At 39.7% G+C, this 72,089-nt stretch overlaps 1 protein-coding gene across 1 annotated transcript in view; it reads right to left on the bottom strand.

Annotated features, from left to right (window-relative positions):
• Positions 1–142, bottom strand: part of NFIL3 (nuclear factor, interleukin 3 regulated) — a 13,310-nt gene extending 13,168 nt beyond the window's left edge. The window contains exon 1 of the mRNA XM_040245953.1: positions 1–142. This exon is cut by the window's left edge and continues 87 nt beyond it. The gene's annotated coding sequence lies outside the window, so the exon portion shown is untranslated.
• Between the last annotated feature and the right edge of the window lie 71,947 nt (positions 143–72,089).

The following is a 72,089-nucleotide window of genomic DNA, read 5'->3' as shown; positions in this document are numbered from 1 at the left end:
GGGTTCAGCCGGGCCTCCGGGGCGGCAGGCGGCGGTGAGGGCGCGGCGCGGGAGGCAGGCGGCGCGCCTGGTCCGCGGGCGCCGTGGCCGCGCCGGGAGATGTGTGTTAGTAGGTCAGTTCCGAGCGCGGCGCTACGTCGCCACCCGCCAGCCCCGCCGTGACGGGCGGCCCCAGCCCCAATCGCCGCGCCCGCACCCGCCCCCAGCCCGCCGCCAATGGCCGCAGACGGCGGGGGCGGGCTCTCCGATGCCCCGCCCCCCTCCCCCCCCCCCCCCTCCTCCTCCCCGCAGCTCCACCAGCGCCCGGCCCGCGTCCCTTCCCGGCCGTGGTCACCACCGTCGCTAGAGTACCGGGAGGACCAGCGCTCCGCGCCCCGCGCCCTGCTCCAGGGTTGCGCAACGGCCGGCGAGGCCGCCTCGGTTGGGGCGAGCCTGGGAAGGGGCCAGAGACCTCCGCCTCGCCGTCCGGTTCCCCTCACCGCTGTCTTCACCCTCTCGGTCACCGAGGTGCCTCCCTGAGCCCAGCGACCCTTGCTCGCTCGCCGAGGCGCGTTTTGTTTCCCCGAACGCCGGCCTAGCTACCTGTTGCTGACCGAGTACCGGGGCTGAGAGCCGCAGGCCTCTTTGGCCGGGGCGTGGCAGGGACCTCCGCCGCCTCCTCCGCGCACACTCCTGGAGGACCCCTCCTCCTGGAGGTGGGCGAGAGGGAAGGCGGGGGGCGCTGGCGAGCGGCCAGGACTCCGGGCGGGCCGCCGAGGGGAGAGGGCCAGGCAGCGGATCAGAGCCCAGGGTTGCTGCGTAGGCAGCGGTTACAATGCTCTGCGCGCGTCTCCACTGAGAGCGCGACGGCCGGGAGCGAGGGGTTGGTTAGGTGGGGAAGCGCAACGCACGAATAAATGTCGTTCACTACACAATTAGGACGAAGATGACGGCTGCGAAGTTTTTGCATAATATGACTGGGAAACCAAGCTGGCGGAGGTCCATCTGCCACTCCCCCAATCCCCCTGGCCACGCCGAGAGTGGCTGCCCTGGATGCGGTTTCCCAGGCCCGGTGCGCCCAGCTGATACGCCCGCTGGCGTTTGCTGCTGGGGCTTGAGACCGCCGTTCACGGTCTCCTTGATCTTGAAGCTAGGAGCAAGTCTGGCTTTCTGCCTCTAAGTGGTTGTGGTTGGCTTTTCCCCCAAATTCTCTGGCTACGTAAGAGACATAAAGTGATAGGAGAAAGGGCACCTCGCGACGAGTTAAGTCATGGAGCTACAGACTGAAAAGGCACGTGACATACACAGGGCTCATTTACACATAGAGCAGCAGTGCCTGCCTTTGCGAAGGGAGCCATATTCCTGATAGTGATGCACAGACTTGCCCAAACAGAGAATGTGGCAGGTGCAGAAGGGTCTCCTGGTCTGCTTGGACTATGTGGGAGTTGGGCTAAATGCCTTTCACGAGTGCCCACTTATTTTTTCCTATGATAAAACTCACTTTTTAGAAAAATAAAAATCTGAACTAAACACCAAAGAGTAGAGTGAACACCCCCCTTCCTCCAGATACCATCACCGACCTCCATCGTCAATAGAAATTCTGCTTGCTGCTTGTCTGTTTTCTGTCTTCCGCATTCTCATATTACAGAATTATAAGTACCCGAAGACTGATGCTTAAACATGCTTATTACATAGCAGTTAGGTTTTCGGAAGGCTTCACGTTTCAAACTATTCTCCAAGGGCAATATTGTGGTTCAGAACACACACATGTTCACAATTCATCTGGTAAAGTATAGACTTACCAACAGGGCCCCGTCAACGCAGACATGCAGTAGGGGTTTTAGCATCTTCCCCAAATTCACCTTTCCAGATGCTCACCAATTCGAGAAGCACAGCTGTGTGTGGCTTTTGAGTCAGCTACCTATATTAGACATCTATTTCAAAGAGTTGACTCCCATGATGAAAATGAATCCTGATTTTAGTTTGTCTTTTCCACTTCTTTCACTTTTACTAATACATTTCTTTTTTTCCACATCCTCATAATGCCCATTGTAGCTTTGAAAATCTCTCTTAGATGAGCTTAAAACCATATGCATGTCAGTTACCTTTTCAGGGTTATAAATGCATCTAGTCCCTAGAAGTCCAGAGACACTAAGAGCATATCACCCCAACCCCAACCTACAAACATGTTGTCCACATTGTTCTGTTTTTTAAATAGTTTTGTAGAATTCCAAAGCTGTCCTAGAATGGGTAGTGTAGTGTTAGTTGCTCAGTCGTGTCTGACTTTACATCTGCATGGGCTGTAACCCACCAGACTCCTCTGTCCATGGAATTCTCCAGGCAAGAATGCTGGAGTGGGGAGACTTTCCCTTTTCCGTGGGATATTCCCCACCCAGGAATCAAACCCAGGTCTCTTGCCTTGCAGGTGGATTCTTTCCTGTCTGAGCCACCAGGGATGCCCAGGAAATTCAAGAAAGGTAGGGGAAATGCTTGGAGTCATCCCAATTGGTGATAGAGGAGGAATTCTCTGAACCTGGTAACTGGTTCTTTATGCTGAATTTTGAAAACATTTGTTCCTCTAATTACTTGAGTATATTTGAGATTGTACCTGCATCATTTTTAATTGCCATCTTACCTGGAAATCATATGAAGCATAAAAGATATCTGTGATACTAGCTTAGAAAATAACTCTTTAGCTCCTCCTGGTGATTAAGAAACCACTAAAGAATATAATGAAGGATCTGTCCCCATGACTCAAGAGGTGATGTGTCCAATGTTATACCCTAGAACATTCACAGACTAGGCAAGCACTTGCAGATTAACAGAAGTAAATGGAGCATACAAACTGAAACATTGGAAACAAATTACTCAGGTTGGGGAAGCTTCCAGAAAGTCAGCATGAGCCAGAGTGTAGAACAGGCTTGCTACCAGGTCCTTGAGAAGAGGAGGAAGAGGGGTCTGATTGAAGTAGTGAAGTCAAAACTTCCTTACCCTCAGTTCCTTTCAGTGCTGGGGAGGAATGAGGGAAGAGAAGGTCAGGACTGTGATGAGAACTTCTGGCAGAAGACAATGAACCAGCCTCATCTGCTTATACTACCAACATGCTTTCTGACTGAGCAAATATAACAGCAGAGGGGAATGACTAAGAATGTGACCTTTTCTTCCTGAAATGGGAAGCACCCTACAATAGCATGTGTTTTGAGGGAGAACATACCTAACAGGACATATATATTGAGAAGTTTGTACCTGGGGCCCCTTCACACAGGGGTAGCAGCTGCAAACTGGGCTATCTAATGAGAATTCAGGTTTCCTGTGTGTGGACCATGGCAGAGAAAAAGAAAATGCCCCATCCAAAGGAAATGGGGGCTGGATGGTCTCCCCTCTGATGGAGGAGTTCTGAAGAGATGCCCCAGGGAAAAGGAGCTTTGGAAGCTGAAAGACAGGCACCCTACCCGGTGATCCAGATTGGACAGCTCCACCTTATGTGTTCTAGATATTGGCTTCTGGCTTTCTTTGCAGAAGACTTTCCATAACTAAGAATCCTTTAGGGACCTCAGGGCCCCACAACCAGCATTTTGTGTCCAGAACCCTTGTCCTTCCACTGCACTGTGTTTTTTTTAGTCTCTTGTGTCGTTTTATTAAACTTTATGGACAGAAGGTGAAACAATTTCTAGGAATCCATAGGTTATAGTTTTGTTTTGCTTTTGCATTGAGGCTTTAAAATGTGAGAGAGTGTGGAAGCAATGGTCAAGGCTGGTCACCCACAGGAGGCCTGCCCACACCCATCAGTATGCAATTTATGCTGATGTTTTGACCTAATGAGTCATTGAGTATTCAGGCAGAAACTTCCTGGAATGGCATTTTTTTTATTTCCCTTGTGTACTTTGTTTTATTTCTACACTTCATGTTATTTCCAGTCCTTAGCCTTGCTCTGCTCCTTCCCTTTCCATTCATCCACCGTTGTTGACCTTTATTCTTTCTCCTTTTTTTTTCTTTTTGCATTTTTTCTCTTGATTTACTTGATTCATCCTTATTTTTTCCCTTGACATTTACTCAATCGTCAAATCCTCATTACTCCTTTGGATTCTTTCCTCTACCAACTTTCCACCCCCTCTTTTCTGTTGCCCCCTACCTGGCCCAGCCACAACCCAGATATTGTGAGTGTTCAACATTTCCACTCTGTCTTCCAGCCTCAGCTGCTCAGTCCCCCTGCTTCTGCCACATGGTTCCATTAGTATACTTGGCCTTATTTTTCAAAAGCTAGTTTTTGTGGGAAATTGAGTAATAGAGGATAGTCAAATAACACTCACCATGGAAGTACAGTCTTTATGGTAAGTTGAAATGTGTGCTATTAAATGGCGCTTGCTCAAGCTAAGAAAGAAATTAGATCTCTACAGCGATTATATGATTTCCCCAGACAAAAGCAGCTGATGGTCTGAATATGTTTCAAAGCATTTATTTCCAAAAAGACCCAGGAAAAGATCAGAAAGAGGTGATTTTGCAAACGAAGAGAGAATGTTGCAAGTATACCATTACAGAAATTGAAACACGTCTTCAAATTCAGCCGCCACAGATGGCACGCATTTCAATTAGCATTTTTGTTCACTCAGATTCAATGGTCTATGTGAGTAAAGGTGTCAAAATAAAGGAAACTAACAAAAAAGTAGAAGAGAGACAAGCAAATGTACTAAAAATGGTCAAGACTTGGGAAGCAACTAATTGTGTTCATTGCAAAACCTGCAGTGATGGAGCAAGCATGTAGCAGCAGTTAGCTGGTGACTGGGACACAGTTAGCTGGGTTACAAGAGTGTGAAATATAAAATTGTGAAATGTGTTCTAACAAAAGTCATTTTACTAAGAATAAGAGAGGACACGTCCACTTTGCAATGCAGCTCCAGCCACTGAGGCAAACCTTATCTAAACATTTCTGCAAAGTCACACAGAGTAGTTCGCTGGAAAGAGCCAAGGCTGCAACTGAGGAGGCTGGGGTTCTAATGCATTCCTTACCCCAGACTCACTAAGGGAATCATTCCATCTTTCTGAACCTGCTTTCTTCATATGAGGCCCGAGGGAGTTGGGCAGATTCTCTGTAGCATGCCTTCTGGCATTGCAATGGGGGTGATTCTTCAACAGAAGCCACAGGCATGCAGTGCAGAAAGGAAACCTTGCAAATTTGGCATTTTCAGAGAAGCTGCCCCAGGTTAATGCTGGCTCACCCACAACCTTTACTTTTCCTAATTGTAGCATGCACCAGAGGAAACTGCACTGTGAAATGTATACAATGACGGATTTAGAGACAAAAATTGTCCTCTGCAGGTGTGGTTTGTTTCAACAAGAGATTAAAATGAATGTTATCAGTTTGGTAAATGCACTAGAAGCCCGGAAATTGGGTGCTTGACCACATTTCTGGTCTTCTGAGAAACTTCCAGTTTAATAGACTCTGAGCAACTCAGCAGAAGTGCGTGAGACGTTAGCTCAGCTCCTGCTGTGTGATGATCTCCATAAGCGGTACACACACAAGTGTGGAGGGTTTTGCTGGGTTGGTGGCCTGTTGGGATGACAGGAAAGCAGACACTGACTGAGCCAGTCATCCAGATCAACAGGCAATAGAGCCCAGTAGTGAGAAGCAGACAGTGGTGTGTCAGAGTCTCAGCCCCACCGGTCACAGGCTATATGGCTGGGGCAAGATACTTTCCTTAACTGCATTGGGCCTTGGTTTCTCCTTTTGGCAGCCATTGATAATAATATAACCAATTTCATCAAGTTTTTCTGAGGATAAGCTGAGCTAAGATATGCTAACTGCTTAGGAAAGTATCCAATATGAGGTAGTGATTCATGTTAGGTATGATTATTATTACCCCAATCAAAATTTGTCTACATTAGGGAAATGGTATCATCAACTAAAGATGTGTGTGTATATATGTGCGACTCCACACATATATGTGAGTGTGTGTGCAGAGTGTGGATCCCTACTGAGTGAATATGGACAATGAATTCTGAGGGATAGTCAGTCCCTTATTCAATTCACTTCAACAAGTGCTTGGTTACATCTTTTTAAAAATATATATATATATTTATTTATTTTTAGTTGATTGATGGTTGCTTTACAATATTGGTTTGATTTCTGCCATACATCAATGTGAATTAGCCATGGACGTACTTATATCCCCTCCCTCTTGGACCTTCCTCTCATCTCCCACCTTTCCCACCCCTCTGGTTGTTACAGAGCCCTGGTTTGAGATTCCTGAGTCATACAGCAAATTTCCTTTGGCTATCTATTTTACATATGATAGTGTATATACTTCCATGCTACTCTCTCCATTGATCTCACCCTCTCTTTCATCTCCCCTGCCCTGGTCCATAAGTTGGCTATCTATATCTGTATCTCCATCGCTGTCCTGTGAATAGGTTCATCAGTACCATCTTCCTAGATTCCATATATATGCGTGATTGGCTCCATCTTGAAGAGAGTATACCAGAGGTGGATAGGGACAGAAGTTCATTCATTCTTCCACTTAATTGACCATCTTTTGTTGAGGCATTCCTGCAAAAGATGAAAGAGGAAATCTGGCAGTGGGAGAGCAGGTGAGGAAGGCAGACCAGGTCCAGGCCTGGGGAACCCCAAGTGGTCATGCCAATGAGGCTTGTGTGTTGTTCAGGCAGGTAGAGCACAAATGGCTTGAGAAACAAGGTCTACCAAAGTGACACTGTTGTACAGCGGAAACCGACACAACATTGTAAAGCAATTATCCTCCAATTAAAAATAAATTTAAAAAAATTTTTAAAGTGACACAATTGTTTTAAACATATTTTTATGTAAAATATCATACAGAAGAATCAGTGTGAGGGAGGGGTTGAAAGCCTGGTTTCCAGAGCTCAACAACCCTGTATTCCATAGATCTCTACCTCATGCTAAACAATCCTGGGTAAGTCATGTGAAACCCTGGTGCCTCAGTTTCCTCATCTAGAAAGTAGTATGATAATGACCTTATACTGGATCCTAACATTGTTGAGAGGAGGATGTGAGGGGATTTCTGGAAAGCCCTGAGTGAGGTCATGGCAGACAGGTCACTAGCATTGGTCAGGATGGAAGTAACTTCAGACATATAGAGACAGAATGCCCAGCCACAGGGCTGTGCCTTACATACTAGTTTTCTTACCCAAGTGTGACAGAGGACCCTTAGGCCTCGCTGCTCCCTGAGTAGCCTTGCAGACATCCAGAACCGGCTGTAGTTCTGAAGGAAACAAAGAGCTGGGTGTTTTCTCAGAGCTGTGTGCTAGGCAGGGCCAGCTGGGAGTGGCAAACAGGGTGAATGCTGACAGGAGAGAACTAGAAACGAGTTCTTCATTCAGGTGTAAAAAGCCGAGGTGGCAAGGCATGGGAAGAGGGGACAAGGAAGACGACAAAGAGGCCCTAGAGGAGACAGGCAAGGAGGCAGAGACCCATGGAGTGGGGCCAGGTGAGCATGATAACCCCCAATGACCAGGGAGTTCCAGATGTTGGGTATCCTAGGGCTTTGAGCTGCGGGCCTCCCTCCCACATGGGGTCTCCCCTGAGATGCTCCCCTTCGCTCCAGGGAAGGAAGCTGTGTGGTTTCTGGAGGGTGAGTGCAGGTGTCAGCATCAGGGCAGGGAAGTGGTCCCCTTAAGGATTTATGTGAGTGCCAACCATCTAGTGAGATGTTTTGTGAATGCCATGCAAGTGTTTCCATCCCTCTCAAGTGCACCATAACAATGGATTCCTCTGCTGCTGCTAAGTCGCTTCAGTCATGTCCAACTCTGTGCAACTCCGTAGACGGCAGCCCACCAGGCTCCCCTGTCCCTGGGATTCTCCAGGCAAGAACACTGGAGTGGGTTGCCATTGCCTTCTCCAGTGGATTCCTCTAAGGCACCACAAGGGCTTCCCCAGCGGCTCAGCGGGTAAAGAATGCAAAGCAGGAGACACAGGAGATGCAGATTAGATCTCTGAGTCAGGAAGATCCCCTGGAAAAGAGGAATGGCTACCCACTCTGGTCTTCTTGCCTGGAAAACCCCATGGACAGAGGAGCCTGACGGGCTACAGTCCACGTGTCACAAAGAGTCAGATACAACTGAGCAGCTAAGCACAAGGGCTAAGGCACCACATTGTTTGATGGGTGTTGTCTGTTTTAAGGCATTTCACCCATGCAGAGGTGAGAGGTGTTGGGGCCAGGAGTCAGACTTGAAAGGTTGTTGCTGAACCGCAAAAAGACACTGGGATTCTTGGCCTCCGGAGGAGAAGAATTCAATCTGGGGCCAGAGACGAGGCTTGATTGCTCAGAGCTTTTTGTGCAAGAGTTTTATTAAAGTATAAAAGGGATAGAGAAAGCTTCTGACATAGACATCAGAAGGGAGCAGAAAGAGTACCCCCTTGCTAGTGTTAGCAATGAAGTTATATACTCCCCAATTAGTTATTACAATGACTAATCAAAAGAATATCTGGAGGTTGTAAAGACCTCACCAGACCTACTCCCATAATTTACATTTTAAGATAACAGGATTAGCCAGAAGGTTTTTTTCCAGAGACTGTCCTCGAGCAGGATACATTATTGTTATGTAATCCTAAGGAATGTAGAAGGGGGAAAAAAAGTTTGTCCTTTCTTCCTCCATGAGAATTCCAGACCCCTCTCTCCTTGGAGACCCCTGGATTTCTTATCAACCTGTCTAGGAAATGACTCTCTCAGACTCAGGCTGCCCCTTTTTGACTGCCCGAGGGCTCAGTGCCACACGGGAAACCCACCATCCTGTGCAGTTACATGCTATGTGACTTCTTCACCCAACCTGGGGACACAGCTCAGCTTGAGACTCTATGGTGTGGAACTGGGCATGAAAGGGTTAACTGGGCAGGAAGCTGAGGCCCACGTGACTTGTGACTTCTGCCTCCAGGTGGTATTCTTACTTTCGAAGTGCTGCACCTTGGCTTGTTTGCTCCCAGCTGTCTGTGAATGGTTCCTGAAGCAGGACTCATGCTACCCCATGACTTGTGCCACACAGGATTTTCCCCTAAAATACAAGAGGATATCCACTCCCCTTAGAAAAACAGCAGCTGTACAAGCCCTAGTGTGGGCTCCTTCTGGATTCCCTCGGCCTCAGCTAGCCTAGGCCTCGACTGCTTGCCAAGTGGAGAGACCTAGTCTGGGAGACCTTCACCCCTCCAGCTATCTCTGATCCCTGTGGGAGTGTGGCTGGCTACCTTCTGGCTTCTTTCATGCACCAGGTCTGGCAGATCCTGTAGATGTTTGGGCTCCATCATTTAGGAACTCAAACAAACACAAAAGCTGGGGACTGGCCTTTCCCAAAAGCTGCTTATGGGGCAGGTAACACCACCCCAAACCGCAGAGTATTTGGTGCATCATTGGGTGGAATTCTGAGCAGTGAGAGGCAGGAGATGGTACCCACAATGCTTACCAGCATGGTGATCCACATCACTGAGCAAGGGCAGGGTTTGCTTAGGAAGCTCTAGTCAGCTTGGTAACACATCACTGCCTGTTATTTTCCCTGCTTCTATGCATCCCTTTCCCCCACCCCCTTGCCAGTTTGAGGGTTGTCCCTCCCAAGAAAGCCTTTGTGCTCTATTTTCTTAGAAATCCAGGCCCAGACACCTTGTTTTTTCTCTCTTCCAGAAACTGCAGAAGATACAAAAGGCAGTAATAGTCTCAAAGATAGGTTTCTTGATAATATATACCTCATTTAAAGGAGCAAACAGAGAAGAACAACATCCCTGGTGGCTCAGTGGTTAAAGTGTCTGCCTGGAATGCAGGAGACCAGGGTTCGATCCCTGGGTCGGGAAGATCCCCTGGAGAAGGAAATGGCAACCCACTCCAATACTATTGCCTGGAGAATCCCATGGCGGGAGGAGCCTGGTAGGCTACAGTCCATGGGGTCACAAAGAGTCGGACACAACTGAGCGACTTCACTTTCACTTTCACTTTTCACATTTAAAGGAGCAAACAGAGAAGAACAACATTTTTAAGTCTTGCAGAGAAATTGGTGTCCAGTTTTCTTATATCTCACAGGACTGGAAGAGTCCTCTCCTTTATACCCCAGAAATGTTGGTTTGTTTCTTGCCTAGAGGTAATGCTACTACAAGTAATAGGCTTAAACAAAAAAAGCATGAGGTTGTCAGAAAAGTGTCAGGCAAGTCCTCTCCAGCACTCTTTTTGGGTATGATATGCATTTGTTAGAAGACAATTGCTTCTTTCAAGGAAAGCTATGACAATCCTAGAACTGCAAAGCAAAGAGGTTTGTGTATTGAAAAGCAAAGACATCACTTTGCTGACAAACGTCTGTATAGTCAAAACTATGGTCTTTTCAGTAGAAATGTACCAATGTGAGAGCTGGACCATAAAGAAGGCAGAGCACTGAAGAATTGGTGCTTTTGAACTGTGGTGCTGGAGAAGACTCTTGAGAGTCCCTTGGAAAGCAAGGACATCAAACCAATCAATACTAAAGGAAATGAACTCTGAATATTCATTAGAAGGACTGATACTGAAGCTGAAGCTCCAATACTTTGGTCACCTGATGCAAATAATGGACTCATTGGAAAAGACCCTGATGTTGGGAAAGACTGAAGGCAGGAGAAGAGGGTAACAGAGAGATGAGATGGTTGGATGGCAGCACCGTTTCAGTGGACATGAACTTGCAAAAACTCCAGGATATGATGAGGAACAGGGAGGCCTGGCATGCCGCAGTCCATAGTTTGCAGAGTTGGACACAACTTGGCAACTGACCAAAACCAAATGCATTTGTTAAGTTTACCGGAAACTAGTCAGATATATGGATTTTTGTTGTTATAAAAGGAAAACATTTTAAAGTTATCAACTAAAAAAGATGTCTAATAACTAAAAAATATCTGTGTTTACGATAGACTATTTGAAGAGTATTTCTTTTCAGGATAATTTTAATCATTACCTCACAGTGGAACAATAAAGACTTTCAGTTTAAATAGAAAAATAAAAAAGAATAACCATTATTACCTGAAAACAGCAATGAGCAATAAAACATATTCTCACTATTACAAGGAAGCTATGATTTAACATGTCTCTTAATCTAAAGTATGTAGGAAAACTAAAGCTTGTAGAAATAAAAGGAGAGTTCATGCCTAGAAAGTGCTTAATAAATGTTAAACTCTTTTCATTATATTTAAAATATTATATTTAAGTATATTCAAAATATAATTGAGGAAAGGTATTATTTATAATAAGGATATAATTTATAATAAAAGGTGGTTAAATAATCAAAAATACTACATCTAACAGAAATGTACAAGCTGATATATATAAAGGAAACTATTAAACACTGAATAAAGACATGAAAGGAGATGTATACATGAAGAGACTGAACACATTTCTGGATTAAAAGAGTCTATATTATAAAGATTACAGTTATCCCCAAATTAACCAATAAGTCCAAGTGCACCTAATCAAAATTCCAATGGATATTTTGAGAAACTTAAAAAGTTGATTCTCATTTTCCAGTGGATGGTTAAATATTTTAAAATAATGGAACTGACTTTGAAAAAGAAGAAATACGATGAACTTATTTGATTTATGAAATCGGATATTAGAACTGCACTAATTAAAACAATGTGGCATCAGTGAAATACAAACTGATCAATGAAATGGAACTGAAATTCAAAAAATAGATTCATTTCACATCTAAATGTAAAATCATAAATGATAAAGAAGATCATTGAAATCAAAGACCATATCAGTGCTGGAAATAGAAGTTGTTCTGTTATTTTGGACAGAAGGTGATTTAATATAGGAAATTAGATGTTAACAACACTGTTGGGAGAGCTATGGGAACGTTTTCAAGGCTGGATCTCCTGGAATAAGGAAAAGGAGGGCTGATTCAGTGGGAGCCACAGGAGCTAAATGAGACACTGTCACCAAAGCTGTGTCAAAAAGAAGAAGCCTTGCCTTTGCAACTGCCTGTCACATTCAGGAAACTAGACTGTGGTGTCCAAAACTTAGTCTGGGAATTAAAAGTGACATTAAGAAGCTGTCCTTATCATATTGCTTTCGGATTCCCAGGAAGCTGGCAGATGGACCCTGGAGGACTAATGCTAATGGCAACGTACAAGAGCCATAGGAAGATGATCCTCTTCTGCCTTCCAAAATCTCTCATGAGTTCATTTAAGTGATGGAACATAGTTTCCTTCCAGAACCTCAGTTCTGGGGAAGTCTAGAAAATGTTTTCTTTACTGTTCCATACTCTCCAAATAGAAGCCAGATAAAGTGGCCGTTGAGAGAACTGGTGCAAAGTATCTACTGCTGCTGCTGCTGCTGCTGCTGCTGCTAAGTCACTTCAGTTATGTCCAACTCTGTGTGACCCCATAGACGGCAGCCCACCAGGCTCCCCTGTCCCTGGGATTCTCCCGGCAAGAACACTGGAGTGGGTTGCCATTTCCCTCTCCAATGCATGAAAGTGAAAAGTGAAAAGTAGAAGTGAAGTCGCTCAGTCGTGTCCGACTCTTCGAGACCCCATGGACTGTAGCCCACCAGGCTCCTCTGTCCATGGGATTTTCCAGGCAAGAGTACTGGAGTGGGGTGCCATCGCCTTCTCCAAGTATCTACTAGTAACGGGAAAGTGCCTCATACGGGAATCACTGGTTATTCCCTCACCTAGTTCTGAACTTAAAAATATTCTCATGTGATTAAAGACTTAACTGTTAAAATTACACATAAAATTACTAAAACAAACCATGGGAGTAAAGGTTTATAATCTTGGGATAGGGTACAAAGTGAAACCCAAAAGATAAGCATATTTAATTACGTGAAAGTCAAGCAGGTTTTGTTTGATGAAGGACAAACAAAATTAAAAGCAAAAAGTTGGGGAAAATATAATTGTTATTCTAGATAAAGGATGAATATTTTTAATATGTTGAGTTCTTATACAGCCAAAGGAAAAAAAATCAATGTCTAATAGTACAATAGGTAAGAGATACGAACACAAATAACTCGCTTCTGAAAAAAATCAAATGCAAATTACTTTGAACCATAATGAGTCACTTCGTTATTAGTAATAATGAAGAAAATAGCATTTAAATGAAAATTTTTTTACTTATTTGTCTGTAAACGATGGAGTGGGATACAATCCATTGTTGGGAGGAGTGTTAGGGAAATCTAGTACTGCTGCTGCTGCTAAGTCGCTTCAGTTGCGTCCAACCCTGTGCAACCCCACAGACGGCAGCCCACCAGGCTCCCCTCTCCCTGGGATTCTCCAGGCAAGAACACTGGAGTGGGTTGCCATTTCCTTCTCCAATGCATGAAAGTGAAAAGTGAAAGTGAAGTCGCTCAGTCCTGTCCGACTCCTAGCAACCCCACGGACTGCAGCCTACCAGGTCCATGGGATTTTCCAGGCAAGAGTACTGGAATGGGTTGCCATTGCCTTCTCCGAAATCTAGTGCAAATGAATACAGATTTTAAAAGTGAATTTTGACAAGTGTGTATCAGCTTTTAAAATGTCCCCACCTTTTAACCTAGACACTTCCTAGAATTTGTCTTACAGAACTAGCAACACACTTCTCAGAATCTGTCCCACAGAAATTATCACATAAATGAGCAAAGACAAGTGGTGCAAGGATATTGACTGCAGCGATATTTGTACGAGGAAAAATTGAAAACAACTTTTAGTGCTAGTCATCAGGTCATTAGCTAAATAAATAATGATACACTCCTACAATGAGCTACTTAGCAGCTATTGAAAAGAAGTAGCTCTATTTATATTGATGTTAAAAGATGGCAATATTGTAGTAAGTCAAGTAGATCAGTATAGGTAACATAATCCCACTTGTTCCTAAAGATAAAACATGTGTATTATATATGCAGAAACCCTGGAGGGAGGCATACCCAGTTGTTCATGGTGGTCATTTCTGGGCTATAAAGGTAGGGGTTCATGTGGGTAAAACATTCACTTTTCTATATGTACTTCAAAATTTAACATCATTTGACTAGTTTAAAAAAGACTTGTATTTTTAAAAAATGCTCTGTAAACAAGTAAACTTCCAAATTCAGTCATTTGACATATAAGCAGCCTCTGACCCCCATTAAAGCCAAAAGAAGTTTAGAGCTCACTTGTTGACAGATGCAAAAACTGTGGCTCAAACCTCATTGGTCCCAAGCCTAAATAGAAGGACTTGCATTATTTCCTGAGACCATATTTCTGAATTCTAAAACCAGAATCAAAGAATGCTTTAGCATTTTAAAGTTGCATTGCACCTTTCCCTAGAGAAGCTGCTGCTCCTGGCTTAGGGTGGTCAACTTTTCTTGCCAAGGTTGTCCTGTCTGTAAGACCAATATCTGCCAGGCAACCTTGAGCTGTATGCAGAATTTCTCTTCTCCTTAACACCTGCAGTTACTGCCTCTGGCACTTATTGTCTGCCTCTTGCCTGTCCAATCTGCATATTATGTTTTTGCTTAAACTTAGTCACCTTATCTTGGCTTGCTGCTTGCCTCTGCAAGCTGTTGTAATTGGCTGATTGCTGTAATTTCCTGAATACAATCATAGATGTTACATTGCTTAAAAATTTCCTTTGAAATTTTGTACTTGAACCCTTATTCTCAACCCAGTGTCTTCTATAAACCTAATCTTTGGTTCTTTCTTACAAATGACTCAGTATCCAATGTGTTTCAGTTTTTTAAGATCATTTAAAATTTTTCAAATTTATTTTATTGAGGTATAGTTGATTTACAGTACTGTGTTGATTTCTGCTGTACAGCAAAGTGATTCAGTTATACGTATATATACATTCTTTTTCATATTCTTTTGCATTATGGTCTATCATGGGATATTAAATATAGTTCCCTGTGCTATATAGGAGTATCTTGCTTATCCATTCTACATGCAATAGTTTGTATCTGATAACCCCGAACCCCCAATCCACCACCCCCTCTACTCCCCTTGGCAGCCACATGTCTGTTCTCTGTCTGTGCGTCTGTTTCTGTTCCATAGATAAGTTCGCTTGTGTCATATTTTAGATTCCACATATAAGTGATACCACATGATCTTTGTCTTTTTCTTTTTGACCTACTTCACTTAGTATGCTAATCTCTAGTTTCACCCATGTTGCCGCAAATGGCATTATTGCATTCTTTTTTAGGACTGAGAAGTATTCCATTTATATATTACCACATCTTCTTTGTTTGTTCATCTGTTGATGGACATTTAGGTTGCTTCCTTGTCTTGTGTTATTGTAAATAGTGCTGCTATGAACTTTGGAGTGCATGTGTCTTCTTGAATTATGGTTTTGTCCAAATATTTGCTCAGGAGTGGGACTGCTGGATCATATAGCAACTCTATGATTTTAGTTTTTTGAGAAACCTACATATTGTTCTCCGTAGTGGCTGCACCAACTTCCATTTCCACCAACAGTTGTTTGAAGTTTCCCTTCTCTCCTCATCCTCTCTGGCATTTATTACTTGTAGACCCTTTAATGATGGCCATTCTGACCAGTGTGAGGTGGTACCTCACTGTAGTTTTTGATTTGCATTTCTCTAAAGGTCCATCTAGTCAAGGCTATGGTTTTGCCTGTGGTCATGTATGGATGTGAGAATTGGACTGTGAAGAAGGCTGAGCACCGAAGAATTGATGCTTTTGAACTGTGGTGTTGGAGAAGACTCTTGAGAGTCCCTTGGACTGCAAGGAGATCCAACCAGTCCCTTCTGAAGGAGATCAGCCCTGGGATTTCTTTGGAAGGACTGATGCTAAAGCTGAAACTCCAGTACTTTGGCCACCTCATGCGAAGAGTTGACTCATTGGAAAAGACTCTGATGCTGGGAGTGACTGGGGGCAGGAGGAGAAGGGGATGACTGAGGATGAGATGGCTGGATGGCGTCACTGACTTGATGGACAAGAGTCTGAGTGAACTCCGGGAGTTGGTGATGGACAGGGAGGCCTGGCGTGCTGCGATTCATGGGGTCGCAAAGGATCGGACACGACTGAGAGACTGAACTGAACTGAACTGAACTGAATGATTAGTAATGTTGAACATCTTTTCATGCACCTGTTTGCCATCTCTATGTTTTCTTTTGAGAAATGTCTGTTTAGGTCTTCTGTCCATTTTTCAGTTGAGTTTGTTGTTGTTACCAAATTGCATAGGCTGTTTGTACAAAAAAGGCATTTATTTTAAAATTGTCAAAATGGCTGAATTTGGTATGTGGAGAGAGGTGACAGTGTATTGATTGAGAGCAAGCATTGGAGCTGCTATGGCTGTGCCCATAACCAGCTAAGTGGCCCCAGGCACATCGTTTGACCTCTCTGGGCTTCAGTTGCTTCATACATAAATCCTATATTGAGTGCTTATTACATTAAATAAAACAATATTATGGTTGTTGCTGTTATGGTATTTTTTGCTTAATTTTCTGATCAATAATGCACCTGTATATCAGAACTTCATTCATTCAACACACATTACCTGATTAACAATTTAAGGAGAGCCTCCTGACTTAGGGGATTCCCTGGTGGCTCAGATGGTAAAGAATCTGTCTGAAATGAAGAGACATGGGTTCAACCCCTGGATCTGGAAAGTCCCCTGGAGGAGGGCATGGCAATTCACAACAGTATTCTTGCCTGGAGAATCCCATGGATGGAGCACCCTGGCAGGCTATAGTCCATAGGGTCTCAAAGAGTTGGACATGACTGAAGTGACTGAGCACGCACACATGCTTTGATTGTTGGGTAATGACAGCTTTTAGAGGGGTCCAGGTATAGCAGGAAGACCTCCAAAACACATCTCTTATCTAACCATGTCCTTCCATCTTCATTGCCATCACCTTGGTCCAAGCCACTTTCATCTTCACAACAACCTAACTTCATACAGCATAAAAAAGTGGGCTCTGGTCAGCCCTGATTCAGCGGATTCTCATTATACTCAGGAAAGAAACCACACTCTAACTGTGATCCTGGTCCCTTCTGCCTTTCAAATTCATCTCACACTTTTCTTCTTGGTCCTTAGTCATCAGAAACACTTTCCCTCCTTCAGTTTTTAAAGTATTTTAATCTCTTTCCCACACCAGGGCCTTTGTATATGCTGTTCCCTCTGCATGAAACATTGCTTTGTATGGCTTTATCCTTCTCTTTCTTTAGGTTTAACTATTACTCCCAGTGATAGATAGGTGTTTTCTGCTCAGTACCCACTCCTATTTCTATTTTTTTGTGTAGTAAGCCCCCCAAATTTCCTTTATAGAAATGTCCTTCCCAGAGTCTCCATGGGACTTATACATGATAAATCACACAAGGTGCAGCAAATATGAAGATATGAAAGTCTTTCTTTTAGGTTTTCCAGAGAAAAATCATCCTTCAGGCATCCTGGTGTTGGGGCAGGAAGAAGCTTGAAGGATAAAAATTACTTTATATCCAGACTTTCAACCAATACTGTCAGCCAATAGCTCCCTACATGACCTCTACATGCCTACTAGTCCCACGTCTCCTGGCACCTGAGAAGGGAAACTGAGTCCCTTTTCACTGAACTCCCTTCTCAGGGCCCCTGTCGAGTAGCCACCTCCAACTCTGCAAGACCAATTCCTCTTGTTACTAAGTTTGCTGAATTATTTTATCCCTGGATGGTTCCTTTCCCTTATTCTTTGTCTTGGAGGGTAATACCTTTAGAAACTTATCCCTCTCACTATTTCCCCGCAGTCTGGGGAAGGGGAGAAGAATACTTAAGGAGAATGACTGTATATAACCAGGTCTAACTTCAGGTGGATCCCTAAAAACTTCTCATTTTCTTCTGTCAGGAGATGACTGCAAACCTTTTCTGCTTTCCTCAGACTTCATCACCTGCCTCCTCAGGCCCAGGAAATGACTTCATGTCTTGCAATCTCACAATGAAAAAATGAATAAACTCCCTCCATTTCTTACCACTTTCCAACACTGCAAGGTTATCCAAGTACACACACTCCTTTATGTTTCTCCATCACCAAGGAAGAGATGCCTCCCCTAAGGCTGATAACTGTTCTTTTCTCAAGCTCTGTCTCAGTACCCCCATTTTCCCAGAACCTTGCTTAGTAACTGGGTGTCCCTCTCTCTGCATTCAATATTAATAGATGGTATAACTAGCATCTGAATTTAGAATGACCAACCATCATGTTTACTGCAGAATGAGGGGGTTTCCTGGGCTCATGAGACCCTTTGTGTGAAAACCAGAATGAATTTGTGACCTATTTTCTCCCATAGTTTGAATTAATCCTCCCTCAACCATACACTCTCTCTTCATCCAGTTTCCTTAATCTCTCCTACTCTCACAACCAAGCTTCTCAAAACAGGTAGTCCGGATAGATTGCTCACCTCCTACTCACTTCAATAAAAGAGGAACATAATCATGACATGACTGAAAGAGAAGCTTCAGGAATCTGCCAGCCATCCTTGCTGTAGGTTGCCCTGGTGTCCTGCAGAGCTTCAGATGGGATTTCTTTCATCCTATCCCACTGCACACTACCTTCAGCCTCACCATTTCTCTGAGAGTGTTCCTGGCAGGGTTAGCAGCACACATGCAGACATACATCCCATCATCATCCCACTGGATGTTCAGTCAGTGATGCTCAACACACGTGAGCCTTGACTTCTGTGCCCGTCCATAATCTTAGTGTCCATTGACTTTTGCATCTTTCTTGCAAGGTCCATCATCGAATCATAGAATTCCTGGCCCTCTTCTCATTATATACACTTACCCTGGAGAACTCATACACTTGCCAGGCTCTACTTCGTCCTCTATATGCTGGTGAATCCAATCTATGTCCAGTTCAAATCTCTTTTCTGTGGATGAGATTGGTATATCCAGTGCTTACTGGAACTGTCCATTTGAATTGCTCCAAGTAAACTCATGCTCAATTTGTTCAAAATTAATCTCACCATCACCCACTACTTAAACCTGCAGCAATTCCTCTGTACCCATCTCAGACAATGGGACCACTATCTACCAGGTTGCATGGTCCACTGGATATCTAACTTTCATCCCTGACTCTTCCCTCACATACTATATCAGGAAGTGTTCTGAGTTGCTGGCCAGGGAAAGCAACATTGGTTAATCTAAGTTGGAAGGATTTTGGTGAAAGGATTTTCAGTATCTCACAGATTCCACAGCAAGATTAGAAAACAAACGTGCATCTTAGCAGCCACAGAGCCAAAGTGAATCAATCAGTAGAACTGCCACAGATACTTGTTTGCATCACTAGCATTTCTGACCCTAGAACGGGGATGCTACTGCTAAAATTACAACTGATTCCAGTGTTAACACCTTCACTAGAATAGAGTCTGTATGTTGTTGCTGTTGTTCAGTTACCCGGTTGTGTCTGACTCTTTGTGACCCCGTGGCCTGCAGCAGGCCAGGCCTCCCTGTTCCTCACCATGTCCCAAAGTTTGCTCAAGCTCATGTCCATTGTATCAGTGATGCCATCGAGCCATATTATCCTCTGATTCTGCCTTCTCATTCTGACATCAATCTTTGCCTGAGTCAGGGACTTTCCCAATGAGTTGGCTGTTCTCATCAGGTGACCAAAGTACTGGACCTTCAGCTTCAGCATCAGTCCTTCCAATGAATATTCAGGCTTGATTTCCTTTAAAATGACTGGTTGGATCTCTTTGCTGTCCAAGGGACTCTAAGGAGTCTTCTCCAGCACCACAGTTCAAAGGCATCAATTCTTTGGTGCTGTGCTTCTTTATGGTCCAGCTCTCACAACCGTGCATGATCACTGGGAAGACCATTAACTTGACTATATGGACCTTTGCCAGCAGAGTAATGTTTCAGTTTTTCAGTGCACTGTCTAAGTTTGTCATAACTTTCCTGCCAAGAAGCAGTTGTCTTCTGATTTCATGGCTGCAGTCATCATACGCAGTGATTTTAGAGCCCAAGAAGAGGAAATCTGTCACTGCTTCCACCTTTTCCCCTTCTATTTACCATGAAGTAATGGGGTCAGATGCCATGATCTTAGTTTTTTTTTAATATTTAGCTTTAAGCTGGCTTTTTTGCTCTCTTTCTTCACCCTTGTCAAGAGGTTCTTTAGTTCCTCTTCATTTTCTGCCATTAGAGTGGTTTTATCATCCGCAGATCTGAGGTTGTTGATGTTTCTGCAACCTATCTTGATTTCAGCTTGTAACTCATCCAGCCTGGCATTTCTCATGATGTGCTCAGTGTATAGGTTAAATAAACAGAGGGACAACAGACAGTGCTGTTGTACTCCTTTCTCAATACTGAACCAATCAGTTGTTCCATACAGGGTTCTAACTGTTATTTCTTGACCCACATACAGGTTTCTCAGGAGACAGATAGATAATCTTGTATTCCCATTTCTTTAAGAGCTTTCCACAGTTTGGTATGGTCCTCACAGTCAAAGGCTTGAGTGCAGTCAATGAAACAGGTACATATTTTTTTTGGAATTCCCTTGCTTTCTCTATGATCCAGTGAATGTTGGCAATTTGATTTCTGGTTCCTTTGCCTTTTCTAAACCCAGCTTGGATATCTGGTAGTTCTGGTTCACATAATGTTGAAGACTAGCATGCAAGATTTTAAGCATGACGTTACTAGCATGGGAGATGAGTGTAATTGTCCAATGGTTTAAACATTCTTTAGTACTACACTTCTTGGAAACTGGGATGAGGACTGACATTATCCAGTCCCATGGCCACTGCTGGGTCTTCCAGACTTGCTGACATATTGAGTGCAACACTTTGATAGTATCATCTTTTAGGGTTTTGAATAGCTCTACTGGAATCCCATTGCACCCACTAGCTTTATTGACAGCATTGCTTCCTAAGGCCCACTTGAGTTCACATTCCAGAATGTCTGGCTCTGGGTGACTGACTTAATTTGATTCATTAAGATCTTTTTTTGTACAGTTCTTCTGTGTATTCTTTCCATCTCTTCTTGATCTCTTCTGCATCTACTAGGTCTCTACCATTTCTGTCTTTTATCATGCCCGTCTTTGGATGAAATGTTCCCTTGATATTTCCAAGTTTCCGGAAGACATCTCTAGTCTTTCCCCTTCTGTTGTTTTCCTCTTTTTTTTTTTTTTTTTTTGTTTAATGCATTGTTCATTGAAGACAGCCTGCTTGTCTGTCCTTGCTATTCTTCAGAACTCTGCATTTAGTTGGGTGTACCTTTTCTTTCTCTTTTGGTTTTTGCTTCTCTTCCTTCTTCAGCTATTTGTAAAGCCTCCTCAGATAACCACTTTGCCTTCTTGCTTTTCTTTTCCTTTGGTGTGATTTTGCTTGCTGCTTCCTGTACAATATCATGGGTCTCCATCCATAGTTATCCACTCTGTTCACTAGATCTAATCCCTTGAATCTATTCATCACCTCCACTGCAAATTCATAGGGGATTTGATTTAAGTCATACCTGGCTGGCCTAGTAGTTTTCTCTGCTTTATTTAAGCCTGAAATTTTGCTATGGAAGCTGATGATTTGAGCCACAGTCAGCTCCATGTCTTGTTTCTGCTGACAGTATACAACTTCTCCATCTTTGGCTATGAAGAATGTAATCAATTTGATTTCAGTATTGACCATTTAGTGACATCCATGTGTAAAGTCATCTCTTGTGTTGTTGGAAAAGGGTGTTTGCTATGACCAGTGGGCTCTCTTGGCAGAATTCAGTTAGCCTTTGCCCTGCTTCATTTTGTTTTCCAAGGCCAAACTTGCCGGTTACTCCAGGTATCTCATGACTTCCTACTTTTGCATTCTAATCCCCAGTGATGAACAGAACATCTTTTTTTTAATGTTAATTTTAGGAGGTCTTCTTAGAACTGATCAACTTTACCTCTTTGGCATCAGTGGTAGGGGCATAGACCTGAATTATTGTGATGTTGAATTGTTTGCCTTGGAAACGAACCAAGTTCATTCCATCATTTCTGAGGTCGCACCCAGTAAAATACTGCATTTTGGACTCTTTTGTTGAGTATGAGGGCTATGCCATCTTCTATGGGGTTTCAACCCACAGTAGTAGATATAATGGTCATCTGAATTAAATTCACCCATTCCTGTCCATTTTAGTTCACTGATTCCTAAGATGTCAATGTTTATTTACCATCTCCTGCTTGACCACATCCAATTTACTTTGATTCATGGACCTAACATTCCAGGCTCCTATACAATACTATTCTTTGTGGCATCGGATTTTACTTTCATCAGCAGACATAGCCACAACAGGGTCGTTTCCGCTTTGGCTCAACTGCTTCCTTCTTTCTGGGGCTGTTAGTAGTTTTCTTCCACTCTTCCCCAGTAGCATGTTGGACACCTTCCAACCTGGGGACCTCATTTTTTGGTGTAATATATTTTTGCCTTTTTATACAGCTTATGAGGTTCTCACAGCAAGTATACTGGAGTGGTTTGCCATTCCCTCCTCCAGTGGATCACATTTTGTCAGAACTCTCCACTATGAAATGTCTTTCTTGGGTGGGCATGAAAAGGAGAGTCTGCGTAGTACCTGATTATTTTGATTTGCTAATTTGAAATTAGGGTGGGGTGGAATGGGGGGAAACCAATGCATTTGACTAACACATGTAAGTGACCTATACTACAAAGAGAGTTGGGAAGTAGGTATCTGGGGTTTTTGACTTTAGGGTTGAGAGTAGTGGTCTGTATCAAAAGATGGTAGATTCTCCAAACATAGGAATGATGCTCAGATGCCAGGTGACCAGAAAGAATGAATATATTCATATTCACAGTCTATCCCTTGACTGTTCAATATACCCTCTTTACATTTTTACAAAATGTTTCTTAAAAAATGCTTCTTCCTAGCATAGTGCAACACTGCCTCATTAAAAACACACACATTTATTGTCTCTCCAACATCTAATCTTTTAATGCATGCAGTACCAAGTACAGGATACTTAGATAATGACCATTTCTGATCTATTTCTAAAGTGACCACATCTCTCTTTTGTGTAATCTAAGGACTAAATAGAGCACCAACATGTCCTTTGTAGTTTGGAAGAAGATAGAAAAGAGAAAAATTTCACAATATACGTAAGTTGAGTCATTATGCTGTATAACTTGAGCTTATACATTGTCAATTATATCTCAATAAAACAGAAAAAGCCTTCTTTTTGAAGGCTTTAAAAGAAGAATTATCTAAAACAATTTTGTTTATACTTGAAATGTAAGGAAGAAAATGCAGGAAACTTTTATGGTCATTGTTTTTGCAATCATTTTAAAGTTCTAATAATCATATCTACTAAGTGATTCTTTGAATTCTTATTCCCTTTCTTGTGTCATTCCTCAGTTAATCTTGTGGGTTAAGGCAAAAAGTCGTCTCTGAAAGATCTGAGACAGGATTTGGTGATCCTGTCATCATAGTCTTTCAGACTTTCTTTTCTATACTATTGGAAAAGAAAAGTCAGGAGTTATTAGGGATCCCCAGAAAATCCCTTGAGTCCCTCCATACTCTCCACCCTCCTCCCATGTGTGAAACCATTCTTCTTTCCCCTTGATAATTGAAACCAGTCCTTGCATCTAACGGCACAGTTTCTCACTTATTACCTTTTGACTGAACGTCATATGAAGCCATAAAATGGCCAGATGGCAATTTCACTTACGGTATAAATACATAATCGCAGTGCCAACTGGTGGAAGCATTTCCCTCTTGGATATTTAGTCCTTTAAATGATCAGAGTCTAGAGTTATGAGGATTGGAATAAAATATTTTGATGAAGCTGAATGATAGATTAATACAAATGTCAAGCCCTTGGAGATGCTGCCACAGAAAAACCCAATATCTCTATGACCTTTTTCCTGCTGCGGTTGTTAAATCCACAGGAAGATGAGCCTTACCCCTCCTGCACCGTCAAATTTTCTCTCAATTTGCATCCAATACCCCAGCTGCAAGAGAAGCTAATAAAGGGAGGGGGGGAATTCAGCTTCTGTGGGTACATGAAATGACTCTTTAAGGAGATTGGAGTGGGGCCTGAGTGCCATTTCACCATGGCCCTCCCTCTGAGGCCCAATCTAATTGATCTGCTACAAGGGAGCTGCGTAGCCACTCTGTTAGTGGCTCAATTATAGTCACTGCTGCAGGCTATAGTCCATAGCGTTGCAAAAAGTTGTATGTGCATGAAGCAACTTAGAGTGTACACACCTTGGCAAACTGGAGACTAGTTTGTCTTATGGCATAAGGACTAGGACTTTACCATGTCTCCAAGCTTATTATTCTATCCCTTGACAGTGGTTATTCAGACCACTTGGTCAGCTTTCAGTGAGTACTGTATTCCAGGGTCTACAGTTGATAATCTAGTTCACCATTCACCTATACACGCCAGATGCTATTAGTACTCCTATCTCTAACACTAGCTGGATATTTGCTCTTTTCAGTTACATATTGTTCAGAAAAATCCATCCCATATTTCACTCAACTTCCTGAGGACCGGGGACAAATTCTTACATCGTTCAGGGTACTTGGTTGCATGCAACAGAGACCATTTCTGACTAAAGCAAGCAGAACAGCCATTTATTTTAAAAACACCAGGCAACTCATAGAATCTATGCACTGGTTGGCAAACCAGGTGTGAAGGCCATGGAACCAGAAGCCATCCTCCAAAGCAGACTGCAGAAATGGTCCCCTCAAGGCATTGCCATCTCCCTGTTGGTGCTGCCACCAGATTCAATGTCCCTGCAAATGGCTGCAAATGGGATGCAGCCAACTTCACAGGCACTGCCCCCCTGGGGAAGCAACCTGCATGACTCTGCTGTTTCAAATCATCTTCTGATTAGAAGGTGGGGATGAGGAGCTATAAAGAGAGTAGGTATTTCTGATTGTCAGAGATCATGTACCAGAGCTGTGGCTACCAGGAGGCTGGGAAAATGAACAGATGCTTTTTCAACTTCTGTGATAGGAGGCAGGCTCTGTTCTTAAACATAAGAAGAGGTTCAGCTGCTGCATGGCCAGTAAGAATGACAAATATTTTTTACATCCTCATGTATAGTAAATTACAGTTTCCTACTGATTTTACCTCCTAAATCTCTCCTTTTCTAAACAGCTTTATTGAGATACAAGTCACATGCCATAAAACCTATCCATTTAAAGTGTACAATTCAGTGGGATTTGATATGTAACATCAGGTTGTTCATGTTTGTAAATTGTAGTAAAATATAGCTCAACATTCAGAAAACTAAGATCATGGCATCCAGTTCCATCACTTCATGGCAAATAAATGGGGAAACAGTGGAAACAGTGGCTGACTTTATTTTTCTGGGCTCCAAAATCACTGAAGATGGTGACTGCAGCCATGAAATTAAAAGACACTCCTTGGAAGGAAAGTTATGACCAACCTAGACAGCATATTAAAAAGCAGAGACATTACTTTGTCAACAAAGGTCGTCTAGTCAAGGCTATGGTTTTTCCAGTGATCATGTATGAATGTGAGAGTTGGACTATAAAGAAAGCTGAGGGCCGAAGAATTAATGCTTTTGAACTGTGATGTTGGAGAAGACTCTTGAGAGTCCCTTGGACTGCAAGGAGATCCAACCAGTCCATCCTAAAGCAGATCAGTCTTGGATGTTCATTGGAAAGACTGATGTTGAAGCTGAAACTCCCATACTTCGGCCACCTGATGTGAAGAGCTGATTCATTTGAAAAGACCCAGATTCTGGGAAAGATTGAGGGCAGGAGGAGAAGGGGAAGACAGAGGATAAGATGGTTGGATAGCATCACCGACTCAATGGACATGGGTTTGGGTGGACTCCAGGAGTTGGTGATGGACAGGGAGGCCTGATGTGCTGAGGTTCATGGGGTTGCAAAGAGTCAGACATGACTGAGCGACTGAACTGAACTGAACTGGTATAGCATATTTAAATTTGAGATTTTAACCATTTTAAGCATAAAATTTCATGGCATTAACTACATTCATGATGTATAACCATTACCACTATTTCTAATTTTTTTTCATCATCCCAAACAAAATCTGTGTAACCAAAGGAATAACTCTCTACTCCCCTTCTCCTAGGCCCCTAGTAATCTCCAATCTACTTTCTGTCTCCATGAATTTGCCCATATTAGAGATTTCATGTAAGTATAAATATATATATATATAGATATATTAAATGTTTCATATTTCCAATTACACCAATCCCTTTCTTGCCTCCTGGCCTTTGCTTTAATTTTTTATGCTGCTTAGAACTGCCTCCCATTCTTCTTCTCTAGCACTTCACATATAGAATTCTTATTGATCCTTTAAGTGTCAATTAAGCTATCAAACCTTACAGGAAACACATATTGACTTCCTTATACAAAATCAGGTAGTCTCTCCATCCTTCTAAAAAATTCCAAGCTTCTATGCATTTTGACACTTTTCATACCACCTAATATTCCATATTGGAATTATCTTTTGGCTTGTTGCTCTCCATCACTAGAGCCTCTAGCATTGTGCCTGGCACATAATAACTCTGTTGGAGAGGCAAGCCACAGTTGATCCTGAGTATTTTTGCATGTTCTTGCTGAGTATACCAAGAATATAAGGCCTTGAGCACTCTCTTTGGGCCACTTCTCAGAGTTGTTTGCAGTGAGTAATCCTGAGAGATGAGCTCGTGTCTCTTCACAGATAAAGAGGAGGTCTTGTTCCATTTACTATAGTAGGGATGATTCTCCTAAGGTTTGTGTGCTCCTGTCCTGTAACGCAACTCATTGCACTTACAGGCATTCATCATGGAACCTTTATTTTGGCCCTGTGGGATATGGAGGCAATAGGGAACCCATGAACACTTGCTGCTTTTGCCATCAGTAATGAAGTCCTATCTCTGACCCAGGAAACTCATGCCTTCTGCTGGCAGTCAAGAAGCATTAACAGGCTAAATATTTAGCTTGGAAGTAGAGTAAAATCCTAGAATATTCACAGTCCTTGATATGATCAAGAGATATTTATTGGCTGTAAGAATGAGAACTGGAATTAACACCTGTTTTAGTTTTCTTGGGCTGCCTTAACAAAGAACCGGAGACTAGGTATATACAACAAAAATTTATTTTCTCACAGTTCTATGAGGCGAGACATCTGTGATTGAAGAGTTAGAAGGTTTATTTCCTTCTGAGGGCTGTAAAGGAGTATCTGCTCCAAATGTCCCTCCTTGGCTGGTAGATGGCCATCTTCTTGTATTTACACACTGTGTTTTATATCCAAACTTGTTAGTAGGACATCAGTCATATTTGATTGTTGTTTATTTGCTAAGTTATGTCTGACTCTTGTGACCCCTTGGACTGTGTAGCCCGCCAGGCTCGTCTGTCCATGGGATTTCCCAGGCAAGAATACTGCAGTGGGTTGCCATTTCCTTTTCCAGAGGATCTTCCCAACCCAGGGTTTGAATCTGTGTCTCCTACTTGGCAGGTGGGTTCTTTACCCACTGAGCCACCTAGGAATGATCTCATACAACTGAATTATCTCTGTAAAGATCCAATCTCCAAATATGGTCACATTCTGATACTGGACTCAAACATATGAATTTAGAGAATAATACAATTCTGCCCATAAGAGCATGATAAACAAAACCAGCATACAAACATTCATCAGGTTTTATGGCCTAACATCCTTTTTTATACATAATAACCTATTAACAAAAATAATTTAAAAATAATCTTGATGGTTTCAAGATTATTTTGGATTGATACAAACTTAATTTTTGCCTAGATATTTCAAAAACTGTTCTTTAATCCTTGCAATTTGGCATTTGAAACTGTATTTTAAAGCAGGGACATTTCTGACAATACACTAAAACCGTCATTTATTACATATATTAGTCTGAATTTTTCTCTGAAATTAAAACATAAGAATAGAGTGAACTTTGTATTGGTAGATATCTGATTAAGAGAACTGATAGAATTAAACCACTATAAGTAGTCATAAAATGAGGACAGTCTATATTGACTTGAGATTTATCTTTATAGTTTACAGTATCTCATCTCTTGCTTTGTTTATTTGATAGAATTAAGCATAAGCTTTTGATGAGGAAAAGAGATTTCAAGTGAATGAGCCTTGAGGAATACAATTAAAGAACAGAATAAATAAAATAACTCATAACTTATGTTTCCTAAGTATAAGAAACAAGACAGTTGTAAATAAAAAATTATTCCTATTCCATGGAAAATATCTTTTAGGAAGGTTTTTATCCCAACAGCATTTGCTACTTTTTTTGTTTGTTTACAAAAAACGAGGTCTTTGTCTCTCAAAATTACTATCATAGAACCATGGTGCCTTGATTTTATAGAAGATCCATACATTTTCTATAGAGGGCCATAATAATAATAATAATAATCAAATTTTACTTTCTAAAAGCTTCCATAAGAAACATCACAATTCAGGAGAGACCCAAGATGATGGACAACTAGGAAGAACCTGAGCTTGCCTCCTCCCACAAACACAACACATCTAAACCTACATATAGAGAAATTTCTCCTGAAGAAGACCTGAGGGTTAACTAAACAGCTACTGCGCAGAATAGAAATGGGTAGGAAAAAGAGAGACACAGTATCCACAGGAACGCAACTCCTGATGCAAGAAACTGCAGGACAGAGGGATATAACTGAGAGGTCCTAGCACACACTGGCCTGCCTGGAGACACAGCAATAAATCCCCGGAGTTTATAGGGCATTTTGACTATACAGGAAGGAAATCCATTTACTAACCTTAGACTTCCTGCCAAATAGGAAGGAAATTACTGGAGCTTTTCTGGGGGTTGGAGGCACTGGTGAGTGCTTTTGAGTTCTTCCAGGACTCTCCCCAGACTAAGCCCATTCTAACTTAAGCTGCCCCTCCAAGGCAACCTCAGTGTGCCACTCTTCAGGGACTATCCCTGAACAGGATCCACTCCAGCTCCAGCCCCCATGCGAAGATGGCCTTAGGCTCTGCGCTTCTCAGGGACTGCCCGTGGCCTATGGCCATGCTGGCTCAGCCAGCTGGCCAGAACCGCCAGGTGCAGGTCGTCTACACAGGGAATGTTCCTCACAAGACCACTCCTTCAAGATCAGGAGATGTAGCTCTTTCAATTAATTCACAGAAACAAACATGGAAAGTCAAACAAAATGAGGAGATGAGGAAATACGTTCCACATGAAAGAACAAAACAAGGAATCCCCACACTGTCTTCCATAGTGGTTATATCAATTTACATTCCCACCAACAGTGCAAGAGGGTTCCCTTTTTTCCACTCTCTCTCCAGCATTTGTTGTTTGTAGATTTTTTGACGATGGCCATTCTGATAAGAGTAAGGGGATACCTCATTGTAGTATTGATTTGCATTTCTCTAATAGTGAGTGATGGTGAGCATCTTGTCATGTGTTTATTAGCCATCTGTATGTCTTCTTTGGAGAAACGTCTGGTTAGGTCTTTGGCCCACTTTTTGATTGGATTTTTTATTTTTCTGGTCTTGAGTTATGTGATCAGTTTGTATATTTTTGAAATTAATACTTTGTCAGTTGTTTCATTTTCTATTATTTTGAAAGAACAAAATAAAACCCCAGAAAAACCCTAATGAAATGGAGATAATTAATTTACCTGATAAAGAGTTTTTTAAAAATGGTAATAAGATGCTCACTAAACTCAAGAGAAGAACAGAGGAACTCAGTGAGAACTTCAACAAAGATCTAAAAAGTTAAAAAGAATCAACCATAACTGAAGAATATAATCACTGAAATTAAAAAAAATACAGTAGAGGGAATAAGCAGCAGATAAGATGTAGAGAAGAAGAGATAAGTGATATAGAAGGTAGAATAATGGAAATCACAGGAAAAGGAAGAAAGACATTTTTAAATTGAGGAACCTCTGGGACAACATCAACCATGCTAGCATTCACATTATGGGAATCCCAGAAAGAGAACAGAGAGAGAGCGAGACAGAAAACTTATTTGAAGAATTAATGACTAAAAGCTTCCCTAACCTGTGAAAGAGAACAGACATCAGGAACAGGAAGCACAGAGAGTTCCAAACAAGATGATCCCCAGAAGAGCCATACCAACCTACACTGTAGTTAAAATTAAAGATAAAGAGAAAATCTTAAAGACAGCAAGAGAAAAACAACGAATCTCATACAAGGGAAACTCTATAAAAATATGAACTGAATTTTCAGCAGGAACTTTACAAGCCAGAAGGAAGTGGAAGAATATATTTAAAGTGCTTAAAGGAAAAAACTTACAACCTGGAATATTCTATCTGGAAAGATTATCATTAAGAATTGAGAGAGAGATAAAGAGCTTTCCAGACAAGCAGAAATCAAAGGAGATCATCACCACTAAACTGGTATCCAAAGAACTGTTTAAAGATTTTCTTTAAGCAGAAATACCACATTTAGAAATAAGAAAATGTATGAAAGAAAAAATCTCATTGGTATAGGCAAAGATATGGTAAAGACAGTGCATAAGTCATTTAAAAAGCCAATATGAAGGTTAAAAGATAAAAATGTAGTACTTTCAGAAAGCCTTTGAACCTAAGTGACTGTCAGTTTAAAATAGATAGCCATATGTATGGGTATATATAAATGCATGTGTGCATACCAAGTTGCTTCAGTCGTGTCTGACTCTTTGTGACCCCAAGGACTGTAGCCTGCCAGGATCCTCTGTCTGTAGGATTCTCCAGGCAGGAATACTGGAGTGGGTTGCCGTGCCCTCCTTTAGGGGATCTTCCCAGACCGAGGGATTGAACCCATGTCTCTTTTGTCTCCTGCTAGAGCCACCTGGGAAGCCTATATATACACCTCATGGTAACCACAAATCAAAAACCTACAATGGACATACAAAAAATAAAGAGCAATCCTAACATAACACTAAAGGAAAACATTAAACAACAAAGGATGGATCCAAGGAAAAAAGACAAGAACAGAGAACTACCAAAACGACCAAAACACGATAAACAAAATGGCAATAAGTGTATACCTGTCAATACTTACTTCAAACGTAAGTGGACTAAATGCTCTAATCAAAAGATGTAGTATAGCTGAATGGATAAAAATCCAAGACCCATATACATGCTGTTTACAAGAGACTCAGCTCAGATCTAAAGACACACATAGACTGAATGTGAATAGATGGAAAAGGATATTCCATGCAAATAGAAAAGAAAAAATACTGGGTAGCAATGCTCCTATCAACCATGATAGACTTTAAAACACAGACTATAACAAAAGAAAAAGGGTATTGCAATAATGATAAAAGGGTCAATCCAACAAAGGATTTTCAATCATTTATGTACTCAACAGAGGAGTACCTAAAGTATGATATTGTTGTTCAGTCACTAAGTCATATCTGACTTTTTGTGACCCCATGAACTGCAGCACACTGGGCTTCCCTGTCCTTCACTATCTCTCAGAATTTGCTCAAACTCATGTCCATTGAGTCAGTGATGCCATTCAACCATCTCATCCTCTGTTGCCCTCTTCTTTTCCTGCCCTCAGTCTTTCCCAGCACCAGGGTATTTTCTAATGAGTCAGCTTTTTGCATCAGGTGGCCAAAGTATTGGAGCATCAGCTTTGGCATCGACCCTTCCAATGAATATTTAGAGTTGATTTTCTGTAGGATTGGCTGGTTTGATCTCCAAGGGACACTCAAGAGTCTTCTCCAACACCACAGTTCAAAAGCATTAATTCCTCAGTGCTCAACCTTCTTTATGGTCCAACTCTCACATCCGTACATGACTACTGGAAAAATTATAGCTTTGACTAGTTGGACTTTTGTTGGCAAAGTAATATCTCTGCTTTTTAATATGCTGTCTAGGTTTGTCACAGCTTTTCTTTCAATGGGCAAACATCGTTTAATTTCATGGCTGCAGTCATTGTCCACAGTGATTTTGGAGTCCAAGAAAATAAAATCTGCCACTGTTTCCATTTTGTCCCCTTCTATTTGCCATGAAGTGATGGGACCAGATGTCATGATCTTCGTTTTTTGATGTTGAGTTTTAAATCAACTTTTTCACTCTCCTCTTTCACCATCATCAAGAGGCTCTTTAGTTCCTCTTGACTTTCTGCCGTTAGGGTGGTTATCATCTGCATATCTGAGGTTGTTGATACTTCTCCTGGCCTGGCAATCTTGCTTCCAACTTGTGAGTCATTCAGCCTGGCATTTCTCGTAATGTACTCTGCATAGAAGTTAAATAAGCAAATGACAGTATACATCCTTAACATACTCCTTTCCCAATTTTGAACCAGCCGAATTTTCCAGCTCCAGTTCTAATTGTTGTTTTTGACCTACATACAGGTTTCTCAGGAGGCAGATAAGGTGGTCTGATATTGTCATCTCTTTAAGAATTTTCCACAATTTGTTGTGATCCATACAATCAAAGGCTTTATGGTAGTCAATGAAACAGAAATAGGTGTTTTTCTGGGATTTTCTTGCTTTTTCTATGATCCAGTAGATGTTGGCAACTTGATATCTGGTTCCTCTACCTTTTCTAACCCAGCTTGTACATCTGGAAGTTTTTGGTTTATGTACTGCTGAAGCCTGGCTTGAAAGATTTTGAGCATTACCTTGCTAGCATGTGAAATGAGCACAATTATATGGTAGTTTGAACACTATTTCTCATTGCTTTTCTTTGAGATTGGAATGAAAATGGACATTTTCCAGTCCCCTGTCCAATGCTGAGTTTTCCAAATTTACTGACATAATGAGTGCAGAACTTTAACAGCATCATTTTTCAGGATTTGAAATAGCTGAGCTATTTCAGCTGGAATTCCATCACCTCCACTAGCTTTGTTTCCAGTAATGCTTCCTAAGGCCCACTTGACTTCACACTCCAGGATGTCGGGCTCTAAGTGAGTGACCACAACATTGTGGTTATCCAGGTCATTAAGATCTTTTTTTGTACAGTTCTTCTGTGTATTCTTGCCACCTCTTCTTAATATATTCTACTTCTGTTAGGTAGTTGTGATTTCTGCCCTTTATTGTGCCCCTCTTTGCATGAAATTTTCCCTTGGGATTTCTAATTTTCTTGAAGAGATCTCCAGTCTTTGCCATTCTCCTGTTCTTTTCTATTTCTTTGCATTGTTCACTTAAGAAGGCTTTCTTATCTCTCCTTGCTATTCTCTAGAAATCTGCATTCATTTGAGTATATCTTTCCTTTTCTCCTTTGCCTTTTGTTTCTCTCTTCTTTTCTCATCTATTTGTAAGGCTTCCTCAGACAACCATTTTGTCTTTTTGCATTTCTTTTTCTTTTGGTCACTGCTTCTTGGGAGAACAGAGACTTGACTCTTGGAGAGTGCATACAAGGTCTCATCTGCACTGGGATCTAGCACAGTGCAGTACCTCCATGGGAATCTGGGGTACATCTACCTAGGGATCTTGGAAGTTCTCCTGGGGAGGTGAATGTAGACTATTCCTGACAGTGGGTACAGGACACTTGTAGCAGAAGCTCCGGGGAAAATTTATCAGAATGAGCAATCCTGGTATTCTACATTTCAGCACCAAGACCCAGCTCTACCCAACAACCTACAGGCTCCAATGCTGGAAAGCCTCAGGCCAAACAACCAATAGATAGGAAGACACCCCATCCATCAGGAGATAGGCTGCCAAACATACACCTTGATACAGCTCTGCACATTCTTTTCAAGTGTACATGGAGCATTCTTGAGGATAGAATTAATGTTAGGACACCAAAAAAGACTCAACAAATTTAAGAAGGTTAAAATCATATCAAGCATCTTTTCCCACCACAGTGGTATAGAAATAAACTACAGGAAGAAAATGGGAAAAACAATAAACATGTAAAGACTAAAAACATGCTACCCAGCAATCAATGACCAACAAAAAAAAAGATCAAAGTGGAAAGTGAAAAACACCTTGAGACAAATGACAATGGAAAACAGCTGTCCAAAATCAATGAGATGCAACAAACACAGTTTTAAGAGGGAAGTACAGGCCTACCTCAAGAAAGAAGAAAAATCTCAAATAAACAATCTAAATTTATAGTTAAAGGAACTAGAAAAAGAAGAACAAAGTCCAAAGTTAGTAGAAGGAAGAAAGTGATAAGAATCAGAGAGGAAATAAATGAAATAAACACTAAAAAAGTAGGAAAGATCAATGACTCTAAGTGCTGATTCTTTGAAAATATTAACAAATCAAAAACCCTTAAGGAGTCTCCTCAAGAAAAAAAAGAACTCAAATAAATAAAATCAGAAATGAAAGAAAAGAAATTACAACAAACACCACAGAAACACAAAGGATCATAAAAGTATACAAGGCATAATTTTATGTCAAGAAGTTAGACAACTTGGAGAAATGGATAAGCTCCTAGAAATATACAATCTTCCAAGAATGAATAATGGAGAAATAGAAAATAGGAAAAGACCAATGACTTAAAATGAAATTGAATCAGTAATTTAAAATTCCCCCAAAGTAAAAGTTCAGGTCCAGATGTCTTTACAGGTTAACTCTACCAAACATTTTAAGAGGAGTTAATACCTATTATTCTCAAATTATTTCCAAAAATTGGAAGGAACACATACAAATTCATTTTATGAGACTACTATTACCCTGATATAAAACCAAACCAAAGAAAAAAAAAGAAAAGAAAAAATTTACAGCCCAAAATCTCTGATGAAAATAGATGAAAAATCCTCAACAAAATATTGGCCAACTGTATTCTACCACAGATTAAAAAAATACACCATGATCAAGTGAGATTCATTCCAGAGATGCAGAAATGATTTAACAGCTGTAAGTCAATCAATGTGATATACCACACTAACAAAATGAAGAATAAAAAATCATATAATAGAAGAAACATCTGCTGCTGCTGTTGCTAAGTCACTTCAGTTGTGTCTGACTCTGTGTGAATCCATAGAAGGTAGCCCACCAGGCTCCTCTGTCCCTGGGATTCTCCAGGCAAGAACATTGGAGTGGGTTGCCATTTTCTTCTCCAACAAGAAATATACATCAGCATCATAAAGGCTATGTATGACAAACCCACAGCTAGCAATAGATCTAATAGTCAAAAACTGAAAGTTTTTCCTCTAAGATAAAGAACAAGGCAAGGATGCCTTACTCTTGCCACTTTTATTTAACATAGTATTGAAAGTCCTAGCCACAGAAATTAAGCAAGAAAAAGAAAGAAAAGGCATCCAAATTGGAAAGGAAGAGGTAAAAGTGTCCCTGTTTGTGGATGACATGATTCTATATGTTAGAAAAAAGCCTCAAATATTTCACCAAAAAATTACTAGAACTAATAAATGAATTCAGTAAAGTTGCAAGAGGATACAAAAATGATATAAAGAAATCTGTTGCATTTCTATACACTAAAATGAACTATAAGAAAAAGAAGTTAAGGAAGCAACTTCATTTATAATCATATCATAAAATAGTAAAATACCAAGGAATAAATTTAACTAAGGAGGTGAAAGATCTGTACTCTGGAAACTATAAGATATTGTGGAAGAAAATTGAAGACAATACAAATAAATGGGAAGATTAACTATACTCACAGACTGGAAGTATTAATGTTTTTAAATGTCTCTATTACCCCACGAAATCTACAGATTCAATGCAATTATTATTCAAAATACAAATGGAATTTTTCATAGAAATAGTACAAAAAATTTAAAATTTATTTGGAACCGTGAAAGACCCCAAATTGCCAAAGCAATCTTGAGAAAAAAGAACAAAGGTGGAGGTATCATGCTTTCAGCCTTGAAACTATACTAGAAAGCTATAGTAATTAAAACTGTATGGTACTGGCACAAAAACAGACAGACACATAGATCAATGAGAAAGACTAGGGAGTTTAGAAGTAAAAACCACATCATATGTTCAATTAATCTATGACAAAGGAAAACATCTATTTCAGAAAATAATCTACTTCTGCTTCACTGCATTAAACCCTTTGACTGTGTGAATCATAACAAACTGTGGAAAATTCTTAAAGAGATGGGAATACCAGACAACCTTACCTGCCTCCTGAGAAACCTGTATGCAGGTCAAGAAACAACAGTTAGAAGTGGACATGGAACAACAAACTGATTCAAAATTGGGAAGGAGTACATCAAGGCTGTGTATTGTCACCTTGCTTATTTAACTTATATACAGAGTACATCATGAGAAACACCAGGCCAGAAGAAGCACGAGCTGGATTCAAGATTGATAGGAGAAATATCAATAACCTCAGATATGCGATGACACCACCTTATGGCAAGTGAAGAAGAACTTAAGAGCTTCTTGATGAAGGTGAAAGAGGAGAGTGAAAAAGCTGGCTTAAAACTCAACATTCAAAAAACAAAGATCATTGCATCTGGTCCCATAACTTCATGACAAACAGAAGAGGAAACAATGGAAAGTGACAGATTTTATTTTCTTGGGTTCCAAAATCACTGCAGATGGTGACTGCAGCCACAGAATTAAAAGCAAGTGCTCCTTGGAAGGAAAGCTATGAGAAACTTAGACATGTATTAAAAAGCAGAGACATTACTTTGCTGACAAAGGTCTGTCTAGTCAAAGCTATGGTTTTTCCAGTAGTCATGTATGAATGCGAAAGTTATACCATAAAGGAGGCTGAGTGCCAAAGAATTGATGCTTTTGAACTGTGGTGTTGGAGAAAATTCTTGAGTGTCCCTTTGACTGCAAGGAGATCAAACCAGTCAATCCTAAAGGAAATCAATCGTGAATATTCATTAGAAGGACTGATGTTGAAGCTGAAGCCCCAATACTTTGGCCACTTGATTCGAAGAGCTGACTCAGTAGAAAAGACTCCGATGCTGGGAAAGATAGAAGGCAAGAGATGAAGGGGACAATAGAGAATGAGATGGTTGGATGGCATCACCAACTCAATGGACATGAGTTTGAGCAAGCTCCGGGAGATGGTGAAGGACAGGGAAACCTGGTGAAATGCAGTCCATAGGGTTGCAAAGAGTTGGACGTAACTGAGCGAGTGAACAACAACAAGATGACAAAGGAAGCAAGAGTACCAAAGGAAGAAAATATAGTCTCTTCAATAAACAGTGTCGGGGAAACTGGAGAGCTACATGCACAAGAATTAAATTGTGCTACTTTCTTATACCATACACAAAATAATCTCAAAATGTATTAAAGACTTAAGTATGATACCTGAAATCGTAAAACTTATAGAAGAAAACATAGGCAGTAACCACACTGACATCAATCTTAGCACCCCTTTTTTGGATATGTCTCCTAAAGCAAAAAAAAAAAAAAAAAAAACAAAGTAAAACTACAAACTAAAAAGATTTGCACAGCAAAGGAAACTATCAACAAAATAAAAAAGCGATCTACTGGATGGGAGAAGAGATTTGCAAACGATATACTTGATAAAAGGTTGATACTCAAAATATACGAAGAGCTTATACAACTCAATATCAAAGAACCAACCTGGTTTAGAAATGGGCAGAGCACCTGAATAGACATTTTTCCAAAGAAGACCCACAGATGAACAATGGACACTTGAAATCATTAACCATCAGGAAAATGCAAGTTGAAATCACAATGAGGTATAACTTTACACCTGTCAGAATGGCTATCATCAAAAAGATAAGAAACAATGATTGTTGGCGAGGATGTGCAAAGGGGAACCTTGGTGTACTGTTAAAGGAACTGGAAATCAGTGCAGTTATTATGGAAAATATTATGCAGATCCCTCCAAAAATTAGAAGTAGAACTACCTTATGATTCAGCAATTCACACTCCTAGATATATATCTGAAGAAATTAAAACATTGATTGAAAAAGATACAGGTACTACAATGTTCATAGAAGCATTATTTAGAATGGCCAAGATAGGGAAGCAACCTGAGTGTCTGTCAAAAATGAATGGATAAAGAAATTTAAAAACGTATTTTTAGTCATAAAAATATCGAATCTTGTCATTTGTGGCAACATGGATGGACCTGGAGAATATTATGTTAAGTGGAATAAGTCAGAGAAAAACAAATACTGTATGATTTCACTTATACGTGTATTCTAAAAAAATAAAACTAATGAGGAAAGCAAGCAAAACAGAAAAAGATTCAAATACAGAGAAAAAAAATGCTGGTTGCCAGAGGAGAGGAGTGGAGGGACAGATGAAATAGGGTTGAAGAGGTATAAACTTCCAGCTAAAATAAATGTCATGTGAATATACACCTAAGGAAAACATCAATAATACCGTAACACTTTGTATGGTAACAGATGGAAGAGCTTTATTGCAGTGATCATTTCATGATGTATAAAAATATTATAGGTTGTACACTAATACAATATTGCATGTTAATTATAATTCAACAAAAAAGAAAAAAGTATCATAATTCTTTTCAGTAAGTGGAACACTTTTCCATTTTGTCATTCAATACATACTAATTAAATGACTTTAATGTATGAAGCATCATGCTAATTGCTAGGAGATTCAGTGGCAAACGTGGCATATGTTTTTTTTTTTAATAAGGAAATGCTGTCTCTTCTCTTATTTATTTACTTCATAAAATCAGTATGAGCACATAGGAGTTTCCCAGGTGGCGCTAGTGGTAAAGAACCCACCTGCCAATGCAGCAGATGCAAGAGATGTGGGTTAGATCCCTGGATCAGAAAGATCCACTATACAGAATTTCTCCCCATTTGCATACTCTTTCCTGGGAAATTCCATTGACCAAGAAGCCTGGTGGGCTACAGTCCACGGGGCTGCAAAGAGTTGGACACGACTGAGTCATTGCATGTGAACATATGGATATTTATTTTATTCTATTCAATAGTATTAGTTATTTTATGGCTTAAATTGCTCTAGCTGGGGCCCTTAGGAGCTCCTTCAAGTTGGTTCTTGTGCCCTTTTGATAAGTCTCATCACTTTTTCTTATAAATCTCTTTCAGGATTTGTTCTGAACCTATCGTCTATCAGGAGCTCATTTATTGCTTTATTTTACATGGCATTTTTTTTTTTTTGTCTTTAAAAAACTGATTTATTGATTTTTTTTTTAAAAAGGATTTTCTGATGTTAAAAATCTGCAGATTCTTCATAGTTTCTAAAATTTATGTAATGGAAGTCACACAAATTTCTTTCTGGCTTCTTTTAACAGCATAATTACTTTAAGATATGACATATTACTGTGTATATCAATATTTAATTTCTTTTTATTGCTGAGTAATATTCTACTGCATGGATATATCACTATTATTCCATACTCTGTTTATCTGTTGATGGATATGTTGGCTGTTTCTTGATTTTCTTATTACAGATAAGTTGATATGAACAGTCTTATTATAAAAGTTTTTGTATGAACTGGAAGATCTTGGGAAGGGTTGGAGAGAAGGTGTAGAGACTGGGATTTTATATGCTCCTTTCAGGAAACATTTTTGAAGAACAATGTCTGGTCCAGGAGGACTCAGATAGAGTCTGAGGCATGGACTTATATGTAGGTAGTTTGATAAGTAATCCCAGGAGCAAAAATGAGACACAGAAGTGAGTGAGACAAGGGAGGAAGTAAAATCAATATAAGATGCTTTTTTGAGGTTGCCATCTTGGGCAATGGGAGCTTGATTATTAATGGACCACTTGTGAAGCCAGAATCATCCATCTGATGGATAGAAGGTGGGAATGCCTACCCACCAGATCTTATTTCCTCTCGTTCAAGGGTTTTCTGTGGAGGAATTACTTAATACTTCTGAACTATGCATGTGCCAAAGCCCAGCAAACAGAGCTTGACTTTGTAGTTATTAAACAGGAAAGTAAAAAATGAGCATCTGGCTCATTACGCATGGCATATGGTGTGAGTGCATCGGGTACCCTCTGAAAAGCATCATAAATCCAATAGTACTATTTTTCTTATATCATGAAAGCTGCAAAAATACCTCATCCATCTTCAACATATGGGCAATATAGAAAGATTTAGAATAGAAATGAAACATTACATTGCAATCCAATTCCTTCTGTGTAACTTTAAGGGCAATGAATAAACTGCTTTCATTATTTTCATGCCTGGGAATTTCTACGTTCTGTGCCCTCCAAGTATGTAATCTATACTATGTTTGTAGTTGCTCATGTTTCTTGGGTGAAAACTTATTCCTGTTCATTGATTTGTGGAAGATTTACTCAATCAGCAATGATTACGGAGAACTTAAGCTACACTGTGTTTAGAGCAATAAAGGAATTCAAATTATTTTGTCAGTTCCACAGTTTTACATGTTCCAATTGATACACGGAATAAGAATACATAGCCTTAGGAAATGAAGTTAGTTTGACCTTTCAAAGCTTTTTAAACTAAACATGAAATACTGATAAAAAAATATAAAACAGTAGAACATAAAGCAGAAAGTAATAAAACTAGAAGAAAAATTGAATTGATCTTAAAAATCAAAAGATAATTGTGTTAGTTTACTAGGGCTCTTATAATAAATTACCGTTAAGGTGGAGGCTTAGAACAAGAGAAATGTATTTGCTCACAGTTTTGCAGGCCAGAAATCTGAAGTCAAGATGTGGACAGGGCTGTACTTCCTCTTCAGGATCTAGGGAAGGATACTTCCATGACTCCTCCAGCTTCTGGTGGCTATGGGCAATTCTTGGCTTCCTTAGCTTGTGGTCACATCCCTCCAATGTCTGCCTTCATCTTCGTATTACTTTCTCCTCTGTGCTGGAGTCTTCCCTTTTGCCTCAACTCTTCCTCTATGTTTCTCTTACAAAGATACTTTCTTTTTTTTCTTTTCATTTGCAGTTTCATGAGGTTATTTTATTACCATATATTTTAATTCCCTACTAATAAGGTAAAAAAAATGTACATAATATAAATGTAATGTAAAATGTACATTTTATATTTCTTATTGATTTGTACTATGGAGGTTGTTTAGACAAATTTATGTTTTGGGTTTGTTAAGTTTCATTATGTGGCCAGCCACTAATTCAAAATAACCATATTTCTTATATCTGAATATCATCATTTCATTGTTGTTCAGTCAATCACTTGTGTTCAACTCTTTGCAACCCCATGGCCTGCAGCACACCAGGCTTCCCTGTCCTTTACTAACTCCCAGAGTTTCCTCAAACTCACATCCATTGAATCAACAAAGATACTTTCATTGGGTTTAGGGTTCACTCAGATAATTGTTGAAATGAGGATGATTTGGTCTTCTCAAAATTCTTAATTACCTCTGAAAGGGATGTTTTTCCAAACAAAGTAACATTCAGGTTCTGAAGATTAAGAACTGGACATATTTTTGGGGGGGGGAGTCACCAAAAAAGCCAGTACAGTAATTCTTTGAAAAAAGTAATAAAACAGGGTACATATCATGTAAGTTAGATCAAGAAAAATAGAGAAGGCACAACAAAAGAATGGTAGCATAGGAAAGGAGGCATAATAAAAGAAACAGAGATTTAAAATTACAGGGTAATGAAACATACAGCTTTATAATAATACATTTAAAAACTTAAGTAAATTTGACAATTTTCTAAAATGCTCTAATTTGTTTTTCACTTGACTCCAAAAAGGCATAACTAAACAGATCGTGAATCAGAAAAGAATTGGAAATAAGTCAAACATCTTCAAAAATAGATATTATTCAAAATGAAAAAAAATTTTATTTGTGTATTTTTTATTTTTGACTGTGCTGGGTCTTCATTGCTCTATGCAGGCTTTCCCTAGTTGGAGTGAGCGAGGGCTACTCTCTAGTTGTGGTGCTTAGGCTTCTTGTGGTGGTGGTTTCTCTTGTGGAGCACAGCCTCTAGGGCTTGTGAATATCAGCAGTTGCAGTGCACAGGCTTAGTTGCCCTGCAGCATGTTGAATCTTGCTGGACCAGGGATCAAACCTATGTCCCCTGCCTTGGCAGACAATTCCCTACCACTGGACCACTAGGAAAGTCTCAACTGGTTTTATGGATGACTTCTAACAAAATTTCAAGGAATAGAAAATATTATCTTATATTCTGAAAGAGAAGTAGAAGAAGGAGGAGGAGAAGAAGAACAAAGATGAGAAGAAGAAGAAGTAGGGGAAGTAGAGGAAGTAGGGAAGGGAGGAGAAAAAGGAGGGGGAGTCAGAGGCTGGGAGTAGAATTGGGAGGGGGAGGGAGAGAAAACATTATGTTATTTGGCTTCAGCTGCCATAACAAAATACCACAGGTTGGGTGGCTTTAAAAACAGCCATTTATAGTTGCACAAATTCAGAGGTGAGAAGTTCAAGTTCAAAGTTAAAAAAAAAATTCAGATTCCTGTGAGACCTTTCTTCCTGGCTTGCAGTTGGCCACGTTCTTGCTGTGTCTTCTTGTGGACTTTTCTCTGTATGCAGAAACAGAGATATCTTTCTTTTTCTATAGGGACACCAGTTCCATAACATTAGGGCTCCACTCTTATGAATTAATTGTAACCCTAATTATATCTTTAATGTCTTTTTCTACAATACCATCACATGGGGGTTAGAGATTCAACATATGAATTCGAGGAGAGAATATAATTCAGTCCAGAATGAAGATAAAAAGTAAATGCCTGATTTTATGCCTAGAGCATAAATCTGTTATCAGAACAGGAAAAGAACATCAGAAATACTAATTTATAGGTCAATGCAGAGAAGGCAATGGCACCCCACTCCAGTACTCTTGCCTGGAAAATCCCATGGATGGAGGAGCCTGGTAGGCTGCAGTCCATGGGGTTGCTTAGAGTCAGACATGACTGAGCGACTTCCCTTTCACTTTTCACTTTCATGCATTGGGGAAGGAAATGGCAACCCACTCCAGTGTTCTTGCCTGGAGAATCCCAGGGACGGGGAGCCTGGTGGTCTGCTGTCTATGGGGTCGCACAGAGTCGGACACGACTGAAGTGACTTAGCAGCAGCTGCTGCTTACCTATGTGTATAGATGGGAAATTCTTAAAGTTTTAAGATAAAATAAACGTGCAAGGAATGGAGAATGCTTCAAAACAACAACAACAAAAATATTTGTTAATTTTTTCAATACAGCATAATATTAAAAATCAAATTCCATATTATTTTCAATTCGATACTATGATATAAAAAAAGCATAGTTTGGAAAAATTCATCATAGTACAAAACTGCCTAAACTTGGTACCTAATAAAAATTTTCATCAGGTATCAGAATATGCTGGTTAAGATCAGAAACAAAAAAGTGGCCTGTTACTATGCCTGTGTAACATTATATTGAAAGTTCCATCTCATGTTTACGCATGTGTGTGTTCGTGTGCACGCAATGCTAAGTAACTCAGTCATGTCTGACTCTATGTGACCCTGTGGACTATAGCTCGCCAGGCTCCTCTATCCATGGGGATTCTCCAGGCAAGAATACTGGAGTGAGAGGGATCAAACCTACGTCTCTTATGTCTCCTGCATTGGCAGGCAGGCGCTTTACTACTAGCATCACCTGGGAAGCCTGAAGGTTTTAGCTCAAGTAATAACAAACAGAAAGAGGCATAAACATCAGGAAGGAAGAAATAACAGTGTGATTTTCAAATGACATGATTTCTATCTATAAAAAATCCAGGGGTGTCAACTGACAAACTGTCAGTTCCAACAAAGTAATTCAATCAGACCACCAGACACAAGATGAATATAAAAAAAAAAAAGTAGCATTTTTAACTAATTACAGAGCTGTTACAGAAAAAAACTATATGCAACAGCAGAATTTTAATATCTGTAAGAATAAATCTCATACAATAAGTGGAAGATCTATATAGGGAAATCTGTAAAATATTAATTACTAGATGAGTTTGAAGAAAATTTAATAAATAGGGAAATATTCCCAAACTTCATTTCTAAGCTCAATGAATAACAATCAAGTTCTCAACTAATACATTTCATAGAAATTAACTATCTGATTTTAAGATTCATATGGAGCTATAAATGTGCATAAATATTCTAGACATTGTTAAGAAAGGAGATGAGACTGTTTCACAGGTATAAAAATATTACAGATTTGCTGTACCAGATGTTGTTAGTGGTCTACCCAGTATACATTCTTCCCCCTGTTCTACTAACACAATGCTAAATTTATTTGGGGTGGTAAAATTCTCAATTTCCCATGCTCCTTTTGAGAGAGTCATTTCCTAGGCAGGTTGATAAGAAGTCTAGGGGTCCCCAAGGAAAGAGGGGTCTGGAATTCTCATGGAGGAAGAAAGGACAAACTTTTTTTCCCTCTACATTCCTTAGGATTATATAACAATACTGTATCCTGCCTGAGGACAGTCTCTGGATTAAACCTTCTGGCTAACCCTGTTATCTTAAAATGTAAATTATGGGAGTAGGTCTGGTGGGGTCTTTACAACCTCCAGACATTCTTTGGATTCATTGGAGAGTATATAACTCCACTGTTAACACTAGCTAGGGTGCACTCTTTCTGCCCCCTTCTGATGCCTATGTCAGAAGCTTTCTCTATCTCCTTTATACTTTAATAAAATTTTATTACACAAAAGCTCTGAGTGATCAAGCCTCGTCTCTGGCCCCGGATTGAATTCCTCTCCTCCAGAAGCCAAGAATCCCGGCATCTTTTTGTGGTCCAGCAACAACCTTACACTTTGCTCTTAAAGTGGCCCTGTGACATAGTTTTGGCTGAGAAGATTTAAGAAAAGTTTTTCACGTGAGGCTTCTGGGAGAAGTATAGTTTTCTCAACAAAAAGGGATATACTCATATTAAGTAAAGTAAAGTAAAGTCGCTCAGTCGTGTCCGAGTCTTTGCGACCCCATGGACTGTAGCCTATCAGCCTCCTCCATCCATTAGATATAGCTTTTTCCCATGTCTAACTCCCTCCCCCTTTAATGTATCTATTATGATATGATCCCTAGGGGTTCTTCAGCTATCTGCAACCTTGAGGACCAAAGCTAATGCTAAAACAAGTAGCAAAGTTAAAAGTAAGAATGATTCTGGGTCCCAGATGTATTCTTAGCCTTGCCATCCCTGACTTGGACCAACCAACTCTGGTATTTTGGTTACACGAGAAGAACTAACTCCAGTTCAGCCACTGTTATCAGGACTTTGTAACACATAGCCAAATACAGTCCTAACTGATAATAGCTATATTATGAAAACATCCTGCTATTGATATTGACAGAGGCATAGACAAATTGACCTATTGAACGGAATACAAAATCCTAAATGAGACTTATGGAAGAATGGGATTTTGTATAAAGCAACTGTAAGTTGCATGTTAAATCAATGAAGAAAGAATGAGCTACCCCTTTAAGAAAAAACTGAGATATTTACCTCATACAGTTGGAAGTGAGTTTGAGCAAACTCTGGGAAAGAGTGAAGGACAGGGAAGCCTGGTGTGCTGCAGTCCATGGGGTCACAAAGAGCCAGACGCAACTGAGTTTCTGAACAACAACAGTTGGAAAAGAGTAAATATTGTAAGAAGTAGGGCGATGTCACGTCTTGGTTTCCTCAGGACAGCCAGTTTAATCCCGTCATTGATGTGTAAGTAAGTATCAGTAGCCTTCCATTTCAGGCTCAAAAATGAATAGCATGGCCACTTTCACTTGAGAAAGGAAATTGACAAAAATGCTGCTGAATTTGCTTGGTCTAGGACTTGTAAGATCCTGTAGTGCCCAGGGTGTGAACATACCTATAGCTTTTGACTAGTTACTGAAATGAATTGCCTGCTGGCATGGAGAATGTGTTCAACCATTATCACTGTAGGGCAGGGGGTCAGAATCATTCATGTCAGATCTGGTTCTCAACTTAGGGCCTTGGGGCACCACGTGAGCAAAAAAGAGCTTTTTTAAAAAATACAGAATCAAAACAGATCTGTGAATCATAATTATAAAGCACACTAAGAAATCAAATAATTAACCAGATAATTTTGAAAGTGATTTACTCCATGTGAATTTTGTAAAAAAAAAAGCTTTTAATACTTTTAAATAAGTATGTGAGGGCCCTTACAGATATAAATGAAAGAATAATATCTTTTAAAACGAAATAAGACATTGTAAAATGCAAAGTCAAAAATCAAACAATAACAGTTGCTTCTAAAAATTAATCAATTAGAAATCTTGAAAACAAGATGTATAATCTTAAAAATTAACAAACTTTATTTTGTAGAGGAATTTTAGGTTTACAGAAAAATTGAACAGAAGGTACCAAGATGCTATATACCTGCCATCTCCTCCCTACCAACACAGATTCCCTTGTTATTAATATATCACATTACTGTGGTCTATTTGCTACAATTGATGAACCGATAGTGATATATATTAGCTAAAGTCCATAGCTTACATTTGATTTCACTCTTTGTGTTGTATATTCTATGGGTTTTGACAAACATGTCATGTACCTAGCATTACACTACCGTATGGTTTCACTACCTTAAAAATCAGATATATAATTTTCAAATATAAAAAATACTTGAACAGAAAACAATCTATATTGAACACACTAAAAGCAAGAAAGTGATAAAGTGAAGATATGTTCATTACGTTTTTAATCCTCAAGTGATTAGTAGTAATGATCCTTCTTTTATTTGTAATATTGATAATTTATGTCTTCTTTCTTTTTATCTTGGATAGCCTATCTAATGGTTTATCAGTCTTTTAGAAGAATTAGCTTTAGATTTAACTGATTATTTTCTATATAGTTTTTCTGTTTTCAATCTAATTGTTGTCCTCTCTAATTTTTATTATTTCTTGTATTTAGCTTGCTTTAGACTTAAATTACCTTTTTCTTCCCCTCTAGTATCAGAATAGGGAAGCTTGGTTATTGATTTTAGATTTATCTTTCCTAAAGTGAAAGTGAAGTCGCTCAGTCGTGTCCAACTCTTTGTGACCACGTGGACTGTAGCCTACCAGGCTCCAGGCTCCTCTGTCCGTGGGATTTTCCAGGCAATAGTACTGGAGTGGATTGCCATTTCCTTCCCCAGGAGATCTTCCCGACCCAGGGATCGAACCCGGGTCTCCCGCATTGTAGACGGACGCTTTACCGTCTGAGCCACCAGGGAAGTCCTAAAGGTCCATCTAGTCAAGGCTATGGTTTTCCCAGTGGTCATGTATGGATGTGAGAGTTGGACTGTGAAGAAAGGTGAGCACCGAAGAATTGATGCTTTTGAACTGTGGTGTTGGAGAAGACTCTTGAGAGTCCCTTGGACTGCAAAGAGATCCAACCAGTCCATTCTGAAGGAGATCAACCCTGGGATTTCTTTGGAGGGAATGATGCTAAAGCTGAAACTCCAGTACTTTGGCCACCTCATGAGAAGAGTTGACTTATTGGAAAAGACTCTGATGCTGGGAGGGATTGGGGGCAGGAGGAGAGGGGGACGACAGAGGATGAGATGGCTGGATGACATCACTGACTCGATGGACATGAGTCTGAGTGAACTCCGGGAGTTGGTGATGGACAGGGAGGCCTGGCGTGCTGCGATTCATGGGGTCACAAAGAGTCGGACACGACTGAGCAACTGAACTGAACTGAACTGAACTGACCCTTCACTTCTAATCTCTCTGTTTGAATTTAAAGCATCTTTCTTGTAAACAACATAGAGTTTTTTGTTTTTATGTTCTCTGACAATTTGTCTTTTAATTTGTTGCGCTTGGACATTTAAACTGATTATTGATATGATTGAATTAATATCCATCATCTTGTTTTGCTGAATTTACTGCACTTTTTCTCTATTATTCACCGTCCTCCACCATTTTCTGCCCTCTCTGGTTTTCTTTTGAAATGTTTTTATTGAAGTATATTTGATTTACAATATTATATTAGTTTCAGCTGTACAAGATAGTGATTCAAATTTTCTGCAGATTATAGTCCATTTATAATCATTATAAAATATTGGCTCTATTCCCTGTGCTGTACATATATCCTCAAGCTTATTTGCTTTATACACAGTAGTTTGTCTCTATGCAACCCTTCCCTAATATTGCCCCTCCCCCTTTTCTCTTGCTCTTGGTAACCACTAGTTTGTTCTCTATGTTTTTCCTAGTTTTTATAGTCATTTGTTTTACTTCTTGGATTCCACATATAAATAATATCATACAGTATTTGTCCTTGATTTATTTCACTAAACATGATACATACCAGGTCCATCCACATAGTTGCAAAAGGCAAATTCCATTCTTTTCTGGCTGAATAGTATCCCATTGTATTCCAATAGTATTTCGTTCCTCATCGTCTTTATCCATTCATCTGTGATGGGCACTTAAGTTGCTTCCATTCATGGCCTTTGTAAATAATGCTGCTATGAACATTGGGGTACATGTACCATTTTCAATTAGAGTTTTCATTTTCTTCAGATATATACCCAAGAGTTGAATTGCTGGATCTTACGTAGCTCTGTTTTTAGCCTTTTGACAGACCTCCATACTGTTTTCACAGTGGCTGCACTGATTTCCACTCCCACCAATGGTGAGTGAGGGTTCCCTTTTCTCCGCATTCTTGCCAACTTTTGTTATTTATGGTCTTTGTGATGATAGTCATTCTGACAGATGTAAGGTGGTATCTCACTGTGGTTTTGATTTGTGTCTCTCTAATAATTAGCAATGTTGAGCATCTTTTCATGTCTGTTGGCCATCTGTGTATTTTCTCTGAAAAAATGTATTGAGGTCTTTTGCCCAGTTTTTAATCAGGTTATTATCTTTTTATACTGAGTTATATGAATTTTATATATTTTAGGTATTAACCCCTTATTTGTTATATCATTTGTAAATATTTTCTCCCATTTAATAGGTTGTATTTTCATTTTGTCATGGTTTTCTTTGTTGTGAAAAAAACTTTTAAGTTAAATTAGGTTCCATTTGTTTATTTTTGCTTTTGTTGCTTTTGAAAAAACTGGGTAATTAGTCTTACGAGGTTTCCCATAGTCAGAATTTTACTGATTAGTTCTCTGTTCCTTATATTCCCTGTAAAGTGGGAGTGGGGGCAAATGTGATCAGATTCAGATTCCTCTTTGTCCCCCACTTTGGACGTGATTATTTCATGACTAACTGCTGCATAGGGTTCCATCTGGAGGTACAGGATGCTATACAGGGACATTTATAGCCCTAATCCATGACTTCATTAGGGACGCCAAAACACAGTTTTACAACTCACAAAGCTGTCTTCATTTCCTTGCTGGAACAGTTCTATAGAGAAGGACTTTCCCTTAGGAGACTGTGACTAGGCCATGGCGGTGGGCATGAAGTTGCCCTTCAGTGATGTGCAATCAGGTGGGCTCTGAGGGTAGGGCGAGGAGGACCAGCAGGAACTGAGTTCTCCTGTTTACTCTCTCTTTGTGGAGACAGCATGTTGCGATTCAAAACCTATACTACTGCCTCCACGATCTCCCAGAATTCCCACATGTAATCCATTTAAAAATGAAGCAAAAATGGCAAAATATTGACGTGTTTTAGAATTGGGCACTAGACATGGGTACTTATTATATTCTTTTCTAAATTTTTCTGAGTTTTAAAGTATCTTTTGACAGCATTTTTTTAAAGGGTAAGAAAATATGTTCATGAGCTTGAGGCAGTGAAAACTATGTAAATAATTTCTACAAAATCATGAGACTACCAGGGTGAACAAACATGTGAATAGATTATTAGTCAATCTCACCAACATCGAGACAGTGCAAACTTAGGTAAGTGTAAGATGTAAGATGGGCTTCCCAGGTGGTACTAGTGGTAAAGAATCCACCTGCCAATGCAGGAGACATAAGAGACCTGGTTTGATCCCCGGGTTGGGAAGATACCCTGGAAGAGGGCATGGCAACCCACTCTAGTATTCTTGTCTGGAGAATCCCATGGACAGAGGAGACTGGTCCAACTCCACAGAGAGTTGCACACGACTGAAGTGACCTGGCACACACAAGATGTAAGATATATTAACTTACATTTACTTTTATTCTTTGGTACTTAGCAATGGAAGTGTTTGGGGCCTAGACTTTTCCACTAAGTATCACTTAGCTAAATGCCATAGTTTTGAAATGTACATTATAAAAATGCATTACTTGTTAGGTATTGTACAATTTTGATTTTGAATACCTTTTTGGGTCCAAATTTGTTTCTTGTCTAATAGGGGGTTAAACGTTTTTTGATGTTTGGATTTTTCTGGTAGTTAATTTTCTTTTATTTCTCCTCAAAGCATCTTGATATGAAAATGTTATCTGAACTGTATCTATCTAGAATTTTTTTTGACATTTCATCTACAGCTTCAAAGACAATCAGTAAATATTTCATGAACAATTCAAAATAAGCTGTATTCTCTTTTTTCAGGCATAGTGTTCAATATCAATTAGATTTGCCTTATTCAGTTTGTCATTTAGATTCTCCATACAGTTTTGCTTGAAGTGTTGTCTGTGCTTCAGAATCATCTGGAGAGTGTATTAAATTCAGATTCTTTAGAGTTGCTCCACACCTACTGGACTAGAGTATTCTGAATGGCATTTTTAGAAGCATCACAGACAATTCTGATGCACATTGCATTTTGAAAACAATTTTCTATATTCTTACTTTATTGTTCTCTGCTTGATCTGTCAGTAACAGATTGGTCAGTTTTTGCTATTGTACTTCCATGACTCCTTGTGTTTTTCTCATTTTTTGTTTTATTAATTTTGATACCAGATTACTTGGGATGTGGAGATTAGTGATTGCTCTTCGTGTATGTTGTACCCTTTATTGTGATAAAGTGAGCTTGCTCATTTAATGCTCTTTGCCTCAAATTTAATCTTTTCTGTTATTATTACTATTCTATTCTGTTATTATTACTTCCATGCTTTCTTCTAGTTCAGTGTTTGCTGAATACTTCTTTGCCTGTCTTTTGTAATTTCAAGTCTTCTGTCTCATTTGTTTTGTTTTTGCCACATTTGTTTCTAAAGACAACTTTTAGATGGGTTTTGATTCAATCTGGAAATAATTTTTCCTTTAAAACATTATCCATTACTTGATATTATGGATACATTTGCCTTTACCTCTTCATTTTTCTCTGTCTTCCTTACTTCTTTTTTCTTTGAGTCTTTGGCTATATGGCTTTTCTTTTTGAGTGTGTTAGTATTTTCCTTTCAATAATTTTGAAGATTTATAGCCAATTTTATTTCTTCTAGCTTAAATCCTTTTTACTTTAATAATAGCTGCAAACTTTAATAATAGCTATGGATTCCCTATAATGAAACAAGCACTTCCCTTACCTTCTAATCTTTATGTTATAATATGTTTGGCAAATGTTTTCTTTTATATCTTTTAATGTACTTCCTCCATTCAAACTTTTCCCTTGGACTCTAGATTTTCTATTTCATATTACTACTCGGGGACTTCCCAGATGGTCTGGCGGTTAAGACTGCATGTTACCAATACAGGCAGCGAAGGTTTGATCCCTGGTTGAGGAACTAAGTCCCACACGACTCAACTAAGAGTTTGCATGCGCTAACAAAGATTGAAGATTTTGCATGCAGCAATATCACTACTGAGTGTCTGAATAAGTATCTCCATCTTGATATGCAGAACCAAATTGTGGTTCTAGTTTCCCAAATGTATGTCTTTCACATTCTTCCACATTTCAATAAAGAGATCACTCTCTACCTATTAGTTAAAGCCAAAAACTGAGGGATCATCCCTAGGTTCTCCTTTGTCCTTATCCAACAGATTCAACTCAACATTTCTTCTTCAAAATATATGTGAAGCCATTCGTTTCTCTCTCTCATGACCCCGGTCACCTCAGCTCAAGACACCAGCATCTTTAGTTGGAGGAGGCAGGCCTCTTGACAGGTCTTTCTTCCAGCCTCCACCCCATCACACTCTTATCTGATACACAGAGAGAGAGCAGGGCTGCCCTGCTTTAGACCCTTGGAGGATCCTACTATCCTTAGAATAAAATCCAATCTTCTTCTCACTGTCTATGAGGCAGGCCTCTATTGGGGCCACACTCAGATCACAGGGCAGCCCCTTTTTATCTGTACCGCTCCTACACAGTTATTAATAGTGCCCTCTTTCCCTCTCTGACTGTCTTTGGACACTAAATCACAGAATCATCTTAGCTTCTGCCTATCTTTCCCACCTCAAACCCATACCTCTCTCCCTCCTTCTCTTTCTGTCCTTGCAGTTGCCTCCTCAGAGAGGACTTTCTTGACCCAGATTCTGAAGTAGGCCCTCCTCTTCTTCCTTCCTCATCACATCTCTTCATTATTATCTTTATAATGACGACCACCACGTTATAACGATCTTGCTTCTTTGTTGACTTTTAGTCTGTCTGCTCCCTTCACTAGGATACAAGCCCTGTGAAGAAATACAAGCCCTGTGAAGACTTGTCTGCCAAGTTCATGGCTGTCTATCATGAAAGGATGCAAGTTGAGATATAATGAAAGGATGGAGTGGGATGGGAAATGTGAGACAGACTAGATGGGAGGCAGTGGGACAGGGAGAAATCATAACAGTAGGATCTTAGGGGAGCAAAAGTAGTGAGACTATATGCAGTGTTAAGTTACATGTCGGACTAACAATCACAGAGCACAAGAATTGTGGTCATCAACTGGAAGGGAAATAGAAGCAAGAAGGAAACACAAATACTGAGAAGACCATGGAGCTGGAGATGATGAGGAAGTATAAAGTAAGCAAGTTTCTCAACTTCTGTGGTAGGAAACTGTTATATACTGCCTAGATTTGATAAATGATAAAGATGATTAAGTATATTCATTTGTTCATTCAACAAATACTTTTCACGAACACATGATGAACCAGGCATAGGCCTGGGGTAAATAGCTGTGAACTGAGCAGACATGGTCCAGGAAGTTTTCTCCTTTTAAATCTACCTATTCTGGGACTTCCTGGGTGGTTCAGTGGTTAAGAGTCTGCCTGCTGATGCAGGGAAACAGGTTCTATCCCTGGTTTGAGAGGATCCCACAGGCCATGGGCCTTCAGGATGATGTCCACTTGTCAGCAGGCCAGGCTCTTATCTGGAGGCCTGAACAAGAATCCACTTGCAAACACATTCAAATTCTCAATCAAATTCAGTCACTTGCATCTGTAGGACTAAGGGCTCCACTTCCTTGTTGGCTGTTGAATCTGGCGTCTCTGGTTATCTGCTCTTCTTCTCACCCGGCCTCCTCCATCCCCAACCAGCAGCATCGCTGAGTCATTCCTTCACTTCAAATCTGACTTCCTTCTCATTCACTCTGACTCTGCTTTTAAAGGGTCTTATGTGATGGAATTAGGTCCCTAGGGATAATCTTTCTGTTTTAAGGTCAACTGTGTCATATAGCATAATGGAGTCATCAAGTGGTACCTCACCCACATCACAGTTCTGGGCATTAGGGCATGAAAACTTGGGGGGCCCATTTAGAATTCTCCTGACCACATGTCCGTATATTTTAAAATATTTTTTAAACTGCAAGCTGGCATTTTAAGTAATTTAAGAAGGGAACTAGAATGGTGCTGTTTTCTAAGCTCTTCTTTAATATTGTGATATTTTTTCTCCCATCAAATGTTTTTCTAGAATGTGATGTTTTAGGACTGCAGAGTAGTCTGTTGGATAGAGGTACATAATCTATTTTATCATGCCTGCATTACTAAGCATTTGCACTGTTTCAAAATTTTCTATCTTACAAAACATGCAGCAGTGAACTAATTCAATATGTGTGTCTCATAAATTCTTGGGTGTGAATTGCTGTGTCAAAGGGGATAAGTAGTTTGTGGCTTCTAGGACATACGGCCAAACTGGCTTTATGCCAGCTCATACTCCAGCCTTGTGTAAGCAGCTCACTTCCGTGTGGGAGTGCTGACACTGGATGACCCTTTTTGTTTAAAGAAGATAACAGCAATTTGAGACTATGACGCTATGGACAAGCCAAACTTTAACACCCATGCTTCGTGATTCTGGTTGCCCATAGCATTTCCCCTCCCCTGTGCATTTTCACTGGGAGAGGGGACAGTGAATACCTCAACATTCTTGCCACCCACAGGGTCACATTGTCTCATAATCTTCTGCAAAGGCTACAATTAGATTCCCTCCCTACTGATGGACCTCGACAGTGAAAACTAGTGACTTGAACTCTCCAAGGTTGTGAGATCCTTGGCTGCTCAAGTCTCCTGGCTTCACTCCTTATCATCCTCAGTCCTTCTTGGAATAACCCTTTCCTCTTTTAGCCATTTCTGTCATTTAGTCCCATTCTGGCACTCTGCTGTGCTTTCCTGAGATGAAGCCAAACTATGCATCTCCCCGAAACACTAAGCCTTTCTTTAGGAGAGGTAGGTGTGGTGCCAGGGTCTAGATTCAAGAGGGTGTGAATCTGGCACCCCAACCTGCAGTCTGGATGCTATGTGTCCAGGCAAGGTCTTCTTCCACAACCAGGAGAGTGTAATCCGGTCAGTGCAGATCCCTCCATGATGGGCAAGTCCGTTCAGGCCAAATGGCCACCCAACACTCCTTAAGATCTCCTCCAGTCAGAGTCCTTGTATCAGAAAATAACATGAAGTGCTGAGGTGGGTTCCCTTAGGGGACTTCAGCTTTTAAGGATGGTTATTAATGACCGTGGTTTCACATGGGTTTGAAGTATGGCGATGCAGTCACATGCTGAGACCCTCTGCAATCACCATGGCCTCCTCTTCTGTATCGAACTTGATAACCATTGCCAGAATGCCAACAACTTCGTCATGAGAGTGTCCTGGGTGACACTGCTAAGTAGGGTGGGCTCAAAGACATGTTTTCCTCATTGATGTCATTTCCCATCTGTTGTTATAGTGGTCCTGTTAGGGCCTGCCTTTCCATGGCTTTCCACTTTAAGAGGTGGCCTTGCTTTCACTTGGCTCAAGTTCATGAAACCTTTAACTGTAGGCTTTTGTAGATTGCAGACTCAGTAAAAAAAAAAAAAAAAATTAAAAAGGTAGGTTTTAAACCAGAACCCCTAAAACTATACCAGAGTAAGCTAACTACTTGGTCTATATGTACAGTCAGCCTGTAAAAGGAGACCTTTTGTCTGATAAATGGCTTTAGTACTGGCTTGTGAGAAAACTCACATTTACCATAGCTAGTCGGTGAAGACTTTCCCCAGGACTCAACACTGATTTATAAACAATCCTCTTATGTAGTTCCATGGCCAGAGAATTTGCTTTGAGTCAAAACAATAGATACTAATGGTTTTTCTAATGGAAACATTTTATGTAGTTTTGAATTTAGGATCCAATGCCTGACTTGATAGAAGTGACAAAAGTTATCACATTTATTGAACACTGAGTGGAGTGACTTAGATATAAAGCTTCCCACAGTCTGAATTGATTATTCAGTGCAGCACAATACATGATCATAGAAATGGATAATAACATCAACAGCAATTCAGATATTGTATATCCTTTATTGATAACTCAGGTTTTATTTTGTGCAAATAAAATACAGAAGGTCCTATGATAAAGAAGCACCATCATTGGTATGGGTACATTTTCACATGCAGATGTGAAGGAGATGTTCAGGGAGACTCGGGGCCATTTGAGGACCACTGGTGCTGGTGAATGAATTGTGCTGTTACAAAGTCTGAATTCACAGGTGCCCCACTGTGAATGCAGTGCTGAGACTGATCCTGGGCACATTAAACCAATCCACAAGCCCAATACTGCATTTTTTTAAATGCTGAATTATAGCCACTGCAGAAAGCCATATTTCCCTTTGTACATGATTTCTTAAATCTAGTAAGCAATCTAGTATAAAGCTAAGAGTTTCTTTTTTAAAAAAAAATACATCCAAATGGGGCTCTGCGTCAAGGTGTGTATGTTTATCATTGTTGTGGATGCTATTGCTCCAGACTGTTTTGGGACTTGGGCATTGACTTCAGGGCCAGTTTACTGGTCAAAGAAGCAGATGGATATTCTTAAATGCAGCCTGAGGACAGTGCACATAACACCATGTCTGCTTCTCAACTTCTCTCCTTTCCCCCATGCTTTCCTTCTTCTTCAATAGTCAGGATAAGATCCCAGTGATTCCCAGAGACAAGTTGCATTGCTCTCCTCCAGCACTCAGCAATCTTAGAGCGACAAGCTTATGGAAGTGAAATGGAAGCAAAAGAAGGCAGAGTGGTGGTGTCAGTCAGCCCATGGCCAGGGCCAGGTGAGAATCCAGCAGGAAACGAAAGCATCATCATTACAACCTTCATCACAGCTAACAAGTGGCTGTCTCCCATGGCACTGTGCATTTCTCAAACCTCACAAAACCAGATGAGGTGGATGCTCATCAACAGGTGAGACACTGAGGTGCTGAGAAATCTAGGACTCACCCACATTCACATTTCAGAAAGTCATGGCTTTCTCACGCTTCAGACAGCATCACAAGGACTGCTTCCTCAAACGCATTTCTTGACCATCTTCCTCAGTCCCCTGAGATCAGAACTAGGTCCTGATGCTCCCTGGGAGTCACGTGCTTGCCTTATCTCTGGGTTTAATCTGTTGCTTTGATATTGCTTCCTTAGTCCTCTGCTCTTTCACTGGGCTGCTGCTAAAGGCAGCAGAGCTTGAGTGTGAGGAATTTAGACCTAAAGTCAGACTGCCTGGGTCTCAACCCCAGCTCTGCTACCTGGGAGTGGCAGAACACAGAGAAAGTAACTTACCTTTTCTGTGCTTTTATTTCCTTATCTGCAAAATGGGACTCCCCTTCATGGATCACAGCCTTGCCATGGAGAAGAGGCTTGCATAATGCAATGAAGCTATGCGCCATGCCCTGCAGGGCCACCCAAGACAGATGGGTCATAGTGGAGAGTTCTGACAAAATGATCAAATTGCCAGCATTCATTGAATCACAGAGAAAGCAAGAGAATTCCAGAGAAACATCTACTGATTCATTGGCAGTGCTAAAGCCTTTGACTGTGTGGATCACAACAAATGGTGGAATATTCTTGGGAATACCAGACCACCTTACCTATCTCTTGAGAACATGTATATAGGTCAAGAAGCAACAATTTGAACAGGACATGGAACAACTGACTGGGTTCAAAATTGGGAAAGGAGTATGTCAAGTCTGTATATTGTCACCTTGCTTATTTAACTTCTATGCAGAGTACATCATGCAAAATGCTGGGCTGGATAAATCACAAGCTGAAATCAAGACTGCTGGGAGAAATATAAACAACCTCAGATATGCAGATGCGTTCATCCGTGCTAAGTCACTTCAGTCATGTCTGACTCTGCGATCCTTTGAACAGTAGCACACCAGACTCGTCTGTCAATGGGTTCTCCAGGCAAGAATAATGAGGTGGGCTGTCATACTCTCCTCCAGGGGATCTTCCTGACCCAGTGACTGAAACTGCATCTTTTACGTCTCCTGCACTGGCAGGCAGGTTCTTTACCACTAGTGCTACCTGGGAAGCCCCAGATATGCAGATGATACCACTCTAATGGCAGAAAGTGAAGAAGAACTAAAGAGTCTCTTGATGAGAGTGAAAGAGGAGAGTGAAAAAGTGGCTTAAAGCTCAACATTCAAAAAACTAAGATTGTGACATCTGGTTCCATCATTTCATGGCAGATAGAAGGGTAGAAACTGGAAACAGTGACAGATTTTATTTTCTTGGGCTCCAAAATCACTGCAAACAGTGAGTGCAGCCATGAAATTAAAAGATGCTTGTTCCTTGGAAAGAAATCTATGACAAACGTAGACAGCATATTAAAAAGCAGAGACATCACTTTGTTGACAAAGTTCCATATAGTCAAACCTGTGTTTTTTCCAGGAGTCATGTACAGATGTGAGAGTTGGACCATAAAGAAAGCTGAGCACCAAAGAATTGATGCTTTTGAACTGTGGTTTTGGAGAAGACTTTGAGAGTCCCTTGGACAGCAAGGAGATCCAACCAGTCCATCCTAAATGAAATCAACCTTGAATAGCCATTGGAAGGACTGAGGCTGAAACTGAAGCTCCAATACTTTGACCACCTGATGTGAAGAGCCAACTCATTGGAAAAGACCCTGATGCTGGGAAAGAATGAATGCAAAAGGAGAAGAGGAGGCAGAGGATAAGCTAGTTGGATGGCATCACTGACTCAATGGACATGAGTTTGAGCAAACTCTGGGAGATAATGAAGGACAGGGAAGCCTGGCGTGCTGCAGTTTATGGGGTCACAAAGAGTAGGATACAACTGAACAAAAATGATAATAATATAATAATAATGATACCTACTTATAGGATCATTTTGGGAATTAAATGAGTCAACAGTTGGAAGGGATTTAAAACAGCTCATGGTGCACAGTATTAGGAAAGTGCGAATGTGTGTCAGAAATGGGCCGCAGGGACAACACAACAGGGGCCATATCTGTATGTTTGCCACTTTATCTCCAGAGTTGAGAGTGTCAAACACAAGACCTGTTATGTACTATATTCAATATATTGTTGTGGAACATTGACTACTGTTGTATTAAAGTATGCTGCATAGCAAAAGCCATATTTTTAGTTACTATAGTTACACTGCCTCTCTAAGATGTCAAATTTTCCCTAACCACAGTGCTTGAAGTTGCAAATCTGCCCTAACTCCAGTGCTGCAAACTACAGCATATGATTGGCATTTAGATGTATATGGAATATTATTCAGTAAAAAAAGGGAATTCTCAAGTCACGAAAAGACATGGAAGAAATCAAGTGCATTTCGCTTAAGTGAAAGAAGCCAGTCTGAAAAGGCTAGATATTGTATGATTCCAGTAACATGACATTTTGGAAAAATAAAGCCATGGAGACAGTTAAAAGGTCAGTGGTTTCTGGGGATTAGCAGGAAAGGAAGGATGAATAGACAGAGCAGAGGATTTTTTAGGGCAGTGAAACTATGCTGTGTGATGCCGTAGTGGTGGACATGTGATAGTGTGCATTTGGCAAAACTCATAGAACTTCGAAACACAGAGTCAACCCTAGTGTAAACTATAGAATTTAGCTAATAGTAAGATATCAATATTGGTTCATTAATTTTAATAAATGTACCATACTAATGCCAAGATATTAACAGTAGGCAGTGTGGATGAGGGAGAGGGGGTACATAGGGAGCTCTCTGTACTGTTGATACAATTTTTCTATAAACCTGAAACTGCTCTAACATTCTGTTAAAATAAATTTTTTAAAAGCATATGAGGGAGAGGGCAGGGAAGGTCTGGGAGTTTGGGATTAGCATATACAAAATTTATGTATAGGATGGATAAACAACAAGATCCTACTGTATAGCACAAGGGACTATATTCAATATCCTTTGATAAACAGTGATGGAAAATAAAATGAAAAAGAATACATATATACATATATACATATATATATGAAAGAAAGTGAAAATGAAGTCTCTCAGTCATGTCCAACTCTTTGCAACCCCATAGACTGTAGCCCGTCAGGCTCCTCTGTCCATGGGATTCTCCAGGCAAGAATACTGGAGTGGGTTGCCATTTCCTTCTCCAGGGGATCTTCCCCACCCATGGATCGAACCCAGGTCTCCCGCATTGCAGGCAGACGCTTTAATCTAGGCAGATGCTTTAACCTCTGAGCCACCAGGGAAGCCTATATATATGGCTCAGACGTTAAAGCGTCTGCCGGCAGTGCAGGAGACCCGGGTTTGATCCCTGGGTTGGGAAGATCCCCTAGAGAAGGAAATGGCAACCCACTCCAGTACTCTTACCTGGAAAATTCCATGTACTGAGGAGCCTGGTAGGCTACAGTCCATATAAAACTGAGTTACTTTGCCGTACAGGAGAAATTAACACAACATTGTAAATCAACTGGACTTCAATAAAATTTTTTTAAAAAGCATATGAAAACTCCACCTCATCTCCAAATCAAAGAAAGAATAAGCACTATAAGTACATATAGCTTGCTAAGCATTTTGTTTATCTTGTTTAATTGCCACAACAATAATAAAGAGGTATTATTTTCATGAGTAGAAGTCAAAAGATGGGCACATTGTATGTGTATCTTCTGATTTCTCCCCAATCAGGAGGAGATTGTTTTCTTGGACTGACTATGTCTTTTCAAGTATGAAACACAATATTCATCTAATTTGACTGAGTTATCTCTTAGCTGGTATTAAGTTTCTTTCAAACCCACTTGAAGTACTTTTTTGCTTTTTAAACACATTGAAAGAAAAGTGACATTTTTTAAAACAAAACTTTCCAAGAACACAAAGGAAGACTGAGGAAGTAGCCACATGCACTGTATTTCAACTGAATAAAATATTCCAGACTCTGGGAAAGTAACCCCAGGCTCTGCTTTATCCTGGAAAGATATCAAAGTATTACTAAGCTTATCGTTCCTTTTCAATCTCCTTCTCACAACAGTTCTCTGATTTCCATTTCTCCTCTTCTAGGTTGTACGTGTTAGTTGCTCAGTTGTGTCTGACTCTTTGCTACCCCTGGACTGTAGCCTGTCAGGGTCCTCTATCCATGGAATTCTCCAGGCAAGAATACTGGAATGGGTTACATTCCCTTCTCCAAGGGATCTTCCTGACCCAGGGATAGAGCCTGGGTCTCCTGCATTGCAGGCAGATTCCTTTTTTTTTTTTTTAAACTTTATTTTACTTTACAATACTATATTGGTTTTGCCATACATCAACATGAATCTGCCACGGGTGACCATGTGTTCCCAATCCAGGACCCCCCTCCCACCTCCCTCCCCATACCATCTCTCTGGGTCATCCCAGTGCACCAGCCCCAAGTATCCCATATCCTGCATCGAACCTAGACTGGCAATTCATTTCTTATATGATATTATACATGTTTCAATGCCATTCTCCCAAATCAGCCCACCCTCTCCCTCTCCCACAGAGTCCAAAAGACTGTTCTATACATCTGTGTGTCTCAGAACTAGGGAAGTACACTATCTCAGTCATTCATGAGATATTTATTGAGCACCATGTGCCAAATACCACACTTAATGTTGAATACAGAGTGAAAGAAAAAGAGGCTCCCAGTTCTCCTCTTTTCCCAGCCCTGTACCCTTAACACTATTCTACCTTTCACCCACATACTATCTGTCTGTTTTCCAGTGTTCTGTTGAGGGCTTCCTTCTTCAGAAGGCAGTTGACGACATTCAATTCTTAAGAAATTCCCAGTAAGACACTGTCATGGTGTAATGGATGACTAGTGAAACACTGAAGGTGACCTTCCAATATGCTGTCACGCTTAGAGCTTCTATGCCATTTAGTAGAAGGACTGATTGTTAGCTGATGATACTCACTCATGTATGTGTCAGGGGGTAAATTTTAGTTTTGTGGATTGATGACGTGTACTCAGTAAGACTCAGTTGCTGGTTTTTTGTCTACCTTAAATTTCCAAAAAATTTAATTATGTTGAATACTTGTTCTCAGAATCTAGAGTCATTTTAAGGTCGTTTTTTTCCAGATTCCATATATCTTCTTTTATCCATCTTTGTTAAATCTTATCTCTCTCTTCCCTGACAGTATGATGAGGTTCTACAATGAGGAGACTTCACTTCCTGCAGATGTTTACCAGTTTGCCAGATCTTCTCTGGAGCACTTTTTCTTTTGAAATACCATCTATTGTTAGTTGTTGTGTAACACTTCCTGTCAGTGGAGTTGTTTCAATAAGGCATTCTTGAAAATTACCTTATTCCAACAATCAGTTTTCAGTTTCAGGAGGGAGGAACTCAGAGATTTGAAGAATCCACTTGAAGGATGGTGTAACAGGGCCACTGGCAAAACCATGTGAGTTTTTTACTTTGCCATAACATTCTGTTGTGGTTGGTAATTGTTCTGTGATAAAGCTTGTCAATCTCTGTAGTTATCAAAAGGTGTTAGGACTGACATAATGATTTCAGCAGACATCAACAGTGCATGTGAGTTCCTTCAAATACATGTAAAGGATCGTATAGTGTCCACCTAGCAGAGCATTCCCAGCCTGCCCTCAAGTCCCTGTGAAGCTACCTGGCTGGATCACACTGTCTGCCTGGGAAGCATTTTACTGGGTGCTTCAGGAAGTTTCACTTGGCATTCTCTGGGCTGATTTTATCCTCTTGGACCCTCTCTTTTTTCTGGAGACTGGCTATGAGCTTGCCTGGTCCCTGGGTGCAAGAGATTATAAGAGTCCTCTATTTCTGAGTTCTTCCGAAGTCACGACATTTCCCAGGTACACATTCCTTTTACAGAAGGGGTTCAGACCCTTCTGGAATCCATCCTTCAATCACCTTTGCATGCATGCTGAGTCATGTCTGACTCTTTATGACCCCATGGGCTGTAGCCTGCCAGGCTCCTCTGTCCATGGAATTTTCCATGCAAGAATACTAGAGTGGGTTGCCATTTACTACTCCAGAAGCTCTTCCCTACCCAAAGGCTGAATCCAAGTCTCTTGCATTTCTTGCACTGGCAGGTGGATTCTTTACTACTGCAATACCTGGGAAGCCCTCAATCACCCTTGATAAAGGCTAAATATTCTAGCAGAGTCAAGTCAGCATTACTGATTTTTCTCTTAGAAACTTTTCTTGCATCTGAGACAGAAAACAAAACAGATATATTCCCTGCTGATACAATAACTATTTGAATTGAATGACAAGAAGAAGAAAATATATTAATTAAACCAGTACTTCTCATACTTTTGATCTCAGGATTCCTTTATAATTTTAAAAAGAATTGAGCCCCTACCCCACAAATTTTGTTTATTAGTTTATTGATATTTACTGTAGCAGAAATTAAACCTGAGCTTAAAACATAATTAATTCATTTAAAATAGCAAAGATAAATTCATTATATATTAACATAAATAACATATTTTAACCAAAAATAAAAATTCCTGAACAAAACAGTTGTGAGCAGAGTGGCAATATTGTCCATTCTTGCAAATCTTTTTCTTATCAGGTTCATAGATGGAGGGTGAGCTTTCATCTCTGCTTCTGTGTTGAATCTGTGTGACAGCACAGATTGTGAAGCTTCTGGAAATCTTTACTGCATGCTCATGAAAGGATGAGACTGAAAAAGACAAATACTGTCTTAGCACTATGATGAAAAAATTTGACCTCATGAAATACCATGTATCTGTGAACCACACTGAACAGTCATGTGTTAAACAAACCAAGTGTTTTACCTAACAATAATAATAGAGAACAATAATAGTGATATAATTTGTTCCTTTGTTTACTTCTTTTTTGATGGTGGGGGAATCCTATACCTCTACAGCCCAACATTAATTCACTCTAGAGGCACGTCTCTCCTCTAGCACATTTGATGTGATTTGGACCTTTTGCATATTAACAAGTACTTACAGCTTTTCACACATTTAAATGATTCCAGTGGACCCAAATCTTTGCTATCTTTTTCATGTTCAAGTCATCATTTCTAGGACCTGAATACAGAGTTCCAGAGAATAGCAAGGAGAGATAAGAAATCTTTCTTAAGTGAACAGTGCAAAGAAACAGAGGAACGCAAGAGAATGGGAAAGATGAGATCTCTTAAAGAAAATTAGAGATACCAAGAGAACATTTCATACAACGATGGGCACAATAAAGGACAGAAATGGCAAGGACCTAACAGAAGCAGAAGAGATTAAGAAGAGGTGGCAAGAATACACAGAACTATACAAAAAAAGGCCTAACAACCCAGATTATCATGATGGTGTGATCAGTCACCTAAGAACACACATCCTGGACTATGAAGTCAAGTGGGCCTTAGGAAACATTACTATGAACAAAGCTAGTGGAAGTGATGGAATTCCAGCTGAGCTAATCCTAAAAGATGATGCTGTTCTCAATACGCCAGCAAATTTGGAAAATTCAGCAGTGGCCACAGGACTGGGAAAGGTCAGTTTTCATTCCAATCCCAAAGAAAGGCAATGCCAAAGAATGCTCAAACTACCGCACAATTGTACTCATCTCACATGCTAGTAAAGTAATGCTCAAAATTCTCCAAGCCAGGCTTCAACAGCACATGAACTGTGACCTTCCAGATGTTGAAGCTGGATTTAGAAAAGGCAGAGGAACCAGAGATCAAATTGCCAACATCCGCTGGATCATCAAAAAGTAAGAGAGTTCCAGAAAAACATCTGCTTTTGCTTTATTGACTATGCCAAAGCCTTTGACTGTGTGAAAGTGAAAGTCACTCAGTTGTGTCTGACTCTTTGCTCACAACAAACTGAAAAATTCTTAAAGAGTTGGGAATAACATACCACCTTACCTGTCTCCTGAGAAACCTGTATTCAGGTCAAGAAGCAACAGAATCAGACATGGAACAATGGACATGTTCAAAATTGGGAAAGGAGCATGCCAAGGCTGCATATTGTCACCTTTCTTATTTAACTTCTATGCAGAGTACATCATGCAAAATGCTGGGCTGTATGAAGCACAAGCTGGAATCAAAAACTACTGGGAGAAATATCAACAACCTCAGATATGCAGATGATACTACTCTAATGGCAGAAAGTGTTGAGGAGCTAAAAGCCTCTTGATGAAGGTGAAAAAGAGAGAGAAAAAGCTGGCCTAAAACTCAACATTCACTTCATGGCAAATAGAAGTGGAAAAAATGGAAGCAGTGACAGATTTTATTTTCTTGGGCTCCAAAATAAATGCAGACGGTGACTGCAGTCATGAAATTGAAAGATGCTTGTCCTTGGAAGAAAAGCTATGACAAACCTAGATAGCATATTAAAAAGTGGAGGCATCACTTTGCCAACAAAGGTCCATCTAGTCAAAGCTATTGTTTTTCCAGTAGTCATGTACAGATATGAGAGTTGGACCATAAAGAAAAATTGATACTTTTGAATTGTGGTGCTAGAGAAGACTTTTGAGAGTCCCTTGGACAGCAAGGAGATCAAATCAGTCAATCCTAAAGGAAATTAACCTTGAATGTTCATTGGAAGGACTGATGTTGAAGCTGAAACTCTGATACTTGGGCCACCTGATGCGAAGAACTGACTCACTGGAAAAGACTCTGATGGTGGGAAAGATTGAAGGCAAAAGGAGAAGGGGGCAGAAGAGGATGAGATGGTTAGATAGTATCACTGACTCAATGGACATGAATTTGATCAAACTCCAGGGGATAGTAGAGGACAGGGGAGCTTGGCGAGCTGCTGTCTATGGAGTCACAGAGTCAGACATGACTTAGTAACTGAACAACAGCAACATACATTATACCAAACAATATGTTTGAATTACAGTATGTCCTCACATGTAGAAGTCTTTATTATCTGTTTCCAGTTGTGACCTTTGGTTCAAGATCTTGGAACCAAAGTCTACATATTCAAACATCTTCCTTACCACCATCACTGATGAATACAGAAAGAAATCAACAGCCTTTCAAGAGAATACAAAAGAATTCAATGCAGCAGCAGAGTTGAGTAGTTGCAACAAAAGTGCTAAGGTCATGAAGCACAAAATTTTACTATCTAGCTGTTTACCAAAAAAGTTTGTTGCCTTTTTGTCAAATTCATCTTAATGTGTAGATATCCAATTTATTGACATCACTGGAAAACTATCTTTCCTCCAATGGTCTGCTTTTGCATTTTTGTTCTTACATACATTGACTATAAATGTAAGGTTTATGGCTGAATTTTCACTTTTCATCCATAGACCTATATATCTGCAGATACCCTGTATTATAAAATTTTAGTTGCTACAGCTTTGTAAAACATTTTGAAACTGGTAATTGACCCTTCTCAGTTTGTTCTTTTTCAAAATAATTTTGGCTATATGGGTACTCTACATTTCCATATCATTTTCAGGGTCAATTTTTTCTGTGAAATAGCCTGCTGGTACTTTGATAGATAGTAGCATTAAAGCCATAAATCAACTTAGGAAAAATGGTCACCCTAACACTATTGTCTTCCATTATGAATATGAAATAGCTCTCCATTTATTTAGCTCTTTGATCTTTCTCAGTAATATTTTATAGTTTTTAGTGTATAAGTCTTACATTTCTTTTGTGAAATGTATTCCTAAGTTGTTTCCTTTAATGTTGTTATGCATGGAATTATTTTCTTAGTGTATAGAAATACAGTTGGCTTTTCCATATTCATCTGCTATCCTGTGATGTTGCTGAACTTATTATTTCTAGTGGGTTCTTTCTATGGGATACTTAGGAATTTCTATGTATAAGACTATATTATCTATGACAGAAGACATATTTATTTCTTTGTTCCACTCTGGATACCTTTAATTTCCATCTTCTGTTTTTGTTTTGTTTTTGCCTTATTAGTCTGGCTGGAACTTCCAGTACTATGTTGAACAGCAGTGGTAAAATGCACGTCCTTGTCTTGTTCCTAATTCAAGTATAAAGCATTTGCGGGATAAATCTTATTTGATAATATTGAATAAGCATTTTTATATGTTGCTGGATTAAGTTTGTTAATATTTCATTGAGAACCTTTTGGTCTATATTTATTGGGATTATTGATTTATATGTTTCTTTTCTTGTGATACCTTTGCCTAGCTTTGTTATTGGGATAATACTGGTCTCATACAATCAGTTCTTCTTCAATTCACCAGTGAAGTCATCTGGTTTAGGAATTTTTCTTTGCGGGAAGATTTATTTCTCTTTTTTATTGTGGTAAAATCTGAATTTATTTATTTATGGGGTCCTTTTCATCAATCTACATGTATTCTTTCATCACTTCATTTTGTTAATGTGGTGTATTATTCGGATTGATTTTTCTATGTTGAGCTATCTTTGTGTCCCAGGAATAAATTTCACTTGGTCATGTTATATAATCTTTTAATATACTGTAGCTTTTGTTATGATAGCATTTGCTGAAAATTTTTGCATCAATATTCATAAAACATATTGGTTTGTAGTTTTTCTTTCCTGTGGTGTCTTTGTCTGGTTTTGGTATCAGTGTAATGCTGTATTTTTCAGCTTTGGAATTTCTGTTTGGTTCTTTTAAAAAAGAATTTATAACTCTTTGTTGATATTCTCATTATTTTCATGAATCATTTTCCTGAATTCCTTTAGTTTTTAAATCATATTGTTTTAGTCTTTGTCTAGTAAGTCCAATGTCTGTGTCATTCAGTTCAGTTCAGTTGCTCAGTCGCGTCCGACTCTTTGCAACCCCATGAATTGCAGCACGCCAGGCCTCCCTGTCCTCCCTGTGTGTGTCATTACCATCTTTCTAAATTCCATATAAATGCACTGATACACAGCATTTGTCTTTTTCTTACTTCACTCTGTATAATAGGCTCCAGTTTCATCCACCTCATTAGGACTGACTCTAATGTGTTCCTTTACATACCTGAGTAATATTCCATTGTGCTTATGTACAACAACTTCCTTATTCATTCATCTGCCGATGGACATCTAGGTTACTTTCATGTCCTCAGTTCAGTTCAGTTCAGTCGCTCAGTCATGTCCTACTCTTTGTGACGCCATGAATCACAGCACGCCAGGCCTCCCTGTCTACAACCAACTCCCAGAGTTCACCCAAGCTCATGTGCATTGAGTTGGTGATGCCACCCAGCCATCTCATGCTCTGTTGTCTCCTTCTCCTCCTGCCCCCAATCCTTCCCAGCATCAGGGTCTTTTCCAATGAGTCAACTCTTCACATGAGGTGGCCGAAGTATTGGAGTTTCAGCCTCAGCATAAGTCCTTCCAATGAACACCCAGGACTGATTGCTTTCATGTCCTGGCCATTGTAAATAGTGCTTCAGTGAACATTGGGGTACATGTGTCACTTTCAGTTCTGGTTTCCTTGGTGTGTATGCCCAGCAGCAGGATTGCTGGGTCGTATAGTAGTTCTATTCCCAGTTTTTAAAGGAATCTCCACACTGTTCTCCATAGTGGGCTGTACCAGTTTGCATTTCCACCAACAGTGTAAGAGGGTTCCCTTTTCTCTACACCCTCTCCAGGATTTATTGTTTGTAGACTTTTTTGGTGATGGCCATTCTAATGAGCGTGAGATGATACCTCATTGTGGTATCATTTTATTGATTTTTGTGGGTTTTTTTTTCTATTTTATTAGTAAATTTATTAGGATATATTTTATCTGTTATGTAAATCACAAATTTCAAGTGTACAATTCAAAGATATTTTAGCAAGTTTGCCAAGTCGTACAAATGGTTACTTTTATGTGCCAACTTGGTTGGGCCAAGGGCTTTTCAGGCATTATTCTGGGTATGTCAATGAGGGTACTTCTAGATGAGATTACCTTTTGAATCGGTAGACTGAGTGAACCAATTGCCCTCCCTAATTTGGGTGCTCATGCCATGCTAAGTCGCTTCAGTTGTGTCCAATTCTTTGCAACACTATGGACTGTAGCCTCCCAGGCTCCTCTTGTCCACGGGATTCTCCAGGCAAAGATACTGGAGTGGGTTGCCATTTCCTTCTCTAGAGGATCTTCCTGACCCAGGAATAGAACCCATGTCTACTGCAGCTCCTGCCTTGTAGGAGGATTCTTTACCACTGAGCCACTGGGGAGGCCCCCCGCCCTCGTATAATCAGTTGAAGACTTGTATAGAACAAAAAGGCTAAATAGAAAACTCGTGTCTTTCTGACTTCTTAAGCTGTGATATCAGTGTTTTTTTTGCCTTGTACTCAAACTGAAACATTAGTTCTTGTCTTGAGCCTGCTAGCTTTTGGACTGGATCTAATGCTATTGGCGCTCCTTGTTCTCAGTCCTTCATACTCACAGTGAAAGTAAACAGTTGACTCTCCTGTGTCTCTAGCTTGCCAACTGGAGATCTTGGTAATTCTTAGCCTCCATAATCATGTAAGCCAATTCATTAATATAAATCTCCGTACATCTTACTGATTCGGTTCCTCTGGAGAATCTTAATACAGCAATTATTATCATAAATCAATTTTAGAACATTTTCATCACCTCCAAGAGATTCCTTATGCACCTTCACCATTAATCTCCCTCAATACCCTCTCTTCCACTCTGAATAATCAATAATTTACTTTTTGTTTGTACAGATTTGCCTTGTTTGGACATTTTTTATAAATGGAATCATACAATACTTCACCCTAATATTTATTATTTCTTTTTTTCTGTTTGTCTTGTATTAATTTTTTTCTTTTTTCTAGTTTATTAATGTAGAAGCTTAGGTTATTGATTTAAGATCTTTTTTCTTTTCTAATATAGTCTCTTAAGGCAGTAACTTATACTCTAATCTTTGTTCCATTTGCATAGCATTTTTGTTTTCACTTTCATTTGGTTTAAAATATTTTTTAACATCTTTTGTGATTTCTATTTTGACCCATGGTCTTTCAGAAATGTGTTATTTAAGTTCTAAAGATTAGAGAGTTTCTCAATTTTCTTACCTGTTTTTGATTTCTAATTTAATGCATTATTATCGGAGACCATGTTTTGCATGATTTCAATCTTTTAAACTGTATTGATATTTGCTTTATTGCCTAGAATAAGATCTGTCTTGGAGAATGTTCATATGCACTTGAAAATATATGAATTCTTCTGTTATTGGGTAGAGTGTTTTATATATCCCTGTTATGTTAATTGGTTGATATTGTTATTCATGTTTTCTATGTCCTTCCTGATTTTCTATATAATTTTTAATCTATTATTGAAAGAGGAACATTAAAACATTTCACCACAATTATTAAATTTTTTTTCTTTTAAAATTTGTCAGGTTTTATGACTCTGTTGTTAAAAGTGTCTAGGTTTGTAATTATGTTTTTCTGATACTTTGACCATTTTATCATTATGAAATATTTTCTTTGTCTCTCTCTAATAATATTTTTAATTAAGATCTATTTTATCTAATAGTGGTATAGCTGCTCTTGCTCTGTTATGGTTACTGTTTGCATGATATATCTTTTTCCATTCTTGTATTCTTAAATTATTTGTGTTTTCAAATTTATGGTATGTCTCTTGTAGAAAGCATATGATTAGACCTTGTTCTTTGTTTTTCATATGGTTGGCCCTTGCCTTTTGTTTGCTTTTCAAATTCAGCCTGATAATCTCTATGTTTTGATTAGACTGTTTAAACCATTCATATTTAAGGTACTTATTGATATAAATGGAATTATGTGCATTTTTCTATTTGCTTTCCTTATTCCTCAGATCTTTTTTTACTTCCTCTTTTACTGTCTTTTGTGTTAAGTTGACATTTTTTGTATGTCATCTTATTACCTTTGTCTTTTATTATATTATTTGAATTATTTTCTTGATTTATTGCAATATACTTCAGATTAATGTCACATTAATTTCATAAAAGAGACAAACTTTGCTCCAATGTAGCTTCTTAATGCTTTATTGTCATAAATGTAACATCTTTATATAACTCCAATGGCATGGTTTTATAATTATAGTTTTATGAAGTCTTTAAAATAGGATTAAAGGAAATAGAAAAAAATTATAGTCTATTATATTTACCAATATATTTACCTCTTCCAGTGATATGTGCTTCTTTGTGTGGACTTGAGTCACTCTTTGGTTTCCTTCAGTTTTAGCCTGAATGATTTCTTGTAAGACAGGTTTTCTAACAAGGAATTCTCTTAATCTTTGTTCATCTGGAAATGATTTTATTTTGCTTTAATTTATGAAGAATAATTTTTCTGGATATAGAATTCTTGGTTAATTTTTCTTTTCTTTCAGCATTTTGAATATGCCATCTCACTTCCCATGACTTTCATTATTTCTGTGATATGGACTTTGTTGAGCTTTTTAAATCTATAAATTAATGCCTTTTAAAATCAAGTAGGTTTCCCTGGTGGCACAGATGGTACAGATTTTGCCTGCCAATGCAGAAGATGCGGGTTCAATCTCTGTGTTGGGAAGATCCCCTGGAGGAGGGCCTGGCAACCCACTCCAGTATTCTTGCCTGGAGAACCCCCATAGAAAGGGGAGCCTGGAGTGCTACAGTCCATGGGGTTGCAAAGAGTCGGACACGACTGAGTGAATAAGCACAGCACAACAAAATCAAATTTTTGGATTTTATGAAGGGGTTATTCTTTCTTCAAATATTTTTTTCTCCCTCTCTCCTTCCTCTTCTGAGACTTTTATCACACAAATGTTGGTGCACTGGACGGTATTCCATGGATCTCTGAGGCTCTGCATTTTTTTCAGATCATGGGTCTCTGTTTACATTTTGTTGTTGTTATTCTTACGTTTGAACATTTTTATAATATTTGCTTCAGAATCTTTGTCTCTTAACTTCAACATTTGGGCCTCCTCAGAGACAATTTCTATAAATTGTTTATTTTCCTGAGTATAAGTCACAGTTTCCTGTTTCTTAGGCTGTCTCATAATATTTTGTTGAAGCCTAAACTTCTTAGATAATTTAGTATAATAATTATGATTCCCTCCCCACCTCATAACATAGGTTGTTGTTGCTGTTGCTCTTTTTTTTTGTTTGCTTTTTTTTTTTTTTTCTATTTTGACAATTTGCCTTAACTTATTCAGTGGTATCTATGTCCTCTGTGGAAGCTGGCTGCTGATGTCTCTAGTCTTTCTTTCTTTCTTCATTTATATTCTTGTTTCAGTTTCCATGCTTGAATTCTTTTGGGTGACTGTGTGTCAGTATACTTTAGTGGTTATCAGATGATTGCTCAGGGATTGTGTTCAAACACATTGGATGAGTAAGGATTCCTCTCTCTGTCAAGAGATCTGTCTGTGACTGGGGAACTCATTCAAAATTCAGGTCAAAATTCAAGTCAGACTTGTTCTGACTTCTTTTACTTTCCAATCAGCCCTTTTGTCTCTCTCATGTGGGCACACAGGGGTGTGTGTGTGTGTGTGTATGAGAGTGGCTTCATATTAAGCCAGATTTGAGGATTGCTAAGGTGCTCTCTGTTCTTTTCTGAGTATGCATGTGGTCTTGTGCATATGCACAGCCTTCCAGATTCTGACTGAAATATGTGGGAACTTATCAAGGTCATTAAGTCTGCCTCATTCCCTGGACTTCCTAATTAAATTCTGGTCTGCTGGTCATCTGACCCAAACCAGAATCATAATCTCAGCTATTCGTCCCCATTTATTTGCTTTTGGACTTGCTACAGTTTCCAACCACATCCAGGGACATGAGTTTCCTCAAACTCTACTCCAGATCAAATTGTCACCATCTGGTAGAAAGGTACAGTTTTCATGTCCTGATAGAAATCTCTCATATAGAGGTGGGGTCTGGGGGCAGGACCAACTTCAGGCAAAATTGCCACAAACTCTGCCTGTTCTCACTTGAAGTTCAGTGATAGTACTGAACAAACACTTCTCAATTTGTTGTATGCCTTTGGTTGAATTTAGCAGTCTTGAAATGATGATTGTTGACCATTTTTTTCTAGTTTTAGAAATGATTTGCCACGTTACTCTTACTCCACTACTGTGAAAGTCTTGCCCTCAGCAATCTGTGTTTTAACAAACTCTTCATGCTTTTCTGATATGTATTAAAGTTTGAGGACTAATGTCAGAGATGAATTAACTCTACTTCTACTTAAGCAAAGTTTTATCTTATTTTATTTTCTAAGC

This window comes from Oryx dammah, unplaced genomic scaffold, assembly GCF_014754425.2.
Source record: "Oryx dammah isolate SB20612 unplaced genomic scaffold, SCBI_Odam_1.1 HiC_scaffold_1, whole genome shotgun sequence".
In the NCBI taxonomy this organism is placed as follows: Eukaryota; Metazoa; Chordata; class Mammalia; order Artiodactyla; family Bovidae; genus Oryx; species Oryx dammah.
This window is presented reverse-complemented; position numbering and strand designations above follow the sequence as displayed.